Source organism: Ruditapes philippinarum, unplaced genomic scaffold (genome assembly GCF_026571515.1).
Source record: "Ruditapes philippinarum isolate M1 unplaced genomic scaffold, ASM2657151v2 ctg11441_1_1_1_1, whole genome shotgun sequence".
Taxonomy (NCBI): domain Eukaryota; kingdom Metazoa; phylum Mollusca; class Bivalvia; order Venerida; family Veneridae; genus Ruditapes; species Ruditapes philippinarum.
In genome coordinates, this window is record NW_026862904.1 from 1 (window position 1) to 53,909 (window position 53,909).

A 53,909-nucleotide genomic window follows, 5' to 3' on the forward strand; every position below is an offset into this window, starting at 1 on the left:
ATCAAATCCATAGTTCTAACATGGACAGATAACTCTCTAGGAAAGATACAGAGGATTACGGATAATAGATATTATACTATCAGGTAAAACAATTTGAGATGGTTTTTGAGAGGTTTTTTTTGGTGGTTTGGTTTTTACATCAGCTTCGCACCTACAAAGTACAAGACATATGGCGAATTTCCAGTTGTACTGGTAGAGAAAGACCTTGGATGCAGCCTCCTTGCATTATTTTAGGCATGAACAGGTGGGTGTCTGAGAGCCATCGATGTTCAGTATCCTAGCTGGATGGTTTGCTCATATGAAAGGATGATGGAATTGTTTTTAGATGATAATTTTATGTTAAATTTGTCAAAAATGTCTTGTGGTGGCATGAATAAGTTGTAAATGTCAGACTATTAATCTAAGGGTCACTTGCCACATTGGTTCAAATCCCATCAGGGACAAGCCATTGTTTACTTGAGCAAGAAACTTTACATGCTTTATGCTTAGTCCTGGCCCCAAGGTTATAAAACCTTTTTCTGAGATCAAGCTCGAATCTCAGGATTTTCATTGGTCAATTCACATTCTGTGCCTGTTTCTGACCAATCAAATACCAGAGATCTGAGTTTGAGATTAGAATATTTCTTTATAATCTCGGCCCCTGGTCTGAAGAGTGTTGGTTTGAGAATAGCTGTCTTACAAACAAAAATTTAAATAAATTCTGTATAAACTAATTAATCTTGAAATTTTAGGTTGACATCGATTCCAGGCCGCGGGAAATATAAATACGTGAACAGTACTGAACTTGTGAAACACATTGATGACCTGAAACCGGACACACTGTACGAGTTTAGTGTACGCGTGTTTAAAGGCCGTAGGAAGAGTACGTGGTCAATGGCGGTGTCGAACAAAACGCAAGAAGCTGGTAAGTAATTTTTTATACATCTTTGTTATTAACAGTTTCTGAATTGCAAGAGGGAGAGTATATCGGATTTGTAATCCAGGGTTCCATGGTTCGATCCTCAGGCGAGGTGAATTTCTCAGTGACAATTTTTCTTTGGATATTTAGTCTTGTGACCATTAAATGCTTCATTGTTACATTATGAAGCAAGCCATTGTATTAAGCAAAAGTCAGTAGATACATTAAAGATACATAGAGAAAATGATTGACGGAATTACAAAGTGGTTTGCTAAAGACAAAAGTCACTGAATACACATGGTCACATGGCAAGTTTGACTGTATTTGACTCTTAAACACTTATAAAAGCTAGGATTTCACAGTGGAATTTGAAAACTAATTGAAAATTTAAATTTATCTTTTTTTTTTACAGCCCCAGGCTCAATTCCTAGAGATCTAACGCCAATACCTGTTGAGAATGACCCCCTGTCTGTGACGCTGACATGGCAGCCCCCTCAAAAGCCCAACGGACAAATAACAGGTAGGTGTAACAGTAACTATAGCAACGTTTCTGCTTTCATTAACACTATAGTAGTGGAGGAATTGTAAATATATGATTTTGCTTTTGGTGACAGGGTTAACATTTTTTTTTAAAGTTTAGCGCATAACAAGTGTAACTCTAGAGAATAAATACATAGTAGATACAATCGTTTTGCTTTGAATTTGTTGCAAGCAATAAATGTTCTGCAGTTATTTGTTTTGATAATGCTTTATTAATGAATATAACATGGAAAAACACAAATCATTGCAGTCTATGAATAAACATAGCCTTATTAAACATAAAGCTGAACTTTAGGTAACAAATATAATTTAAGATTTACCTAATATAATTTGAGATATCATAGAAATATTTGTAAGTTATTCTATATTGATTGTGCAGTTCAAGTAGAAACACTAACCGCTAATTGAAGTTTATAGCTTTTCTTTTTTCTTTGGAAAAGAAATATTTTTTTTACGCTTCTAGATAGGATTTTTAAACTTTGACCTAGATTCATGACCTAGTTTCATGACCTAGATTTAAGACCTAGATATTTATGCATGATGAATTAGCATGGAAGGCTTTCGCTAACAATTGTAGCAGCTTTACTACTTGCTGTTTTGATCTACTTAGTCTTTGTCACAGTTCTCAGTGAATAATGCTTCAGTATAAGTGATTAATTATGTCACATTTCTCAGTGATTAGTGCTTCAATATTAGTAATTAATTATGTCACATTTTCTCAGTGATTAATGCTTCAGTGTAAGTGATTGTCACAATTCTCAGTGATTAATGTTTCAGTATTAGTGATTAATTATGTCACAATTCTCAGTGATTAATGCTTCAATATAAGTGAATTATTGTGTCACAATCCTCAGTGATTAATGCTTCAGTATAATGGATTAATTATGTCACATTTCACAGTGATTAATGATTCAATAAAAGAGATTGTGTCATATTTCTCAGTGATTAATGCTGCAATATAAGTGATTAATTATGTCACATTTCTCAGTGATTAATGCTGCAATATAAGTGATTGTGTCACATTTCTCAGTAATAAATACTTTAATATTACTGATTAATTATGTCAGATTTCTTAATGATTTATAGGCAGTTAAGTACGCCATATTTTGGTGATTAATTCTTAATAAAAGTTACTTGTTTTGTCCCAATTTTAAGTGATTCATATGATATGAAGGTGGTTATTTATGTCACATTTCACAGTGATTTATAAGCAGTTAAATATGCCATATCTCTTTCAACTTAAGTCATTGGAATTGTCTTACAGGAAATATCAGAAGATTGCGTGTTACACAAAGTCTTACCTAACCTATATGTGAAGTTTCTCATTTTTATATGCCAACCTTTTCTAACTTTAGAGGAAACATGTTGAGCGGTGGGGGGGGGGGGGGGATTTCTGTGACATCATAAAGAATGAATCTGTCTTAAATGCAGATCTCTAAAGACACTGTTATATAGCATCCATATTGATCCATGTGTAGATAACGATGCAAGTTACGAGAAATGCTTTTAATCCAGAGACATTAACCTAAAATGAAGCTCTTTGATCTGACATATTAAGTATTCATGGGCCATTTAAGGCAGACATACACTTTCTCTAAATTACTTAACGTAAAATGCTTGCAAGTAAAAGTGGCATTAGTGGTTACTCCGGCTGTATTTGCGAAATTTGTGTGCATTTAACTTGTCCTGCTTTGAAATGTCTGTGTTTGAGGGATTTTTGTATATATATTGCAATAACAATATTTGACTGACAACAGGTTTTACGAGTCTGGCCAGACTGCACAGGTGTTTGTGTGAGTGTGAGTGTGATGGTGTGCGTGTGCTAGAGTGTCCTCATTCTGTTGACACACAGGTCTTGTCTTTTTTTTAATATATAAAAGCCAGATTTCTTAATTACCAAAACATTTTTTTTTACTTATCAGAAGTTAAGTTTACTATAATTTAAAAGCTTTGGTATAAGTATCTAAGTGGGGGTAAGTTTTTGATGATTATAACATTATAAAGTATTTCTCTTGTTCTTATAGCCTACAACTTTGTCTTTCTATTATTCTTTATAAAAGCCGAACCTGTGAAAGGTATATTCAATGTGAACATGTTTAGCTAGACCTTTTACATATGCAATGTTGTGATGTGTTTACTTTATTTTTGTGTTAACATTTCTTAGTGAACTATATTTTATACATATATATTTTTTGTACCCCAATTTGACCATTTTAAATCCTTTTCACCATTTTTTTGCTGGTCAAGAAATTTACCTGAAATTCTTTGTTATACATTTTTTTCGTATCCCACTTTGAACATTTTTAATTTTCTTCACCATTTTGTTTTTCCGTGGGTCAAGAATTTTACATGAAATGAGAGGAAAATGTGTATCCCAAGTTCATCCTTTTTTTCTTCCTTTAAATGCCCATGTTTCAAGTAAACTGTTACCCTTTCCGTTGTTCTTTAATGTCTTCTTATTTGCCCTTTACTTAAGCAAACATTGTTTTCCTCAGTTCTTTTTGCATGAGCTTTTTTTCATCGTTATAACTATAAAATAATGAACTTTGCCCCTCAGTCCTTGTTAAAAAAAAATCTTTCCTTTGATATCTTTGTTGTAATGGCTCTTCGTTAGATGAGCTTTTTCATCTTCCTTTATTACCTGAGCACATTCTGCCTTTAATGAACTCTTCCAAAATGCTCTTTTCCTATGCATTTGTTTGATAAGTTTTTTTGCCCTGTCTTTGTTTCATGGGCCCTGTTTGCCTATGTTAAATTTGTCCTTTCCAAAATACTCTTTTCCTATGCCTTTATTAAATGAGCTTATTCCCTGTCTTTGTAACTTGAGATCTTTCCAAAAAGCCCTTCTTCTCTGTCATTGTTAAAATGAGCTTTTTCTCATAAGCCCTTTCAGCCTTTGTTGAATGAACTCTTTCCAGATGCTCTTTTCTTCAGTCCTCTACCTTTATTAAATTATTTTTTCCATGTCTTTATAACATTAGCTCTTTTTACCTTTGATGAATAAGCTCTTTCCAAATAGCTTGTTTTCTTGGCCTTTATTAAGTGAGCTTTATGCCTTTGTTAAATGAACTCAAGTGTGGCAACATGACAACCAAATGTGTTCTTAAGCTAAGCTCACTTCTTAAAGTGGTTAAAGTCACCAACTTCAAATCACTTGCCCCTCACTGACTGCTATGGGCTTGAATACTGTCAGAGACATCAGGAAGTTCCCTCAAGTTCTATCTTTTAAGTCTTTTTACTCCATTAATGTTGTTAATATATCTTAATAGGTCTAAATTGTTTTTGTGTTTCCAAAACAAAACTGTGCATTCATTCATTCATTTCATTGAGGCACGCTCTTTTAAGATACTTGTGTACATCATGTTGTTTTTTTTTTACTTTTTTTTTTTACGTCAATTCAACATGTGTCAATTCACTTCTTACCATATTTGCATGCAATTGTTTTACTTTTCTGTTTTTCATACCAAGTTCATCATATATATATATTGTATTTGAGTACATTTTAACTTTCAACTGTATTTTTGTGTGTAAACAATTCATGTATACCATTTGAACAGTCCTAAAATAATCCAAGAAAAGAAGATTTTATTATCTGTAAGACAGATGATATCTGTCATATTGTTATATTGTTTATTTCCTGCAAAGATAATGTACAGGAAACAATTTTGCTGAAAAAAATTCAATAATAAAAAATGCAGATTTAGATTTTTGATAGAAATATATAGAAAATAGTGATATATAACATGGAAATCAGAGTCCTTAAGAAATAATTTTATATGAATTCTAATTTATATCTTTTTCTGACTGGTTCTAATTCTACACTTAGTGTAAATATATTTTGTTACTAAGCAACAACATACAAAAATGTAAAAATTTATTCTTGTTTATTCCATATACACATCTGTTTTATTCTTCAAAATATAACAATATGAACCTTATACCTGCTGAATTTGTGAAATGGTTTTGCCCTACTTTGAATGTGGAACAGTCCATTTTAAGTTTTAAGGGATTTTGATATCAAAATATGAAAATTGAGTTATAGATGTGCAGATGGACCTTGCTCCATATTGGTGGCAGAAGCTCAAAATCTCTGAATTCAACCAAGTTAATTAATATCCATTTGCTTATGTACATTTTGGAGACTTTCTAATTTCGCATAAATAAAATATGATCAAAATATGCATTTGCTTACATAATAAATATCATATAAATGATTTAAATTTACATTTTGCTTGTATTTCTAGGCTACCTTGTGTTCTACACTACTGATCATACAAAAGATGACCTTGACTGGGTCGTAGAAGGTGTCCTGGGAGAAAAACTGTCCATGACTATCACTGACCTTACTGCTGACACAACTTATTATTTCAAAGTTCAGGCGAGAAATAGTAAAGGTTACGGTCCCATGTCGCCCACGAAAATATACAAAACTCCGAAAAGTGAGTATTTATCTTCTTTTTTAAAATATGTCAATTTTTGAAAAGAACATTTAATTTAGTTCTCTTTTTTTCTTGACCAATATTACTGTGTAGGTAATTAATCCGTACATTAACACGTAACCTACTGTATATTTCTGTAACAGATTTGCCCAGCTTTTATTTGAGAACAGTCCATTCAATGTTAAGAGATTTTTCTGTACGAAATCTGCTGTGGTCATAGTATTATTTTTACAATAGTTTCGTCTTACAATTGGTCTGAAGATTTATGTGTTGATCATGGTCATGTAAATACATCATTAAATAAAGAGAGAGACGCTTGTTTTTGGTTGAGTCCATTATGTTTTATTTAGGGGTGAAATGTAAAACCTTTATTTACAATTTATATAACATTTAATGTTTTCGGTAATTTTAAGATTTGTGTTAATTCTGGAATTGTTTCAACATATTTTTTTCGGGGATTAAATTGTGATTTAAACAATTAAAGTCAGAACTGCAATGGAAATAACTTAGTCCACACCTATGTTGATTTGATCACGTGACAATGTAAGCCAATGAAAAAACATCAACAAACAGGCAGCCATTAAGGAAGAGAGAGGGTTTATTTCAGAGCGATAATTTAAATGTACTAGCAAGTTTAAACTGTAAGTATTGATTTTTTATGCTTTATTTATATTGTAGATTAGTGTTTATTTAATGATCTGCTTGATTTCCCATTGTCAGTTCGTGTTAGCTATGATTTAGAATGTCTAGGTGACCTAATTACAAGCTGGCTTGGAGAACAAAGGACTTTTTGGCGGGAAGAAATGGTTGGTTTGTTATTGTTTGTTGTTTATTATGTAAAAAAAAACATAGTAGATTCTCTTTAATACTATGCCTGTATCAATTGTTTATATAGAGTCTATAACAACAATCTTTTTTCATTCTTTATTCATCACTCAATATAAAACCTAAAAACTGTCCTCATAAATCCTGTCGTTGAAGTTATTGGATTGTGGGTGCATAATCTCAGTAGTTGGGAAGTAGTCATTACATCAACCAGGCGTCAAATGAAGCTTTAATGTTTTTTTTTTTAAATATTTTTTTTTCTCAAAACTTATTGAATTAATCCAATAACGAACAAATCATTATCAAAATAGGTATAATAAATAGACATACTGGTTGGAGAGATAACTTCGACGCATAGATAACCCCGACACTTGATAAATATAATTTTTATAACTTTGTTTTTCAACAAAAAAGCATATGGTCACCTAGTAGTATAGGAGCAGGACAGAATGCAATGATTTTTTGTAAGTTGGTAAACTTTTTAATATTTTTCAATTAACCGAAACTTTTCGTTGGCAAAAACTGCTTCAAAACCTTCTTTTTACTAAATTACAAAGAGGTAGTTAGAAATGTATTGACCACAGGCCACTGACTTGGGAAATATTTTTGAAAACTTGTTTTTACATCAACAAAAAATAGATAACACATATAAGATGTAAAAATAAATTAATGATGCTGATTTTCCTGTCATTTTTTACTTAAAAATTTAAGTGTTGACTTTATCTACTGTTGAGGGGTAAAAGACCATGTTTTGTATACGCCATTCAGGACCTTAAAGAAGTACCAATTCTCATTTTCATACATAATTTTTGTAGTGTAATGTAAAGTCTTTGAACTGAACTTTATTTAGGTGGTTCAATATTTAAAATATATAGGAAGATAATTAAGATATTACAAAAAGTATGTGATTTAGTGTCGGAGTTATCTCTCCAACCAGTATGCTTTTCTCTCGTCGATTCGTGACTCTTATTTGGAAAAATTGCACTTGCACAACAAATATCAGACATACATACAGTTCAATTAGTGCATTTGCTAAATAAATTCATTATCTAAAAGTTCACAAACTTTAAAATACTTCTAAAAACAACCGCTCAAAGATTAGAGCAACTGAACATGTCAACCATGACTGTCTTGCTCAGCTGGACGCTTACCCATCGATTCGTGAAATCCGATTCACCTAGCTAAAGATACTTCAGCGAACAGGTTTTATAGTATTGCTAGACCTGTTCGCTGAAGCCAACTCCGTATCGAAAGTCAACCAGAACCGTGACATTTTTATGTCATGCTGTAATTCAATAAATTTGCGTGATCTGGACAAAAGCTATTTTAATACAGGTAGTTAGATATATTTGGGACCCTTCAGTCTATATTTTTTACCACAGAAAGTTAGATTGATGAAATATTGCCTCAAAGTTTATCAGCGTGTTCACATTTCATAAAATTCGCCGCCATTGCTGCCCTAATTATCACGTGACCAGCGAGAATTTAGGTTCGGATACCTTTGCATGACATTTGGTGACACGTGACCCAAATGCTATTTTTAACTGAAAACATGGCTTTGCAATTATGAATAACGGTGTATTTATTCAATAATAGACATTGTACCAAAAACATGTTGGATTTATATTGTTTTTAAGTGATGATTTATGAATTATTTGTTTGTTTTTATATAAAAATCATACACTTACTAAAAATAATGTACGGTCCGTTACTAAAAAATAGATGCTAGAATTTCCAAAACATGAAGTCCCGCGAGATCTCATTTGAAAGCAGACTCCCATATTGGTAAAAACATTCTCTACATATTTCTCTAAAAATAGTTGGGTTACACAAAGTCATTGAAGTTTCATTTTAAAAACAAAAACATGAATTGGTTCTCAAAAATTGATTTTGTTTATCAATTGGTATTTTTATTTGACCCCAAATTTGATAAATAAGGGTGGATTTAAAGAAGTTTTTATGTACCGCGCACGAACTGTCAAATTCTGGTAGCCTTTGCAAATAGGGTTGACCCATAACTTTACTGTCGCAACGTCAAAATAAAAGCGACATATAAAGTTATGGAAGCCAGAACTACGATTCACCCTGTGACGTCACATACTTCTTCAATGTATTCTATTCATTAATGAAATTTTGTGTCATAATTTGATTACAACAAACATATTGATGATAAAACCACTTTATATACATGAACCATGCCTACTATGCCTTTAATTATAAAATAAGATTGACGAAACCTCTTTCGCACCTTTTCATAATGGTAGTCCGCCGAAACAGTAGTTTGACGAAACCACCAAAATTCATATAAATCCATGGTAGCACTTTCTCTCAGGCCTAATTTTTGTTGGAACGGTGGTTTTTTGTCGATTTAGTAATTTTCTCTACTCTAAGTACTGGCATGTGTGGCGGACATGGTAAGGTGCCTAAATGTTGACATGGTCATTATAAATATTCAAGGTTTATTCGCCTGTGATTTTCATGGCCTTTGTGGGTTTTTTTTGCCGCAAAGGATCAACTTGGACTTATACTGACTCGGACCAGTCAACTCGGCCTTCTATTAGAAACCTATTTCGGTATGGATTGTTAACATTGTTATGAAAAAAATTTAGGAGTGTATTACTATAGAAGTATTCAAAGGTATAATCGCATGGCCAACAGAAATTGAAAAAGTTGGCAGTGAACACGTACGTGTTGTTTGAAATAATCTTTGTTAGGAAGAGATGTCGCGACAATAAATGTTGAATATTGGTCTTTAACTAGAATTTTTATGACAATAATGGTACTTGTTTTTTGCACTGTTCCTTGAAATTATCTTTGTTAAGAAGAGATGTTCAAGTTGAGACAATAGATGTTGAATAGTTATCTTTAAATTGAATCTTTATGGAAATAAATGTAATTGTTGTTTACACTGTTTGTTCCTTGGCGGCCAATGCAGTTTGAACAGTACGTTCTGCAAAGAGCAGATGAAGTGGGCTAAGGAAATTGGCATTCTATAAGGAAATAATTCTGAATTTACGACAAATGTACCCCTGTATGCTATAAATATATGCAAGGAATGCATTGCTTTCTTCACAGTTAATACACATTTGATCTAATTATGCACATGGGAAATCAATGTCAACAAACTTGTTTTGATGCACAGTACAAATTTATTTCTTTTACAATTCAGGGGGGTTTTTTTACGGAAAGGGGTAGATGCTGGGTGCTGGTAGGGAGGGGAAAGATATGTGAAAAATGTCGATTTGGGGAAAATTATGAGGTCAATAATTCTATAATATATCTTTTTTCCCCTGAAAAACTTTATCATCATGCAAAAAAAACTTTGTGGTGTAACATCTTATTATGTATGGTGGTGAATGGTTTTTATACTTCCATTATTGTATGAAATTTAATGCGGCATACTATAGGTGTAATAGTGTATCTGTGACACACTTCAACTCCATACAAGTCATTTTCAATGCAAAATATATTACTTTCATAAAAATAACCAAGAAAATGGCAATATTTTGTTAGCAACTGATTTGCAGAAATAGTACCGTTCAGTACAGGATATAGCTAAGAAAAAAATGGCAACCTCCATGTTGAGATTTTGCTTGCAGTTTCCGGCATTTTTTTTGGTTATTTTTGGCTGCAATTGGTGGGTTATCCTTGATAAAACTCAGAAAGTTAATATTTTAAACCATAATAATATTTTATTTGATTTAGTTCAATAGGAAAAATTAATGTTTCAGGAAATATCACTCATGTGGTTATATATACTTGGTTTTTATTGCATACAGTATCGCTTAACAATGGTATTTCTGTTTATGTCCACCTTAAAATTTGATGATTCTTTTGAGGGAATTTTCAGTGTTGTACTAGGGATTTATCGGTCATGGATTGGGAATTACTTGTCCATTTTCTATTGGGAGCGTTGCCTTTTTACCAGTATCAGTTGTATAGGGGAAAACCACTGCAACAGAATTGTGCACACTATGAAATGTCATGACAAATTCCTAATGAGAAGCCCAAATTACTTCCCTTTTATGCTAGAGTTGCATTTCCTTATTAGTTTTTGGGTATATTTTTTTGTTCCTATTTAATGAAAAGAACAAAACTATTTGTTAAACATTTGACATTTTGGTTAAGAATTTATTTAAGAACTAATGCTAGAGGGAACAGAATTTTTTGGGAAAAATAAATAATTATCTTCAGTCGGTAGCAGTATAGTCAGTGACATCGGCGCATGGAGTGCATGTGACTTTTTGTAGGGGAAAAGATAGGGCAATAAATTAGAAAAGGGGGGAACCTGAAATCAGATTTAAACATGTGAAAATGGTATTTACCTTCATATTTGTGGAAGAAGAAATTATTTCAATTTGATTTGCCATGCATACTATTGTGTGGAAATGCTTTTTCCTTGATTAAAGGAAAATGTTACAAAAGTTGGGTTGAAAATAGACACATGTTATTTTATATAAAGGTGACACATGTTTTGTTTAGCACTATTTAGGACGTTTGAGTGGTTAAGATTTAATAGATTGTTTTATCCTTTTTTAGGCATGATGTGCTTGTGAAGTTTAAAAGTTAAGTGTAGATGTGTTTATGGAGTTAAAGCATTGGTATTGGCACAACTATGGCGTTGGGAGGCACAGATATAGCGAAGTGTTCAGGTAAGTAATTTGTTTTCTTTGTGGAAATCATGGGTTTGGTTGGAGCTGCTATCAACATTTGTAGTGCTTGTGCATGTGTGTGCTTTTGTTGTTGATGAATACTTTTTCTTATTAAAAAAAAAGAAATTATGCATTTGCCTTAATATTTGGCAAGAAATTGTTACTGAATTTTTTATGTGCATTTGTTTTTCTAAAAAAATTTAAAGTTGAAGAAAGAAAATTTGGTGTGCATAAAAAACATCCAACGGTCTGTTAAAGATATAGTTGATGGTTGCTCGAAACAATAAATGTAAAATCTTAAGTTTCAATTTTTTACAAATTTTGGGCAGCAAAGTTTATTGTAAATAAGCATGTCTGGAAACACAAAAGCCTTAAAGCAAGGTATATGCTTATCTTTTTAGGTTAAAAAGTAATTGCATCAAAAACTGGTAGTAGGCATGTGTAGTGTTGTGTTCCTGTGACAGTCCCTTTATTTATCATTGTTTGCCTTCATTATTGTTCTTTTCCCCCTTTTTAGGTTTGGCTTTGTGGAGTTGAAGAGTCGATATTGGCAAATTTGGAACATTGGTAGATTGGGATATAGAAAAGTGTGCGTGTTATTGGCAAATGTAGAACATAGGAAGATAAGGTTATAGTGCATTGTGCAGGTATGTTGATTTCCCCCTTTCTAGCCCTTGACTAACATAATTGGTAGGTTTTTATTATAGAAACTTGCCATAAATGGGTACATGGAAGTGTTCAATTATGGAAAACTGAAAAATAATGAAGACTTTGTGATAAATAGTTTTCAAGATAATGAGATATTAGAGAACTAGTGACCCAAAATCAGTAGGGGTTCTCTAATAGGTATCACCAATCAGTATTTGAAATATGAAGACTTTGTGATAAATAGTTTTCGAAATTAATAATAGGGGTCATCTACTGCTTATGAACATTCATTAATAAATAAATAAACATGGAATTTCAAAATGCTGGACAATATATGGTTTGATAATCTGGTAACAATTAATTAATTGATAACTGAATTCTAATTTAATAAGACCTACATTTTGTATCTTCTATTAACCTTTAAAAGAACGAAAACAAAGCGCAAGGCATAATTTTCTGATTCAAAAACCAGACCATGAAAGAATTTTTTGAGTAGGGGTAAATTTTGTGAGTCGGTCGCGTTACTGCAAACAAACATTTTTTTAAAGGATGTCCTAACTATGTGAATTTGAAGCATTTTTCATAGGCACAGCAGTTTGAACTTGTTACAGGGACTTTTCAATGAAAACGGCAAATTTTTGCAATATGCTAATGGGGTAAAAGGTTATGATAACCTACACTAACATAATATTCTATAAATCACATATCCTGCATTCAGACTGTTCAAGCAGAAAAGAATAATTTTTCATTGACACATCTATAGTGTTACACTGTGTATTTGCACTATGTTTGTATAAACATATGATGCCACGTCAAAATATCAAAATGTTTGTTGACACTTAGAACCACATTCATGAATTTTATAAGCCTGAATTTTAGCTAATATTTTAATAAAAAAAGTCATAGACCTATGACAAGCTTTCTAGAAAGGACATACAGTTCAACTTCGTTCGCTCGAGCTTGGATGGCTCGAAAACCTCCCTCCGCTCAAACTCATCGCCAAGTCCCGGCAAATTCCTATATAATATATATTGTTCTTCCTCGGATCGGTCGAACACCCATGGCTCGAACCTGATCTCTGGTCCCTTCAGAAGAAATATAGTGTAAGTCACACCTTTTTGGTCGAACACAAACAGGCAACAAAAGTTGCATGTCGACAGGTTCTAAATAATTGACAGGCGCGACACATGTTTTTAACACCATGTGATGGTGACAAGGGCAATTAAGGTTAACTGATACAAATTAAAAGGTGTTGATACCGATTTGTTTGTTATGATAAAATTGTATATTTGCCGTCTTTAGTAATAATAAAAAGAAAATAACCCCTGAAATGCCAAAAGTCAATAAATGAATGACGTTTACCTGGATGGCTTTAATTACAACCGTGGTTCATGCAATGTGAATTGTAACAGTGTAATCTATTTATATATGATACTTGTACGTGTGTTTATTTTAGTAAATGACTACAAAAATATGCTGCTGTAAGATGTTCTTTTGTTAATATTTAATTAATGCATTGTTTAAAATAAAATTCATCCCATAATAAACATATAAATATATTTTGAACATTGTTCACAGTTTGGATAATGATTGCCCAATCGAACCCAACCAATTACAATATGCATGAATATAGATTAACACAGTGACCGTTAAATATGTTTTCAATAGGATAATAATTCTAACTAGGACAATTCAACAAATGAATGTACTGTAAACAATTTTATTGACGTATTTATCATTTGACCGATGTAGGTTTGAAAACCTAGAGGCCTTTGTTCTATGTAATAATAGTTCGACCTCGGTTGGCTCGAACTACCGATCTCTTGAACAAATTTGCACATGCCCTCGGACTTTGAGCGAACGAAGTTCGACTGTATATTAAAGGAATTACATTGGCAGCAAAACTTTGGGACTTTAGCAAAATCTGTTATATAAATTGTAAAAGCTGTATATCAGTAATACATAATTTATAAATTTACTACTGTACATTTCAGGCACACCACCATGTACTCTTGATGTAGAGTACTCCTACCCTTTGGATTATGCCCAGCAAGTGCACTATCCCAATTCCCTATTCTCAATATGTTGGTTCAATATGTATTAGGACACCAAGAAAGTTCCATGAGATTTGTGTTTGTGCAGAGGGATCAGGTTAGTTTGCCATAATATTTTTTGACATATTTTATCATGAGCATGTTGTAAAAAATATTTAAGAATATTATAAATATAAAGGTATTTTTTTGTAATTTTCTGATATCAAATGTGTTCCTTTGCCATACATTTTTAGCTCACCTGTCACAAAATGACAGGTTGATTTTTTGTGATCGCTTTTCGTCCAGCGTCCGGCCGTCCGTCTGTGAACTTTTACTTTAAATGACATCTCCTCATAAACCATTAAGCCAATTTCATCCAAACTTCTCAGGAATGTTCCTTTGGTGGTCACCTTTAAAAATTGTTCAAAGAATTTAATTCCATGCAGAACTCTGGTTGCCATGGCAACCGAAAGAAGAAACTTTAATTATCTTCTTTTACAAAAACCCAAAGAGCTAGAGCTTAGATATTTGGCATGAAACATCTTCTAGTGAGTGTCTACCAAGTTTGTTCAAAAACAAATGCCCTGGAGTCAACATTGGCCCTGCCCCAGGGGGTCATTGATTTTCCAAATATGCATATAGTAAAAACTTAAAAAAATCTTCTTTTAAAGAACCAAAAGAGCTAGAGCTAAGATATGTAGCATGAAACATCTAAAGAGTGTCTACCAAGTTTGTTCAAATAAAAGCCCTGGGGGTCAAAATTGGTCCCGTCCCAGGGGTCATTGATTTTCCCTATATGTATATAGTAAAAACTTAAAAAATCTTCTTTTAAATAACTCAAAGAGCTAGAGCTGAGATATTTAGCATGAAACATGTTCCAATGGGTGTCTACCAAGTTTGTTAAAATAAAAGCCCTGGATTCAAAATTGGCCCCGCCCCAGGGGGTCATTTATTTTCCCCATATGTATATAGTAAAAACTAAAAAAATCTTCTTTTAAAGAACTCAAAGACCTAGAGCTAATATATTTAGCACGAAACATCTTCTAGTGAGTGTCTACAAAGTTTGTTCGAATAAAAGCCCTTTGTTAAAATTGGCCCTGCCGGGGGTAGGGGACGGCAGATCATTGTTTTTCATTATAAGTGTGTATATCATGAATCATCTTCTTATAGGTGTCTTCCAAGTTTGTTCAAATAAAAGCCCTGGGGTTCAAACTGGCCCAGCTCCGAGGGCCTACATACAGGTGAGCGACCTTAGGGCCATCATGGCCCTCTTGTATAAATATTCTTTTATGCCATGGTATTTTTCAGTTGTGAAAAGAATATTCAGTTAAAAATAATCTTAATTATGCCCCCTACGAAGAAAAGGGGGTATATTGTTTTGCAAATGTTGATCTGTCCGTCAGTAGACCACATGGTTTCCGCTGATTATCTTGAAAACTATTTATCACAAACTCTTTAATTTTTCACATAGTGATTGGCCATAACTAGTAGATGGTTGGCCATAACTAGTAGATGGTCCCTATTGATTTTTGGGTCACTATGTTAAAGGTCAGGGTCACAGAGGCTTCAAATGTCAAGATGGTTTCCGCTGATTATCTTGAAAAGTATTAAGCACAAAGAAGTCATATTTCACATATTGATTGGTCATAGCTAGTAGATGGCCCCTATTGATTTTTGGGTCACTATGTTAAAGGTCAAGCTCACAGGGGTCTTAAATGTCAGAACGGTTTTAGCTGATTATCTTGAAAAGTATTCAACACAAAGTTGTCATATTTCACATATTGATTAATCATAATTAGTGGATGAACCAAAGTAATTTTTGGGTCAAAGGTCAAGGTCACAGGGTCATCATATTTCTGATTTTGATTGGTGGCCTCTATTGATTTTTGGTCTGTAGTTTTCTAATATCTGATTATCATTTGAACACTATTTATCACAAAGTCTCCATTATTTTTCTTTTTTCCATAATTGAACACTTCCATGTACCCATTTATGGCAAGTTTCTGTAACAAAACTACCAATTATGTGTGTCAAGGGCTAGAAAAGGGGGCATATGTGTCGTTCGACATTCTTGTTTTAAGTTTCATTTTAAGTGCTATTTATATCCTATACAATTTTTTTAAACTTCTAATTTATATGTATTTTAGGACTTAATGGAAGTGTCAGTCTCAACATGCTCTGGAAAGGGGAGAAACAATGCAACAGGTTGCCAGTATTGTCCTGCAGACATCAAGACATGGTCACAATATCCCACTGCTTATAGATGATCTAAAAAGCCATTGAAAGTCATTTTAATAGTAAATCCCCTGAGGCCTGCTGCTATAAGGACTAATGCTATATTGACTAGTGTGTGGATCATATTAATTAATGGTTGCCTATGTCAGCTTACCAGTAACTTACTTCCATAATGTTAAAACATTTCATGTGATTGTGTTTTGTGTAGTACAACATTTGTCATGTCACTTTAAGTATAGAATTGCATTGAACATATGCATTTCATGAATTGATCAACTGTAATCCTGTCTTTATAAGTTTTTAAAGTCTTGATTTCAAGATAAATAAACAGTTTTAGTTGTTTGTGTGACTATATCTCATTGAAAATGACTGCATAAAATGTGAAGTGATAAGCTTCAGTACTTGCTGTCAAGTTTTAAATATTTTATACTTTTAGGATATGAAAACTATTTTATCTATGACAATGATAGATGAGTGAATTTTTTATGTTGATATTAGTGTAGAATGACTTGGTAAAATTTGCATTAATCCTGAACAGAAGCATCAAAATCAAAGAAATTTGCATGGTAGCTAGGCAACTAAAATTTCCTTCAGTTAAAAAGGATTTTTAACAGGAAGAACATATTAATATTAAAAAGACTCTGTATGTTTGATATCATTGTAACTCTTTCAGAACTTAATCTCCTGCATGCCTGAAAATTTGGAAATTTAGAAATTTATAACAAAATAATATATGATAACTCGAAGTGCAGTGCAGTGCAAAAGAATTAGTACTCTGAACTTCTTATTTTTTGAGTAATTGCCGTTTGTTAATTTTCATACTTCAAATTTTGTCTGGGCCATTTCTCTTCAACTATAAAACCTATGGACTTAAACTTCATAGAATGATAGATCTCATTTAGAAAAAGTGCATTGCACAAGGACTGGTACTTTGAACTTCCTAATTTTTGAGTTATGGTCCTTTGTTAATTTTCATATTTTACTTTTGTCCAGGTCATTACTCCTAAAGTACAAAAGCTATGGACATGAAACTTCATAGGATGATAGATCTTATTGATAAGAAGTATAGTGCAAAGAAAATGCTGCTCTGCACTTCTTATTTTTTGAGTTATTGCCCTTTGTTAATTTTCTTGTTCTGGCCATTTCTCCTTAACTACATTGTTCACAAGGCGACATATCCGACTCGTGAAGTTCTGGTTCATTCAAATAGCCAGTTGTGCACTTAAAATTTGTTAAATTTAAAACAAAATTATGGAATATATTGTGGCTGCTTGGCAACACTGATTGATTTTAGCTTGACTGTTCGATTAAAATAAGTAGAGCTTTTGTAGTCACCCAAACGTCAGTGTATACGTAACAACTTGTGTCGAAGTTTTTATGATATACCTCAAATATTTTCAAAGTCCATTGCCATATGGCTTTGAAAATTTGCACAATTGTTCGCCATCATGATTCCAACCTGTAGACAGGAGGAGGTGACTGTATCAAGCATTTTAGGATAATTTTTTTACTTAGTATTTACGTTATAAAGTTTTTGTAATACCTCAAATATTTTCAAAGTCCATTCACATATGGCTTTGAAACTTTGTGCACTTATTCACCAGCATGACCCTTACCTGTAGACAGGAGCAGGTAACTGTACTAAGCATTTTGACAGAATTATGCCCCTTTTTTCGACTTAGAATTTACATTTAACTTTGCATATTACCTCAGATATTTTCAAATTCTATTGACATCTAGCTTTGAAACAAGTTGAAATTTTATACTCTTCTTTGAGAGCATAATAGGACTCTCTTCAAGGCGTACTGTAACATGGTTTTAAAGGAAAATTATTCCCTTGTTAACTAAGAAAATTTTACATTATCGAGGCCTTTTTACTGTCAAGCACTAATAATAGTCCAGCATTGCTTCCCTACCTACAGCTCTTGTTTCTAATTGTTTAGGTATTAAGTAAACCAGTTATACAGCAGATAGATATATATATATATTATATTATATGGAAATTAACACTTGATCAAACAATAACATACAGGCAAAAATACTGAGTTTCTGCTAAAATTAACATGGTTTTCTATCACTAGTCAAGTGTACAGAACCTGTATGTAATATCTTAAATGAAAGATTTTTTAAAAGTAAATAATAGACATTGTAATTTTATTGAAAATTAATTTATCTCTGCTGCTTTGTTAGCTGTATTTTGCAAAGTAATATGTGAAAACTTTAAAATAAATTTTTAAAAAATATTCAACGGTTGCTAGCTGCCTTTATGTTGTATTTGTGTAATGATATCCTTTATTTGGTACAACTACCTTTTATGTTGTTACACTTTAGTCATATTTAATTTACTGTTGTATTAAACTGTTATCTGTTGTCACAGTAAGTGTTTGTCAGAATAAGATTAAATAATAAATGAATAATAAATGGACACTGTGTTTAGTTCTTCTAGGTGTTTGGACTTTACATCTCCTGGATGTTTCACCCCTGTACGTTTCACCCTCAAAACCCTGGTCTTTCATCTCCACTTTTTATAATATTATGGTATCTCTAAACAGTATTATAACCTGTTAGCACTATAGAAATGCAATAGAACCATTTGGTATTGATTGTTGCAAGTGTTATAAAATACACATTACACACACAAAAAAACAGGAATAGGTCCGTTGCTATATCTCATGACATGTTCATTTTACATTACACCTTTCATGCAGCAAACTTTAAGTCTTCACAAAAGTAGTATGCAATCGTACCTATATTACATACGAATGTATGTAATATTTTTCTTGTTTATATCATTATTCAATATTGTATAGAGCATGGACAGTCAGGCTGACTTGGCTTAAAGTGACATTATGCTCATCCACAGGTAAATGGTCGGTGAATAGGTAAAAATCAAAATAACTTGTCATTTTGTCTTAATTGGTTCAATTTTACATTTTAATAAGAAAAAAAAATTAAAAATGGCCAATGGAAATGTCTATAAATATCCTTTAAAATGTATTGACAATGTGCAATTCTAAAAAAGAGTGGGGCAGTCTTTTTATAATTTAGATCGTTTATGTATTGTATCATAAACATTTTTTTTAATCAGTTGTTGGGTCAATCATCGTTTTAAAAGTTGATCTTTTGAAATATATTACTTCTTCAACTCAGCTTGACAGTGAAAAAAAAATTAGCACAAGGTCACTTTAATACAAGTGGCAAATGGCATTGTGCTTAATCTCTTTTTGTTTCAAGCTGCATGTTAAATGTACATTCAGATTTTCCATCGTAAAGCTAGTTATTGCAGAGTAAAGTATGCATTAAAAGGGAAGTGAGATTTTACTTTTATTAAACAAGATTTATAATTTTGTCTGTTTGTTTATTTACATTTACAGTGGGTATACCATTATCACCAAGGCGGCCAATTAAACCTCCGAGGGAAAATCCCGTAAATACCGGTAAGCATTTTAGCTGTAAGTAGATCACCTTGTCAATGCTTTAAATCAGCATGCCTCTAGATACATGATTATCTTCATCTCAATATTTCATTGGTTTAAACATATTTATTTAAGCTAGATTGCAAAACAAGTTCTTGCAACTTATATTAATCACTTTCGAGTACGCTTCCTGGAACCAACCAGTACTGGTGTCATATGAAGAAATATGGTCGTGACCCAAGTAGGGCTGGAACCCATGATCTCTGGGTTGAGAGGCAGGCACTCTCACTACTAGGCCACCGCTCCCCTTTCATTATTTTTTTTGTAAGTTCATAATAAATGTTTGTATTTTGTTTTTTTAGTGGGCACTAAGGAAGAGAAGAAACAGGAGAAGACAGAGAAAGGCCTGTCACAGAATCTCATGATAATCATAATAGCTTGTGTTGTCGGGGCGACGTGTTGTATCGTGGTTGCTGTGGTAACGGTGTTTGTATGCAGGAAAAGAGATATTGCGGAAAGGAACAGAAGAATGTGAGTACATTATATGCTGAACGTTATAGCAGAAAGATTTTGCGGTGAAAATAAAATTTAATTGCAGAATTGCAAAATGCATTGCAGTAAAGGGTTAACTCCTATTAAATTAAATAGTAGTTAACCCATTACTCCGCTAAGATGACAAAAATAAGTTACAAATTTTGAAAATTTAATACTTAGATTAAAAAATTAGTTGAAGTTGGAACCTTCACATTGCCAAAAAACAGCAATAAAGAAATTTTTTAATGGATCCTGTTCTTTGGTATGAGCAATATGGTGAGGGGCAAATTTAACATATAAACATGAGATTGATGAAGTTAAAATAACAAAAATGTTTTAAAAAAATTTCAGGGCTAGTATGTATAAAGGATCGCCTCAGAAAGGCAAGAGTATTCCGCAAAAGGGCGGGCCAGGTAGAGGTGAAGGTCCGCCCCCTGACCTTTGGATAGATCACGATCATCTAGAGTTGAAACAGATGGGGCGTGACGAAAGGGCGGAGTCATCTATATCAGTAGCATCAACACGTAGAAACTCTCTGAGTAGCGTGCATACAAACAATCAAGGTATGAAAACTATTTTCTTTTTTCGTAAATAATCATGAAAATAAATGTTCAGTGACAATAACTAAGTATCATAGGAATTTAACAAAAGTGAAAGGAGAAACTTGCGAATATTTTACCTTTTGTTGCAAAGAATGTGAAAATATTATTGTTTATGTTATTTTTATCTGCTGACTTGGCACTGCATTGTTGTAACCACCAGGGAGTTGTTACTGCAGGGTTTGCCACTGGCGGGTTTATGTTTCATTATATTAACACAATTTTCATTTATTTCATGATTTTTATGTGCAATAAGTCGTATATAAAAGGAATTGTTATCGTGTATAGTTTATTTGTTTTAGATTGTGAAAAGTAATGAAAATTGTGTTGAAAATTGAATAAATAAAGTTTAAAGGAGGAATAAGAGATATTTTAATTCCAGTGTAGTAAAGATTGCTACACCTTCCTAATAAGTTTGAAATTTTGATTTTGCAAAATTTTGGCCTTGCAAAAATATTTGATTGATCAGTATTTGAATTAAATACCTGCCAGAAAAATGTATAGATGAAATAGTTAAATACACGTCATAAATATATACGTCATAAATTATTCATTGACAATATATTACAGCTGAGGTGTATCAGTCAGGCAGCGAGGCTGAAGAAAGACTGTTACCTCCAAGTTATCATCAACTCACAAACTCTCAACAACGAAATATCATTCGACCTAAACCATTAAAACTACCAGTAGATGCGCAAGCACATCAAAGAGAACGTAAGTTGTTGAACTTCACTCTTTATCCATTTATTTTGATGCCTTTATGAGAAATTTAGGGGTGTCTGTGGAGTAATGAGTAAGAAACACTTGCCCATCACAGCTGAGGGTGAGATTTCTATATATAGGACTTTGGCTTACGGAACGACAGTGTTTCTGCTATCGAGGAGCACCTGAGGTCTTCTCTCATATTTGAAGTGTCTGTGTGTCTTTCTCCAGAGTTTTAAAACCAAACTAAAGAGAGAGAAAAGCTCTCAACATAAAAAACAGTAGTGTAAAACAGTAGTGTGTTATCCTACTCACTTATCTGTTTGTCAACATCAGTGAAACATTGGGTTAAGGTTCATTTGAAAGAGGTAGTTTCTTATCTAGGCAGTAAATGTTTTATAATGTATAATTATGTGTTATATTCATAGCATTTTAAGTCATATTTATGCAATTGAAAGTTCTATTTTTAGATTTAAAAGTTCTATTTATAGAATTGTAAGTTCTATTTTTAGAATTTTAAGTTCTATTTATAGAATTATAGAATTGAAAGTTTTATTTATAGAAGTGTAAGTTCTATATATAGAATTGAAAGTTGTATGTATAGAATTGTAAGTTCTATCGATAGAACTTATATGTTCTATTCGTTGAATTATGTATATTTTACTGATAGAATTATGTGTATATTGCAAAGAAGTCGATGCTCTTTTTAAAGAAGAATATATCTTATTAATTTCACATAATTATATTTTCTAGCTATGGTAGCAGTAGCCGGGTATCCAAACGGGAACATTAAGTCACGGTCCCGCAAATGTAGGGAAACCGCCACTACCCTTGAGACTCGTTGTACCATTGCGGTCCAGTATAACCCCAGAACCCAATAAAGATCAGTAATGGCTTGCACAGGGCCACCACGGGTCAACGCAGGGGACATATCAAACACATGTAAGTAATTTAACGGTTGAATAGTCTAGAGTGAATGTATGTGATTAAGCATGTTTTGTTTGACACTACTTTATTTTCAATTTTGAATGCATTTCTTTCTTTATTCCACCTAATTATTTTTATTTTCTCAAATAAAATTTATATGTGTGTATACATTTATATTACTCTTTGCCTTGAAAGCCTCTCTTTAGCTTAAAAAATCTTTATCAATATGTATTTCAGTTTTTATGTTATTTTATGTCAAAGCAACCCCATTAATTTTCTTTCTCTGATTGTGTTTTATTTTCTGTTTTCTTTCACAGCGCATGGTTACCCTATAGAATATGGTTGTAAGTATAGTGACTTAGTTCTCTTATTTTACATTTCTATTTAAGCTGCTGGAATTAAATTTTAATAGTTGCCGGTTCATCCTTCCCCTCGTTATTTTGTCACACTTTCGTTTCTCAAAGCACCTTTATTTATTTGACTGAGTTTTGAAGTGTCCGTCTCCCTTTCGTTTTTGTCCCACTGTTTGTAAAGGCACTTTCATATATTGTCACCTTAATGCAGTAATGGGTTAACTCCTTATATAATTTAATAGTAGTTAACCTTTTATTGCACTAAGGTTACAATATTGATCTTGGATAATTGTGATGTTATGGATCTCTACCATAAGATGTTTTTAATTTCCACATGCCTCTACCTGATTGAGATGGGGTCTGTGTGGGCTAAGTGTTTAAGGTAGTATGAATACCTCTAGCTAGGGACCTGTGAGAAATCTTTTCACATAGTTTATGGAAACTCATTGCTTCTATACAACTGCCATTTTAATGCCTGAAATAATGTACGAAATGGCACTCGGGGTCAACCTCCACCTGTAAAGCTTGAAGTTGGCCATGATAGGTCAAGACCACTGAGGCTAAATATAGATTTTCCTTTTAATTATACTATGATTTTAGTTCTGTCATAGCGACATCGTGGAGCACATGTTGGCAATTCATATGTTCATTCTAATCTTTACTGTTTTTGCTTTTTTTTGCATGCTCTGTAATTGCATATTGGATAATACTGAAGTTTGTGTAACAGATGTTTCATCCAGTAAAAGTTTATTTTATAAATCCAGTTACTTTTATTCCTTTCTGAGTAAAATATTCATTTGGAAAGCATTTCATTGACCATGATTTCTCTAAGGCTCTTGGTCAAAAGGGATGCTTTAGAATTTATTTATAAAGAAAACTCTTGATGACATTTTTATCCAAAATTATAAGTAAAGCTTTTTGATAACCCAAGCTTTTTATTACACTTAGTCTAAAGGGATGCTATTTTATTCAAAATTATTAGGAAAGCTTTTTGATGACCCAAGATTTTTATTACACTTAGTCTAAAGGGATGCTATTTTATTAGCTCGACAATTCGATAAGAATAAGTAGAGCTATTGTAGTCACCCGAGCGTCGGCGTAACCACTTATGTTAAAGTTTTTGTAATAGTTCAAATATTTTCAAAGTCCATTGACATATGGCTTTGAAACTTTGCACACTTGTTCACCATCATTACCCCAACCTGTAAACAGGAGGAGGTAACTGTATCAAGCATTTTGACAGAATTATGCCCCTTTTTCGACTTAGAATTTACGTTAAAGTTTTTGTAATAGTTCAAATATTTTCAAAGTCCATTGACATATGGCTTTGAAACTTTGCACACTTGTTCACCATCATTACCCAAACCTGTAAACAGGAGGAGGTAACTGTATCAAGCATTTTGACAGAATTATGCCCCTTTTTTACTTAGAATTTACTTTAAAGTTTTTGTAATAGTTCAAATATTTTCAAAGTCCATTGACATATGGCTTTGAAACTGTGCACACTTGTTCACCATCATTACCCCAACCTGTAAACAGGAGGAGGTAATTGTATCAAGCATTTTTTTTTTACTATCAAGCACTTAGAATAGTCGAGCGTTGCTGTCCTACCGACAGCTCTTGTTCAAAATTATTAGGAAAGCTTTTAAGTGATCCAAGATTTTATTACTCTTGGTCATGAGAAGGGTTTTAAAGAGTTTTTAGGAAAGTTTTTGAATGACTAAGATTTTTGTTGCACATGGTCCCAGTGCCAGTTTGAAAAGTAGTTTAATCCATTAATATAAGGCAAAGAAAAGGGCTGACATGTCAAAACATTTTCATAACGTTTAGTGGATGGTTCATCAGTACTGTGTTTTACTTTGACTATAATATAGATTTATGTGTTGCATGGACATGTTTACAATTATATATATATACTTGATGTGATTTTTGTTTCCGTCATTGTCCTCTCAAGACATTATAATTATATACTGTGAATTCACCTAATTTTGTGGGCATAGAATTTCGTTGTTTGTATGAAAAGACATTTTTTTTTGGCACTTGAATTTTTTTATTGTCTCTTTTTGCAAAAAAAGGATAATGTTATGTAATGCATAATAATCTTACAGCAGGTAAAATGAAAATTTCTTCATGGATTGGGCTGTGTATGAAAAGCATGAAAATTAATGCCCCACAAATAATTGTGAATTTTGCAGTGTAGTATATTATCTATCTAATTTTTAATCATATACTTTTCTTTATCACATTTGCTTTGAGAAAATTCATTACATGCACATTTCATATCTCATTCTGCCATCATTTTCTGTTTTATATTAATCTTAAAAAGCAAATCTTGCTATTTATCTTTTCTTTTTTTTCATCTTTATTTTTTTTTTTTCATTTTGTAACAAGACTTGTGATTGGTCAGTTATTTTTTGTGGTTGCATGGTTCCCTAAGTTGTTTATGTTTACACACCATTGTTACAGATCGACTGGTTCCCTGCACGGAGGAAGACGAGCATTGTCATCCAGAAGTTTATGACGAGCAGTACATGAACAGAGTTGGCTATGGCATGTATTTTTTTTATTCTACATTTTTTACGTCCATCGTTTCATATTTGTTCACACCTCTTGTTGCTATGGCGCCCTCGTTTATTTTTCTGTACAACAAATCATGTTCAGTCTATCATGTCTTGTGTTCAGTTGGAAAGTAAACAGGAATTAGCCTATGGGGTATTTCAAATTAGAAACAAAATAAATCAGTATGGTGTGTGCTAGATTCATAATAACACTAAGCCATTACATCACAACTTAACTGGGTATAGATAAAGACATTCAGGCTACATTAATGAAAACTAAGGTTTCCTGTTTACTTTCAATAAATTTGAAAATCTGATTTTTTTAAGTTAATTATTTTATAAGTTTTTGATTATTATTTCTATGTTTTCATTTGTTTTAAATGTGACCATACCATTCACTATCATCAATCCATTCTCATTATAAAAGATCAAAGAAATGGAGACACAGTCTAGCCTATATTAAAGATATACTATGCTCAAATTTGATATTCGAAAATATTGATAATTGCTACAAAGACTCTTTGTAAACATAAAATAAAAAGGTTTTGACTTCATACAAAGTAGATATATTATGTTTAAAATTCTACAAACTATATATGGTCACAATATGAATATATAGTGTCATTAAAAAAACTGGCAGTTTTTTAAAGAAAATACCAAATTTACTTGACCCGTATCAGGGAATGCAGCTTCCCATACACATTTTATTCCTTCTTTTATTCAAGTAAGACATATTCAGTTAGAATTTCATAGATTTCAACACATTTCTGTGATTAAAGATTTTCACTAAAAGATGAGCATAGTATATCTATAAAATGACCATAATTTTTCATTTTTGAATTTTACATTTTTATTTTTTGTCTGATGATTAAACTCTTGTAGATAGACTAGGCTGTAAGCATGTGAAAAAAAAAGAGTTAAATTGCCATTAATACACAGTATGCCAATTAATACACAAAATAAGGCCTACCTATATGACTGTGTAAATGCACAGCTGCAGCTGTGGATAATACTTATAAATTTCCTCATCTACTTTTCCTGTATGATGAAATGACTGCTTATAGGACAAAATTCAATATAAAATATGAACCCCCGACTTATAAGTGATCAGACTTACATGTGGGTAAATACAGTTTTTTGGTGCACAGTTTTGAATAAAGAGCAGTAAGGCAGTTTGGTATTAATGGCAATTCACTTCTTATTTCCATGCACATTTGTCTCCCTTTCTTCTATTTTTAGAAGGCAAAAAAATCATCCGCATAGTGTGAAATTTCTGCTTTGCCTCTGACTGACGAGCATCATAGCTATGGAATGAAATACTTGCTTTACTTTTATATGGAATGGAGCTTTGAAAACTTATCTGTATTTTGCTATGTCTTGAAATTTTTGCACTTTGTCGTGATTTTGTGAATGACTAGCTTCTCTCACATGACTTTGTTTTTTTGTGAAGCTTCAAAAATTTACCAAAAGTCAAAGGGTGAAAACTCTTACCATACTAAATATCTTAAATAGACTTGCCTATCTTTCAATTTGGAAAATTAATTGGAGAGAGAAAAAAACATGACTGTTTTAGGGAAATTTTTTTCAAAATAGGTAATGATTGAATGGCAAACTGTGTAGACCATGGTCAATGGTCAAACTGTACTGTTGTGAATCTTCCAAAAATGTGTGTGTGGGGGGGGGGGGGAGCTTTAAAGGCTTAAAAATGATTTTTTTACTATTAAAGGATAATACCCATTTGAGAATCTATTTACGCTGGAAGACCAATAATACTTAAGTATGTTGCTAAAGATTAAAGATGTGATGACATTCTAGATGCGAAATACTTTCTTAACTAGTCATACTCATTCATTTTGTTGCTTATTGTGTTTACAGGTGGATTTAGTACCCCGTCACATCATGGCTCCCTGACCCGGCGCCATAAACCCCGCACCCCAATGACGGGCATAGCCACGCCCGTGAAACATATGTCCTCTACGGACGTATCATCATCTAGCCCCCATCATCATCATCATTCCGGTGCATTTGCCCGCACCGGCTCGCCTCTCCGCAGCTTTAGTGTACCGGAACCCCCCGGGTCAGGCAAAACTAGCACTCCCAAGCATATAGGTAAAAATGGCGTAGTTGGGTGGCAGGTTTCACACTTTATTTACCCCCCTTTATTTAGCACTGTAACCTAACCCTTTTTTTTAACGCTTTTTGGTGGTTAGATATTTATGTATACACTTATCATGATAAAAGGTGAAGGTAGCGCTAGAATTTAACATTCCCATAAAAACATGTACCATACCATATACCATACTATGATATACCATACCATTTACAAAACTATTATATTATACTTAACAATTTCTTTATCACTTAACATCAGACCATTTGCCCCTCACTGCTGTGGGTTCAAACAACGGTAGGGACTTTAGATTCATTCATGTGAGGAAGTTAACAAGCTTGCTTATGAAATGTTAGTGGTTCTACTCGGGTGCCTGTTCGTGCCTGTAATTTAATGAACACAAGGGAACTGGATGCCTTTCTCTACCAGTAAAGCTGGAAATTCGCTATTTGACATCTAAGTGTGTTGGTGTTAAGTAAAACTCAACCACAAAAAAAGAAAAATTCTCTAAGGTACATGATTGTTTACTATGGCACATTCAAATAAGTCCAAGTTTCCACACAAAAACATGACTTGTATAAAAGCAAGCATAAACAATCATATGACCAGTATAGAGCCAGGCCAGTCTGATTGTTTATACATTTTGACAGGCCATGAAAGTTAAGGCGGTGTTGCCGGGTGGTTAATAACCCATCAGACTGGTAATCTGAGGATTACTGACGATGTGGGTTCAAACCCCGACAGGAGCAAGCATTAAATTTTGTTTCTGAGCGCAAGAAACTTTGCTTAGAACTGGTTGGTTCCAAGAACGGATTTGAGCGTTTCAATAAGCTAATGCACAACACAATAGAAATTTTAAAAAATTAGTATAACAGATTCAATAAACTAAAGTAGTTGCTGTAGTTAAAGTTTATCGTTTCAATACTTTATTTCTCTGAAGGCCATGGAAAAAAATTGCACGACAAGAACTTATTTTATGGATCATTTACAAAGTTATTTTTGGCCTTGTAAATAATTGGGTATAATTATTTTGGGTCTTATTATATGGAAATTTTTTATATTGTAATATAAATATTTGTTATGTCTGTTTTGTATGAACTGTTTGTATATAACATTTGTATGTATTGTTTAGATGCCAGTGTTGTCTGTGGCTCGTTTGTGAAGAAATGAAACTTATACAATATTAGCATATTTTTTTTTCAATTTCAGAGCTTTCACTGTTAACTAAAATAGTATTTGTTGATAATGTTGTTATTATAGATCTACTTATTTGAGATTACATTAAAAGAAAAAAAAAAATACTTTACCCTTTTCAAGTTATTCTACTGGCAAGCATCATTGAATTTTTTAAAGGGAGATAATATAAAAACAAAACAACCCTGAGTAATGTAGAGTTGTGGTCCTTTAACAAATGCACTTCCTCTCACTAGGTTTTATGAATGTGTGTATATATGAAATGAATTTGAGTGGGATTAGATAAGGGAAAAACCAACATTTCTCCAGTTTCCGGTTAACACCAATTTGGATAATTGTACTCTTTACAATAACCTACTAACACTTTAAAATATACCACAGAAACTTACTTACCCCTAACATGTAATGATCAGTAACTTAATTACCCTGATACCCTGTTATAATAATATACATTCATAGTCTTTCATGTATATCCATATATCTGTCCTTTGAATATATAAATTTTCTTTATATTAGAAACAGATAATGTAAATAACTATCCTTTCCATTACATATAATTTAATATTTTTCATACAGGGATTTAAAGTAAATAACTATCCTTTTCATATATGATTTTTAAAAAATAACTATCCTTTTATTATACGTTAATGTAAATAAAATACCTTCTATTTTTCTATTTCTACCCCATAAATTGAAAATTTAAAAAATTTTTTTACTTTTGAATATGTTTGAATAAAAAATTTATCCCGGGTTTAAAGGAGACAAAAAAGTTTAATGAAAATTTAATTTTTTAAAAAAAAAAAGAAAAAAAAATTTACTCTACGGCATTACTTTTCATCAATTTAGACACACTTGGAACAACTGTTTTAACATTTTAAAGAAAATAGTTACTTGAAAAAATGAAGAACTGCTGTTTGATAAATAGATACTGACCAGGAATTAAAAGTTCACAAATTTTAAAAAAAACAACATAACCCCTCAGTATCTCACAGGGAAGAAAAGAAAATAAAAGATTGAAAATTGATGTATGTATAAATTTTTGTGTTATTTATTTTACAGTGAAGCCACAGCAGACCGCAGCACCATTCAAGAAAGCAGCGCCAATTTCTAGCGGTCCAATAAAGCCGAGGGCGATGATCCAGGCACCGATGGTCTCGCCAAAGTCCGCCCCCGATGTATTACAGACAAAAAGTGAGGAGAAAGATGTTGAGGTAAGCTGATATTTTATACCAGAGATGGCGTTTCTATTGATTGTTGTTAAAGCTTGAAGAATCACTATTAAAGATTTATACTAATTTTCATTGAAATTTTGAAAATGCATTTGAATTTGTAATATTGTGAAGTAACCAAAAGGAAGCAATCTACACATTATGAATGGCACTTACAAACCACGTAAAGTACCCAAAAGTGGTCAAAATATGTATAAATAGCCTCTACTGCGTTAGTAACGCAGTAGAAATATAGTTGTTAATACTGAAAAATCAGTCATTAACCACACACGTAATATGTAAAATATTACTTGAATCTTGAAACTTTTTACTTTTCCTTACATCTTAGTTCATTTTTCTCAAGTTTGATTTTATTGAGATATTTTGACTCATCTGGAGGCATGTAGCTTTAAAGGAACTCCACAAGCCTAAAAAACAAAATTAAGTTTCTTACAGAGATCCACCAGGGCACTTACAACAGAAAGATATGCAAAAGATACTTAAGAAATATACTCGGAATAAATTGAAAATCATATTTCAACGCTTTTCAATTTTGGATTATTTTCCACAATGAGAATAATCATTCTGAAAAAATGGAGTGATGGAATGATGTAAAATTTTGCACACACATTATTTGTCTTGACCTACATCAAATGCAACATTAATCTTGGAAAAATTATTTCCAGTCCCGTCATGTCAAAACTTGTCAGTTGTGTTCCTTTAACAGTGCACTGTGCTCAGGTGGGATTTTGAAAAAAGAAACAAATGATATTTTACAACTTTCTATAGAATTTTTTGGCACTTATGCCCCTGCCATAAAATGCAATTTCACCAAAAAATGGGTAATTGACGTAACAGCCATGGTCTCCCAAAAGTGATATCGGAAATAACTGATTTGCTACGATATTGGGCGATGTAAGTGTCACGGTTCAGAACTGTTCACTATCTAGGGCAGATGATGTGTATTAGCGGCTGGATAGCTCAGTCAGTAGACTGGGTATTCCGAGTTTGAGGTTCGAGTCCTGGTCCTGGCACATTTTTCTCACCCAGTGACATTTGAATTTTTTTAGTTGGGAAAGCATTACAGTAAGACTACCTTAATGTGTTACATGATCTTATATGTTTATCGAATTTTATCATTATTATTTCAGAAATCAGTGAGTACGGAGGAACTTACGGCAGAAATGGCGAACTTGGAGGGATTAATGAAAGACTTGAACGCTATTACGCAGCAAGACTTTGAATGCTAGCATTATGACAGTGGTCATACATTTTATATATATTATAGTGTCATAATTATACGATGAATCGAACAAAAGATTTCGAAGAAATCTCTATAAACAACACTTGAGTGCTAGAAATTTTGAAGAAAAAATATTATTTTGAGACGAACAAAGAGGAACAAAAGTTTTTATACGTCGTTGATTAGTTGATTTGCGGAACTATGAGACAAAAAGTAACTTTGTATCGCAATGTTGTTGTTGTTTATGATAAATGAAAATCTTTCTTGTGTGAAAGATAATTGAGGCATTAAAAAAAATCATTTGAAGGTATTCGTAAGGACAAGATTGGAATAGTTTAATATATTGGCCAAAGATAAATTTAAGATATTTGGCGATTTGATTTTAAAGTGTCAGTAATTCTATATATAGAGCAAATGGCGAAACATTATTTTGAATATCATGAAGATGGTGTTTTTATACTTCTGAGAGAAAACTGCCACAACTGTGAGATGTTCAGGAGGATCTCTCTTGGAGAACGTTGACAATGTTTTGGGTTTGATAGAAAAGTGTCAAAAGGTCATGGGATATCTATATTTAAATGTACAAAGTGTCTTAAATGAATGGGAGAAAGGATCTCAGTTAAATGTTTGTGCTGATGATGGAAAAAAAGAGAAAATTCTGACTTTCCGAGATGAGCAGAATGAAAGATACAACTAACCACGGATGAGCCGAATGAAAGATACAACTAACCACGGAGGAGGACTATGTTCAGGCACAACTAACCTTGGATGAACCAATGGAAGATACAACCAACCAAAGATGAATTAAACCAAAAGGAAAAGAAGGTGTTGAAGAATATACAGAAAGATACAACTTAACAAGGAGGAAAGAAATCTGTGGACTGAGTAATGTTAGTTGTATCATTTTGGACCAATGTATCACTTTTGATTCAGGTTTTAACTGGAAAACTGATTTTTTTTTTTTAATTATGAATTGCCAAAGGAATTTTTTTTATATATGGGTATAGGATAATATGTGATCATTAGTTTGTTTTTATAGGACATTTTTTTTAAGTGCAAAATTACATTACGTCATATTGTAAAGTATTCAGGCCACACCTTTAAACTGAATGTCAGATAATTATATGATTATTTCTCGTTTGGTATGAATGATGTTTATTTTTTACGGTTTGAATCTGTGGAAGAGCTTTATTGACTGAATTAAAGATTATTTCAAATTGATAGTATAAATGAAATTCTGTACTGGGAATAAATCTATGGAAGGGCTTTATCGCCTATATTTTAAAATAATTTCAAAATGGTAGTATTAATGAAATTCTGTACTAAAAATGAATATATGGAAGGGCCTAATGGCCTTTATTTAAAGATGACTTCAAATTCAAAGCATAAATGATAATCCGTAATGAAAAATGAATCTATGGAAAGCAATTATTGTCATAATATACTTGATGGTTTAATGAATTCAATGTTTTTATGAAAAATGTATTGGTGCCAGTCTCATGTTTTTAAAAGCAGTGTTCTGACTTACTAGAAGCTAAAAATCGTCTTGTTTTAACCCTTGGCAGTAAATGATAACTCTTTATTTTGATTGTCTACCTTTCATAATTTTGAAAAAGAGAACATAAAACTTTTAAAAATAAATGCTATTTGAACAATTAGCAATGATAAGAATAATTATGAAAGAAAATGGTATGAGTACTTGTTGAAAATAATAAGAAATTAATTTTGCTACAATGTCAATCAGTAGTATAATTTTGCTTAAATTTTTAAATTTTTTAATTGAACCTTCTGATTGATTTAGCCTGCACCCTCAGTGTGAGCTCTATTCTAATAAATAGACTGTATTGTTTTGTCTTAAAAAAATGGGCTTCCAGATGAGATGACATTAAAGTGAAGTTTTTTTGCATGAAGGAAAGGTTTCCTTGATAAGAATGGGGTTAAAACTATTTATCTAACATGTGATCCAAAGATTTGCTTCCCTTTGACAAAAATGAACACCTTCCACAATTTATACAGTATGTTTATTGCAACAGTGACTTCCCTTTGATGAGTTGCACCATTTGCACTTGAAGAACATTTTAAGAGTTGCTTCCCATAGATAAATAATTATTTACATAACAAGAGTTGCTGCCCTTAGATAAACAATTAGGACTTTATGATATTAAGATAAACAATTAGGACTTTATGATATTAACTTTCCTTAGATATATAATTTTTGTAAACAGTTTGAAAAGAGTTGTCTCCCTTTAACAAGCATATAATGGACATTACCACAGTTGTTTCCCTTTTGAAACTTTATGCTTAGGGTAATTTTTTGCAGCATTCCAGTACAGATTCATATTTGAGGGGTGGGGGAGGCTTATTGTTGTGTGAAAGTACTGACCCATATTTCATGTGCATGTTAAGGTACACCATTGAGAAAAATAATCGAAAAAATATTTTTATATACCATTTGAATGAATGAATTGAAAATTATAATTTATGCATCTTTAAAGTGTGTAATATTCTATTTCAGATGTAATTTATTTATTGTATACTTTTTTTATTATAAAATGGCATTGCTGCAAATATGTAATTTGTTATATAATTTGTAATTACATTTTTGTTTAAGGGTTCATTCTTTTTTAAGTACATTTTTTGCACATTTCATGAACAATTTTAAGCCCATTTATTAGAGAAATATTCAGATTAATCTATACATGGTTGTGTTGCGCACATCCTGGTTTCTAGTTCGTATCTCATTGACTGATAATGATATTAATTTGAATTTTCACAAATGTTTCCATTGTCATGGATATTGGTCTTTGTCCAAGGCACATAACTCTGGCATGGATTTTCACTGAGTAATTCCCCTTTGGTAGCATAATGTTTTTTTCTTTACCTATGTTTATTTCTATCTAGCAAAATGAAAAAGTCAAGCATATTGTGTAACCATCTTTAGGACAAAACTTATTTTTTTACAAATTTTTTACAATGATTTGATGCAATTTTTTTCTTTTACAAATAGGTCTTATTTAGGATTATGTGTAATACAAATTGAAAGAATGTTAAGGTGTTTGTCTGAACAAATTTTCATTTTATATCTTGTCAAATATTGATAATAGATGTAAATGGTATTTACAGAAATGTTCAAGGCTAAAGGCTGGACATTAGTGATAAAAAAGGCCTTGTTTTCACATTACTTTCCCTTAAAGTTGTATTCAATGTGACCTGTCAAATAAGAATAGCCATCTTAAAAGCACCTAAATGACCTACATAATTGAAATGATGTGACCTGTATTGTCTATATAAAAACATGAAATTGTTCTTTATTTTAGAAATGTCCTTTAGTACAAAATTGACCTTTATTACACATTTGATCTGTAATGAAAAAGGTTGACCTTTACATTTGAAAAAATAGGCTTTGAATTTTCAGTAAAGACCTTATTTGAGAAATTTTTTTATGCAGAATAGAAAACAAAAAAAAAATGGTTAAATTATAAAGAGATGACCTTCCCCTTTATTAGAAGATTTATATGGAAAATGATCCTTTTATAAAAGTGAATGGCCTTGACCTTTACAGGAAATGAATGATCATTTAAAAAAATGGGAAAAGAAAGTGTCAAAAATGGTCATTTAATTGTTAAAATTGACCTTGACCTAGAAAAGAAAGTGATGACCTTGAGAGTTGACCGTTTTAGGGGGAAGAAATATTGTCAGAAGTAAAATGTGGTCATTAAATTGTATAAGAATTTACCTTGACCTTTATTAGAAATTGATGACCTTTGTATGAAAGGTCATGTTGAATGCAACTATAGCAACCAGATATGAACTGCTTGGTGTTGTAGTAGGTTTTAAGTTTTGTAGTATAAAATACATTTGAGCTGCGCCATGACAAAACCAACGTAATGCGTTTGAGACCAGCATGTATCCAGACCAGCCTGCTCAGTCTGATCAGGATCCATGCTGTTCGCTTACAGACTCTATAACAAGTAGAGAAACTGATAGCGAACAGCATGGATCCGGATCAGACTGCGCGGATGCGCAGGCTGGTCTAGATCCATGCTGGTCACAAATGCATTACGTTGGTTTTGTCATGACGCAGCTCATTAAAATCTGTTCTTCAAAGTGCCATTTTTGATCAAACTATGTTTTCCAGTTCAATGCTTCTCTATTTTGTACAAATGTGCAAGAAAATGTTGTAGTTTTATAGATAATTATTCATTAATTATTTCAGTCGTTTTGTCACCATATCTTAATATTGTCATATGTTCAAAAATGAAGTTTTTTAGTGATTTTTTTACATGTATATTTGTAAATTTTTTAATTATTATTACTGTTAAGTGTTTTATTGAAAAAAAGTTTGTAAATGATTTACATATCTCATAATTTCATGATTTCCATGGCAAAGTTTTATTTTTTTGTTTCAGGTAAAACACTTGATTTTTTAGCGGCTTTTTGTTTTACATTTTTTATACACTTGACCCACCTGAGGTTTTAAGGGTGTAGTGTTAAATTAAAGATATTTAGTGAAACTAAATCAGGTAAAAAAGAAACATTTTATTTTCCCCATGAAAATACTGGTACATTTTTAAATTGATATTTCTTGAATTTTACATTTTGGCTGCCAAAATTTTTTTTTATATTTCTGCTGAAAATGTTTTGACATATATGGAATTCTACATATAACATACATATATTTTGATATTTTCTTGAAATTCTACATTTTGGCCACAAAACTATTTTGAATTTTCATGAATTTTACCTTTTGATCGCGAAAATATTTTGGCATTTTCTTGAAATCTTTATCTTGGCTAGTGTAACATTTCTTTAATTTAGTCCTTTTGATATCAGATTTAAAAAATAATTTTTTTTTGCCCTTTCTTAAATCAAACATTTTTGGCGCAAAAAAAACCCAAAAAAACTAAAAAACTTTTTATATTTCTTTTATAACCCATTAGGTATGAATAGATCTCAGTTAGTTGTACACAGCGGCAAAACAGCAAGACATCGATTTCTTTTTATAGATTTTTTAATTTATTCATTTTTTTTAAATTATATATACAGCCCTATGACAGTGCAAAATTTGGCATAGATATAATTGTTTCCCTTTTTTTCTTTATATACATGATGATGTTTCAGTGATATATAAACATATACTTTTGCTATTTATAGCTCCATATCTACATACACAATGACTCCTTTTTTTGGCAGGCAAATCTAAGTGTTGTGAATTTTGTACTTTTATTACCCGAGTTTTTTTTTTTCTTACATGCACAAACAAGTTTTTAGATATCTTTTTTTGTGAGTCCAGCACCGTGTTGTGAAGTTACTTTATGTGTCCATTTTGTTTATATTTTACTTCCATTATGGCATCCCTTCATTCTATTTATAGAACCAATAGCATGTATAATTAGCATTGTTTTTAAAGCGCAAAAAAAAACTTTTCAGTTTCAATGAACACACAATTTTTTTTTATATACCAAATGTTCAGCATTAAATTCTTGTTTTAATGTATAATGCTAAATGAATTTTTGGCCATTGGGGTATAAAAAAGTGGACAGAAAATGGGAAATTAAACAGTTTAAGGTAAACTTTACAAGATTTATTAATATTTTAGATTTTCCCAGCAAATCCAGAGGTATTAACTTGACTTTTACAGTTACAATTTTGTGGTGTAGCAGTTAATTTTGTTCAGTTCTTGTATATCACATTTTAAATACAAAATCAAAATAATGCAGAAAATAGTAGTAAAAAATTTAGCTAACATACAAAATCAAAGCACAGAAGGCGCTGAATTTGTTTGGGTCTCAGAATGTAAGAAAGGTGCAGGTTGTGAGATTATATGTTTAGTGCCACCAATGCTTTCCAGCGTTTTAATTGTAGTAAATTGGCTATAAGACTAATTGCAACACTGATATTCAATCCAATGTTTATTTGACTTTAACAATTTAAAAAAATGAGTTACCTTTACTGGGATTTGAACTCCAGACCTCTCGCTTCCTAAGCGAGCCCGAAAACCCTTCAGCCACGGTTAAATTTGTATGTGAACGGCCTGAAGAAAACCATATTATTCTAAATTAGGGCTTGTAACGACTTTTAACTGTTGTTTAACACAGATGTAAATAATCCTGAAGCTTACTATAAGCATGTATATTTATAAAGAATCAAAGGGCTTCAAGTTCTTTGGTATTTTCTGATCTTTGCAATCTAAATTGTACTGTATATCTGTATGCATTTTCCTGTATAAGTTTATTTTTATGTATTATAATTCATTTTGTAAGGCACATACGGAATTCTGCATAACTAGAGTTGCATCAAAAAATCATTTATGTACTTTTTTTACGACAGCCACACTTTATCCTTGTAAATCATGGCTACTTCCTTAACAAAAACAATTTAAAAAAGAATTTAACAAAAAAAAAAAAAAATTCCTCGACTGGATTCGAACTCGAGACCTCTCACTCACTAAGCGAGCGCGTTACCACTGTACCACGGAGAAGTTATACACAGAATGTCTGAATAATATCAAGTCATTCTAAATTTAGAACTTCCTTGCATTCAGGTTTGTAATCCTTATTAATTTCGAGGTATTTTGTTCAGGGTAAACCTGTTGTTTAAAATTGAAGTAATATTTTAGCGAAAATCCATTCGCCCAAACAGTCCGACATGTAGAATCTATATATTCCACTACTCGGTTTGTGTAGTATTCGGTAATCTACATGGCTAAAATAGTATTTTCATTGATAAAATCATATTCATCCGCGTAATTTGTGATTGTGCATTTATTGACAATTCAATAAGCCAACGCTATTGTTTAACTTTTAAATGCGTTGTAATTTGTTGGATACTTGTAACAAAATAAAATATTTCTTTCTTTTAAATCGCTAGTTTTAAGCTGTTTTGAGAACTACTTGTTGTTAGGTTTGTCATAAACTTCTGTGTCAGAGATTGAATGTCCGCTTTGTATTTAGTTATTTTCGATCAGAAAATACCAGAAAACAATATTGGAAAGCTTCGACCATTCGGGAATTACTTTGCTTGAAAATTGATGCGCCTGTCTTTGACCATCTTTACGCAGTGATCTCCCCTGAATTTTTCGGCTTTAGTGTACATACAAAAGGGAAGTAACCGCTTCAAAAAAGTGGACTACTTTCGGCATTTGCAATTAAGAACATTAGACTCTGAAATTTCGCTACCATTATTTGTTTGGTCTGACGACCCAAACAAATAAAAAACCAAAAAAATGTCGAATAAACAAAAACCATAAAACTCTTTATTTCTGTACAAGGTCTTGAACAATCCTAGTCTGTTTTGCAAATGTATTAAAAAAATTATGATGAAATAACATATTTGATCATTTTTATAGAAAATATTTTGGAAAAGAATATTTTTTTTTGGATAATAGAAAAATATATCAACTACAGAATAAATGTGATGGGTAATTCAGCAAATGTAAGTTTGCCCCAGCTTTTTATGGGTTTACCCCATAAACAAGCAATTAACATTGTAATTTGAATTATAGATTTTTTCTATGAGTTTAGAAAAGAGTGGACACACTGTTGTGCCTAATTTACATATATACCATTAATAACTGCAACACCAAAAAAATTGTAACTGTAAAAAGTAAAGTTAGTACCTTTGGATAAGCTGGTAAATTCCAAGATATTCATAAATCTTGAGTAGGCTAACTCTATTGGCAAAATTTACCTGAAATGATTAACAAAGTTTACCTTGAATTAGCAAGTTTAATATAACGATTTCAAGTACCTGTCTCATATTACTAATGAATTAATTGTATTTAGCTCGTAATTTTTATTTGATTTTCAAAACCAAACTTTCATATTCTCAGATATCATGTTCTGTGTTACAAAACTTAACTGTGAATTTCTGTCTGTTCAAATATGCATACTTGTATACTATTTTTTGTGTAATCGAGGAGTAATTTTTTAACACATGTGTAGTGCATATGATTCAATTTTGAACCAGTGTTGTAATGCAAATATTTGATAATCGAGTAGTTTGAAATATCTGTAACATTAATATTCAAATTTGATGACGTAATTATGTTTAGTTACTGAAATTTACTAAAAATGCGGATTTTTCTTTTGTGGGGGCTACAGGTTCAAATTTGTGTTTTTATACATGTATATTTTTTTGTTTGTTCGATGAACAACCTTATAATATTTTCATATATACTAAACTTGGTTTAATGGCTGAATTTTGGCCAGTAGATAGGGTGAACATCAACTTCCGACTGGTAAAGCTTCTGTCATCAAGTCAAGTTTGAACGATGTTATGTGGGATGGTCAAATATGAAATTGCGTGCTTTTTTTACCCATTATTCCATCTCATAATCTGATGACGTAATGATTGTCATGTCATAATTTCACAATGTCATAATTTCACAATGTCATAATTTTCATGATGTCATAACTTTCATGATGTCATAATTTCACAATGTCATAATTTTCACAATGTCATAACATTCATGATGTCATAACTTTCATGACATTAGAATACGGATTATAACGGCGTATTTCATACAAATATTACATTTTTTAATGGCTATATCAAACAAGGGAAAGAATTTTACTTTAAAGTTTGATATTTACAATTTTGATATGTTTAAATGTGTGCAAATTTACATAGGTTTTTTATATATAAAAATTAATCAAAGGTTGCAATGTAATATGTGTTTTATCATACGTCACGTGACCATTTATCATACCTCACGTGACCATTTTTCAAACATCACGAAATTGACCATTTGTCATACATTATGTGACAGTTTATGATTATCATACATTACGTGATCATTTATCATACATCACGTGACCATTTATCATACACCACGTGGCTGGGTTTATTTTTAGTATCGTACGTCACGTGACCATTTATCATACATCACGTGACCATCATGTCATATGTTCTTTTTTATCATATTGTCATAATGGAAATCAGTCTCATTATTAAAAATGGAATATGCTGACTTTAAATAAAATAAATATGAAATATAAATATGTTGTGTTTAATCATTATTTACGATGCACACACTTCAGTTATTCCTACATATTCAGTCCCCTAGGGGTAAATGGTGGCTGCAATTCTTATGTCTCAACCATTAAAGGCAACCCCTCAGCCAAAACGGGCACACCTTGTTTGTGTGAATGTAGCTGAGGTACAGTGGTTTAGGTTAAAGGAAGATATCGAGCTACTTTAATGTAAGTTTGCTATTATTGTAAGGATGATGGGCTGTTATCCAGTATAAACAAACAACTATTTTTAATGACAATGAACATACAATGTCAGCCAACATTTGAGGAAAATTCGTGATCATGACTCGGTGAGTCCGTGAAAGTGTGTGATTTTTTGCCCACAAAAAACAACGGTCCCCAAACAAAAACATAAATATAGTCTTACTGTAATGCTTTTTTCGCCAAAAAATTCTACATCGGCCAAATTCGTAGCAAATCGGTTATTTCCGGAATGTTATTTTTTCACAATCTAAGGCATTAGTTTATTTACAATGACTCTTCCTTTATCGCTATGTAGTAAATTCCGGTTATAAATTATTGAATAGATTTTTGGAAATGACCGATTTATTACGATATTGGCCGATGTTAGAATTATTTTTGGCGGGAAAGCATTAAGTAAGACTATCTTAAGATCTATGTGCTTAGCATGTGCTATTTAATAAAAAAAATATTTACAGCAGTTTCCTACTAGGAATCGAGCTGAAACCTTAAAAATTGGCATACACCACACGGTGTTGTGGTGTTGTCACCCTGAAATAAATTGAGAAAACAAGCGACAATTTATATACAAGTTCATCGTTTTTAGACAATTTAAAATTACTGTTTGTTTATAGATGAAATTGTTATTGTTAATTATGCCCCCACCCCTCCCCCTTCAAAGAAGTGTGGTATATTGCTTTGCATTTTTCCGTGGGTAGACCAAATGGTTCCGATCAATAAACGAAAGAACGCCTAGGCCTAGGAACTTCAAACTTAGTATCGGGATTGTTCATGACCAGTAGATTACCCATATTGATTTTGGGGTCAAAGGTCAGGGTCACATTGACCTTGTGGGTAAAATCGGTTCCTGATCAATAACTTAACAACCAATAGGCTGTTGGTCCTCAAACTTTGTAGGTGCTTTGGTCTTGACAAATAGACGACCCGTATTGATTTTGGATTCGAGGATCAGCTAGTGAATAATATACGAGAATTTTTTATCACCTGTCAGTGAAGGTGTCTCTAATTTTACAATGGCATACAAGTGGTTATGATGCCTGAACCTCGGCCTAGAGGTCGTGGGTCCGAGCCATACTTGAAACAGAGCCGTGTTTATTCTCTTTATACAACTACTGTGGTAATTAGACCCTTTCATTTTAGACCGTATTAAAGTTGTCGCCCTTGGATGACGTCATGGCTGGTTCCTGTATTCCTACTTGAATAATGTAATCACCCCGTGCATGATATTGCCTGCTTTTTGAATTTGTCTGTCTTTTACCACTTCCTGCCATGAACAAGCTTAATCAAACCGAGGCTGATTGGTTCAATATTGGCCCCGCCCCAAGGATCACTCGATTTGCAAATAAAAAAGAAGTATTCTGACTTCCATACAAAAAATAAATCACCGTACTGCTTTACTTATTGTTAAGACAAGGCGAGAATTTATCGCCGGTGCTCTTCTCAATCTACCTAAATGACCTAAGTCACAATTGACGCTACAACCCAGTTTTTAAAAATATCAATATTACTATATGCAGACGACACGGTCGTAATAGGCGAAAATCAGGAATCATTCCAGTCCTGTCTCAATGATTTTCACAAATATTGCGAGACTTGGAAATTAAATATAAACTTTCAGAAAACTAAGGTAGTTGTCTTTGGCACAAATAAACACAAGTCATATATTTTCAATATAAATGGTCAAATGGTCAATCAATCGAAACAGTAACGGAATATAGGTGTTATTTTCTCTAGCTGTGGTTCATTTCTTGCGTGTAGGAAACACCTAGTTTCACAAGCAAACAAAGCCATGAGAGTTCTATATAAGAGAATAAACAACATTGACCTTCCCCTAGACCTACAAATAAAGTTATTCGACCATACAGTGCTTCCCATTCTCACATAATTATGGAAGTGAAATATGGGGGTTCGAAAATTTAAATATCATAGAACAAGTCCATTCCAATTTTTTACGCAATATTACTAATACCAGAAAAAGTACTCCTAGATATATGTTATATGCTGAACTTGGGCGCTATCCTATCGAAATAAACATCAAATCTCGTATGATAAATTTTTGGAATAAACTTATTCAGTCTAAGGAATCAAAGATTTCATATATGTGTTACAAGTATATGATACAGTCTAACCAAAACTTTAAATGGATCAACTATGTTAAAAGTATACTTGACTCTACAGGTAATTCTATTTTATGGTTAACTCAAAATAATATCCAAGCTAAATGTATTAACAAATTGGTTAAACAAACATTAATCGACCAATATAAACAAGAATTGTTCTCACAACTAGAAAACTCGCATAAAGGTAGACTCTACAGTATGGTAGTTTTAAAAACAGTTTTAATCTAGAATATTATTTAAATATTCTCCCCCACCCCTTAGGTTATCTCTTTTGCATTTCCGAACTGCTAACCATCGTTTCCCAGTAGAAACGGATCGTTGGAATCAATCTTTTAAACCTCATGTGCAAAGAAAGTGCCAAAAATGTAACTCGGGGGGACATTGGCGATGAGATGCAATATCTGTTAAAATGCCCTTTTTTCAGAACTAAAAGAAGACAGCTAATACCAGAGAGATTCTTTATTAGACCAAATATACTGAAATTTAAGGAACTACTAACAAACCTTAGCTTATATGTTAAGCTACAGTCTCACTAACATCCCGGCAGAGCCCCGGCAGAGCCCTGGTAGACGTCCGGGGTGATCCGGGAACGACCGGGGTACGACCGGGAACAACCGGGGTACATCCGTAACTCTGCCGGCAACGTCCTGGATGATCCGGGATGATCCGGGAACATCCGGCATTCAACCCCGGATGGAATAAAATATTTAATATCACCGGGGTGGTCCGGGATGATCCGGGAAGGTATAGCTTTGCCGGCATCATCCTTAGCTCTGCCGGGAACGACCGGGGTGATACCGGGAAAGCACTGTAGCTCTGCCGGCACAAACCGGGGATGATCCGGGCTATGATATAGCCGGTAGAGCTACGGTAAAGCTACGGTAGAGCCCCGGTATATGCCGGCAGAGCCCCGGTAACTACAGGCAGAGCCCCGGGGGATAAAGGTAGAGCTACGGTTGATCCCGGTAGAGCCCCGGCAAAGCCCGGATCATTTAAAAAAAATAAGGACAATTTGTGATGATTAAACTTGTTTGTATTAAAAGCCTTCCCATTTCCCTTCTATCCAGTATTTAGAATATAGTTATAAGAATATCAAGAACTCAAAACTTTATTTTTTTCACCGCTTTCAAATAAATACTTCAAATATTGTCCGCTTTCCCCATCGAATACAGGAACACTAAAACCCAAAACATAATTAATTAGAATATTTTTGACCATGTTGTTACCCATACTAATTATTTATGCTACTCTTCGTTCACATGTTATTGCTTGATACATGTTAAATGTGTATTATGTAATCTGTGACAATTGAAAATAAAGTGATTTGTATTGTATTGTAAAAAGTAACAGGTACATGTAATTGGACAGTAACTTTTCGGAAACTACAAATGTAAAACAAGGAATCATTTTTTCTTTTTCTTCATTTTTTATATATTTTTTGTTATAAAAATAAAAGCATATCTAAGACTTAATGGACCTTTTAAATTAACTTTCATGTGTAAATAAGTTGACTTTCACACTTTCTTGCATGAAAATCTGGAAAGAAAGTGATCCCTCGGAAGCATTAATCACAACACAATTACATGAAAATTGCAGACTCGGTTTGATTGAGTCGGTACAAGAGAGACAATTAGTAAGTGCAACATCGCTCACGCCACCTAGCACCGGCTTGAGCGATACTCAATTCTCCACACCTTAACCTGCTTGCATCAATGATTCCGAAGGACCAGAAAAATATGTCAACACTGAAGTGAAGTATGGGGCATCTTTTTACAGCTGCCATACGGCACTTGACTGAACCGCAAACAAGTATACATTAACTCTGAAACGTTAAATATGCAGTTTACATTCTTGAAACGTATATTTAACAATAAATTGAAAAACAAAAACAGCATCGAGTAATGGATGGAAATTTAAAACATCGTTTTCTGTAATAGTATCGTGCATGCTATTCCGATATGCAGCGGAACTTGATGAAATAGACACATAATGACAAGAGTTATGCCGGCTCGCCACGGCGAGCCGGTATTACGGTAGGATTTTACTGAGAAACAACCTAAAACTCCGAAGCTATCCAAAAATTTAATCGAAGCTTGGCTTCCAGCTTTCTACAAAATTTATCTATCAGGGCTAGGATCCAAAATTATTTAGCCAATCAAATTTAATCTTACATAGCGTCAAAAAACCTTCAATTTTCACGCCATTTTTAAAAATCAGCAAGTATTGTTTTGAGCGCAAAGATATAATGATGATTAAAATGTTTGTCTTTATGAATTCTTTTCAATAAATCATATTTACACTGACTTCTGATTTAGCGATTTCACCTGTTTTCTCTGTAGTAAGTTTTCGTTTGGTTAATTAACATAAGTGTACATCTGGTTCTGTGCATTTTTTATTTTTCCTTTTTTCCGGTCATTTTATCCTTTCCGGTATTTAGTGTATGTATTTACTGGCCGGGATCCGGAACGCCCGGGATCCGGGATCGTATAAGATATGGAGGAAAAACCTAATGAACTATATTTGTGTTGATTGTTGTCGTAATGAAAGGCCATAAAACGTTAATTTTTTTTATTGTATATAATGAACGTTAAATTAATTTAACTTAGAATATAGATATATTTAGAGCTATTTATTAACAAACTTAAAATGCGGAAATCACAATACTTATAATTATATGCCTAATTAATTGGAAAAATCAAAGACTATTTTCTTGAATTGGTCAAATCCCGGGATCCCTGTATGTTTTAAAACGATCCCAGCTTTTCTGAAAACTATATACTTGAACTGGCCAATCCGTGAGATCTATTTACATTTTAATACGATCCCGGCTTTTCTGAAAACTATATTCTTGAACTGGTCAATTCCCGGGATCCCTATATGTTTTTTAAAATAGGATCCCGGCTTATCTGAAAAACATCTTCTTAGCCTGGTCAATTTCTGGGATCCCTATATTTTTTAATAGGATCCCGGCTTTTCTGGCTGAATTGATTGACAACTTGTGTTTACTTTAGGACTTGTGCCTCTCATTCCAATACTAAATAACATACATGTATTACAACTTAATTTTGTATAAAGAGACATCTTTATGAAATCTACCTATCTAACATTTTGTGGTCAAGGTCAACAGGCCATATAGTAAATGTGCATAGACATAGGTTCTTCATTCAATCTGTTTACATGCACCTTCATATATACTCATACTCATCTTGGTTAAACTGAGAGAACTTTATATGTCACTTTCAGTTAATGAGTTTAAGATTTTGAATTTACTGGCCCGAATTCCAGTTTTGAATTTATTCTACTAAATAATTAACAAAATTTTCTTAAATTTACACTGGCCTGAACTTATATACACTGGCCATCGGGCACCGGGCCAGTGTTGACTTCACTTTTATTTTGATGTTCGCTGAAGTCTCTTCAGCTAACAGAACTGTCATTTTTACATTTAAACACACCCCTTGAAAAAAATTACGAAGCGAGTCGCTACTAGCTTTTTTAAAAGCTAACCTTGTTTTTAGATTATCTTCGTTTTATTTTAATACAATTACTGGGAGACAACTCTTACAAGCTTACAAATGAAGACTGTATGGTTTGCTTCCCTTATATTTACATAATTTCATATCATTCAGGTAACGATGTACATGTTAAATGATATATAACTATTAGACTGAATTTACTTGCTCGTCCAACCCCCTTATCTTTTGGAGTATGAGCTTTCTTTTGCATAATAATTATATGAAAATATTTTAGATAATCATTTAGGAAATAAAGACCAAATCACGTCATTTCTTTACTTGTCAATAAAATGAATGAGTGATGCAATATAAGTATATGTTAAAAAAATAAAAACAACAAAAAACACATTGTTGAGTAGTTGTCGAAATGATATGAAATATCTGTTATTTAATTCTAAAAAAAATAAAAAAATAAAAAAAACATGTTTAAGTCATTTTTCTACCTATATGTATGTTAATGTTGTTTTTACTTCAGAAGGCCACATTGGAAATAAGATCTATATGATTGCTGTTGTATTTACTTAATGTGTTATCTTCTTTAAATAAATATTTTATTATTATTATTATTATTATGTTTATAGTATTTGAAAACACTTGCAAAAACGCATTAATCATGGAACGTTGGGGGGGGGGGGGGGGTAATTGTACATGTACATGTATATTTGTTATTGTCTGAAAATATTCCAAATAATTAAAAATATGCTGACTACCAAAGACCTACTGTTGAAATTCTATCATTTAATTTTTAAAAAATTGACTGTATTCCGATTATGATGAAACTAATGGTGATGATAATCACCAAATGATAATTGTTATTATAATGATAATTAATGATAATGAGTGAAATGTAAGCGGTGATGATAATGATAGTCGTTATGATGATGATAATGATGATTTTAATAATAAAAATTAATAAAAGTAATAAAGAGAGGAAAACAGAAGACAGAAGAACAAAGGCATATAATATGATCCCAAAAGGTGATAGAGTTTTATCAGTTCAATAATTGAGCCGCGTCATGACAAAACCAACATAATTGGTTTGCGACCAGCATTCGCGCAGTCTGATCAGGGCTATAAGTTTCTCTACATGTAATAGGGTTTGTAAGCGAACAGCATGGATCCTGATCAGACTGCGCGGATGCGCAGGCTGGTGTGGATCCATGCTGGTCGCAAAACCCATTATGTTGGTTTTGTCATGGCACGGCTCATTTGTTGTCGCAAAGGTCATTATCCACATAGTTACCTTATCTTAAATAACAACAACATGTATAGATCCTTGAACCTAAAACTGACACATTACATTAATTTGATTTATATAAAGATGTTTAAATATTTAAAATTCACCAAATAGGTCTCTATTGACGAAAACCTTTACAACGAAGATAAAAGAAGACAATTAAAATGATCGATGTTTTAACTCTACGAATATATCCTGTAAAAAATTTAATCCCCACAAACGAATTTGACAAAGACCTTCTTCCGTAGGAGCATATAACATAATTCACTTGGTGTTTATTCCTGCATACTTACTATCAAAGACTATGAGCACCACGTATTGCACACTAATCGTTACTCACTAAACATTACTTTTACGTTTAATATGGTCTAAAGATTACTCAAAAGCGAAATTTTCAACCTCAGAGGTCAACGCACTAAATTTACTCAAAGAGCAAAACCTTTAAGCGAAATAAATACCACTCACTGAGTATTAATAAAAATGCCCACTAAACATTTTATGCACAGTTTTAATATCAGCGTATTGAACATTGCTTAGTCGGTAAACACCGCGCACTGAACATTACTCACTAAGCATTAACAACAGCGCACGGAATATAACGAACTAAGTTTTAATGACTTCACAAGGAAAATTCCTTACCTAGAATTTTAATGACAATCACGGAACATTAATGAGTATAAATGTATAATCATACCGTACGGAACATAACTCAGTGAGTATTTATTGCAGCGCATTGAATATTACTTACTGAGTATTTAAAACAGCGCACGGAACATTACTTAGTGAGTATCAATAACAGCGCAGGAATATTACTCACTAAGTATCAATAACAGCGCACGGAACATTACTTAGTGAGTATCAATAACAGCGCAGGAATATTACTCACTAAGTATCAATAACAGTGCACAGAACATTACTCACTGAGTATCAATAACAGCGCATGGAATATTACTCACTAAGTATCAATAACAGCGCACAGAACATTACTCACTGAGTATCAATAACAGCGCACGGAATATTACTCACTAAGTATCAATAACAGCGCGCACGGAATATTTCTATTAGTAACAGAGCACGGTACATTACTAACTGAGTATTAATAACAGCACACGGAACATTACTTACTGAGTATTAATAACAGCGCACGGAACCTTGCTCACTGAGTATTGATACCAGCGCATAGAACATTACTAACTGAATATTAAAAACAAAGCAAGGGCCATTACTCAATGGTATTAATAACAGCACACTGAATATTTGCTCACTGAGTATTAATAACGGCACACAGAACATTACTCACTGAGTATTAATAAAAAGCGCACGAAATATTACTTACTGAGTATTAATAACAGCGCACGGAACATCACTTACTGAGTATTAATAACAGTGAACGGTACATTACCTACTGAGTATTAATAACAAAGCACGGAACATTACTAACTGAGTATTAATAACAGAGCACGGAACATTACTTACTGAGTATTAATAACAGCGCACGGAATATAACTCACTCAGTATTAGTATCAGCGCACGAAACATTACTCACTGAGTATTAGTAACAACGCACGGAATATTACTCACTTAGGTTTAATAACAGCGCAAGGAACATTACTAACTGAGTATTATTAACAGAGAACGGAATATTGCTCACTGAGTATAAATAACAGCGCATGGACCATTTCTCACTGAGTATTAATAACGGCGCACGGAATTTTACTCATTGAATTTTAATAACAGCGCACGGAACATTACTTACTGAGTATCAATAACAGCGCTCGGAACATAACTCACTGAGTATTAATGACAGCGCACGGAACATAGACCATAAATTAGCATATTTAATTAAATGAATTCCTCCTGTTTTTAATTCGTTGTCTTGTTTCAAAAATTCAAAACTATGAAATTTAAAGGGACTTCACGTATGTTTTTTTTCTGACTGGACAGGAAATAAATGTTCAATTTGCCGTTGGTCTAGATCAACAACTTGTGTGCAAAATTTCAGGTCATTCATTCACTCAATTTTTCTGGAATAATTATTTCAATTGTAGAAAGAGAACCCAAAATTGGAAAGCGTTGTAATTTTTTTTTCTCAAGTCAGGCTAAGTATAGCAAAAATACGATTTGCAAGGAATTCATGATCATATGTCTGAATCATATTTCTGAATTATCTTTCTGTGTTAATTGTCTCAGCTGATCTTTGATATAAATTGAAATTATTTCTTTTGGCCCTTTGAACTTCAGTTGTGTTCCTTTAAGTGCCAACAGCATGAAGATTGATCAGACTGCAGTTCGGGTTATACATACACATTTATCAATGATCCCTTCTTGACTTTTTCGGATTCTAGGGTTTAAAACTGTAATTGTATCTAAAAAGAAATCAGCCCAAAAAGTTTCTGACGACAATTTAACAATCGCACTCTCTCGGTCATTTTCGTAAGGACTATAAGGTAATCGTCTAGATGTTCCGAGTGGATCTGGTCAAATAGACGCTTCACTGATCGTAGACTGGCCCCTATGTACATGTTAATAGCAAGTAACTATATAATATATAGAACAGGGAACCAAATTACCTTGATCGAACTTTTGAAGACACGGAAAGTGAAAAGATAAGCGGAATTCCACGATAAATGAAATATTTGACATTAAATAATGGATTTAAATAGTTGTATTTATGGTCATTCTGCAGACAATGACATGAATCACGTTACAACACACGTGTTATTTTCTGTGACTTAATTTCATTTTGACAATTTTTCAAATATATATAAGGCTATTGCAATGTATAATGGTTACATTACGTCAATAAACACGGGATGGACGATCTGAATTTGCAATATGACATGACAATACCTTCATTTACTTCTTTATCCACCCCCACCATCAAAAAAAAAATAAAATAAAATAAAATAAAAAATAAATTATGATACTTATATATTTAGCACAATATTTGAAAAATCAAATGAAAAATACTGCAGTTTACATTGTTCGGGAGAGGTAGGGTTGTACAGTGGTTATTGGGGGCAGCCGAACACCTTTTGTTTTTTCCCTGCTCCGACACAGCTAAAATGTACTACGCTTTCGTTTTATGCACCAAATAATGAATAATGTTTGTTTGGGGTCCTTAAATGAACAAAAACTGTACTGATATTATAAATGAATATATGGAGACAGAAAATACAGCAAAGAGCATATACATTAGTGTCAAATTACACACAGAAAATGTTGTTTTTTTTTTCAATTCTAATTATCTTTTAATATTTGTTTAATCATTGACCTCAGAAAAATATGATAATTTTAAGAAGAAGTCAACATCTTAGTTCATCGGACTGGTCTCAACAGTTACTTCCCCTGATCCCTACAGGTGGGTGAAGAAGGGAGACAACTGCAAGACATGTGCACCGAACAACAACAGCAACAACAACAACAAAAATAATGACAAAGCCGGAAATTTATGAATATAATCACGTTTAAAGACACGCAAAAGATATTTTGAAATACAACCACATTCGGACATCTGTTCTTATTTGGCATGACTTAAGGTCACGTATGGTTACAAATGGAGTCTTGTTACGAAATGATACCAGCAGATATATAGCGGAATTTTCTGTAGCTCCTTGCATTTGAACACTGGAGATCAACGAGCTTGAAGATGGAATTTTATACAAATATATTTGGTGCGCTTAAGTTTCCTTTACAGAATTATCAAATCTAGTTTTAAGCAATTTTTTTTTTAGAAAATGTAGAATAAAAATATATTGAAGAAACTCAAATTACGTTTGAATTTTTAATATTTTGTAAATATACTGTTTTGTGTATTAAATGCCGTTCTCTTTAAGTCGAACATCCTTTTTTCTACATAGAGGGTATACTATGTTTTTTCCCGAGAATTTCGGAAAAAATATTGATGTGTTTTTTTATTTCTTTTCTTTTTTGACGATTAAAATCTATATATACATGTATACAGTGTTTTTACAGTTCCCCTCAAAATCTTTAATTGAATATATCTTGTTACATTTTTTTCTCCAGGTTTATTTATAGCGTCGCTGAACGTTGCTCTTGGACAAGACTGTTCCGCTCTCACAGGTAAGACAAATAATTGTTTACTTTAAGAGATTTTCAAGATTAAGCGGACGTAAATGGACCGGAAATATTTTTGTTTCAAGATTTTTGTATGTATGTCTAGACCAATAACTCATGTACAAATTTTCAGATCATTCGCTCACTCCGTTTCTCAAAAACAATCCATTTTATTGTGCAAATTGTGCAACGCTTTTCACTTAAATCGGACAAAAATCGCATACAAATCGATTAACAATTTAATACTGTGAATATTAATATATCATCTATTGCTTGGATTCAAATCTAAGTGTACCAGTTGATTTTGTTTCAATAATGCTTTAAAAGCATGTCTGGAAATATTAACGGGACAACAACATATTTTAAAAAGCTTTTGAGAAATAAAAAATAATATCATTTTGGTGGCATTATGGACCTTTAAATTGTTGAACATTTTGACATATTTCTAAGTCAATTAAATCGCCTTATTCGTAAGAATGAAATTAAGTAATTTGGAAATAAAAGAAACAAAAAAGGTACACATTTTGATGCAATAGAGTATTTAATTATATATTTTTAAAGGGACATTATGCGTCTGCGTCTTTAGAAAGGTCACACATTGGTTTTTAAACTTTTAACTAATGTTTTTTTTTTAACAATTTAGAGGCTAGTTACCTATACATGTATAATGTAACGTTGAGAAAATGTAAACTGATTACCAAAATAGCAACGATTGAAAAACATGTTTAGGTAAAAGGCTAATTAACCTAAAATATTTTTCGGAAACTGTAACTTGAGAACTAAGAATTATATTATATTTTTTTTTTTTTTTTGGGGGGGGGGGGGGGGGGGGCGGGGGGGGGGGGGGTGGGGGGTTTAAAACAAGTAACCGCGATTAATCCCGAAAACACAATATTTTTTTACAAACATTTCGGTACCAGACCAGACACCGGCTATACCTAATGCTGTTGGGGACGGCTGTTTTGCGACCCGTTTTTTGCTCAATACAGTGTAGATCGTTTTTGCAAACTCCGCCCAAACGGTAATGAAGCGCGGAAGAAAATGAATAGAAATAAACTATAATCTCACAGTTTAGAAAAATTGAAGCAGATCATTAGTTCTGTTAGTTAAGATAACCTTATACTTGAAAAAGTTGGATCAATCACACATTTTTTGCATTTTTGGATTGTTTTAAAACAATAAGTTTGCGAAAACTATTTTTAAACAAAATCTCTTTGCTATTTAGACAAACCATTACTAGTATTGTATTACCTCCGCTATGAAGAGTTCTGAAATTGAACATTTAGGGGCGTGAGTTCAATACCTAGAAGCGTCTAAATTTATTTCTTTTTCTTTTTTAAACATTATTTATGCATCCCTAACATCTGTTTTGGAAAGAAAAAAGTGTTTAATTTTAGTAATATATATATATATATATATATAAAACATAGATATTTATTGGGTAAATAATGTTATAGCAAATAAGGTATAAAATTGAGGAGTAAAATCCGTTTTTGCACAAGCTTAATTATATACCGCAATATGATTCAATTTAAGAGTCCAACCCGTTTTTGAACACACCTCTATACCGAAAATAGATTCTATATAAGAGTGCAACCCATTTGTGTACATTCATAAATACCTTAATTATATCAAGTTGAAAGGGGTAACCCATTTTGTACACAACTTGATAAATATAAGAGGGCAACCTTTATGTTTTTTTGCATAGGCATACATACTGTTAGGTGTGTGGCAGCAGTTGTTCCGTACTTCACTTCAGTGTTGTCATATTTTTCTGGTTCTTCGGGGGGACTATCAGTACTGAGAATTGAATACCGCTTCATGCCGGTGCTAGGGGGGCTTGAGGGATGCTGCACTTATTCATTATCCCTCATGTACAGATTCAATCAAACTGAGTTGCAAATTTCATGTAATTTTGTTGTGATTAAGGTTCGAGGGATCACTTTGTTTCCAGATTTTTATAAAAATAAATTTAAAGAGTGTGACCCGTTTTTGTACACGTATTTATAAATACCCTATATATATTAAATTCAAGAGTAACACCTTACAAAGCCAAAAATATACTACGCATGAGAGTGTAACCCGTTTTTGTTCACACCTACCTCTAGTCAAAATAGATTGTATTTAAGAGTGCAACCCGTTTTTGCACACACCTATATAGCCAAAATAGATTGTATTTAAGAGTGCAACCCGTTTTTGCACACACCTATATAGCCAAAATAGATTGTATTTAAGAGTGTAACCCGTTTTTGCACACACCTTTATACCGTAAGTACATACATACATACATACATACATACACTACATACATACATACATACATACATACATACATACATACATACATACATACATACATACATACATACATACATACATACATACATACATACATTACATACATACATACATACATACATAAACATACATACATAAAATACATACATACATACATACATACATACATACATACATACATACATACATACATACATACATACATACATATACATACATACATACATACATACATACATACATACATACATACATACATACATTACATACATACATACATACATACATACATACATACATACATACATACAA

At 32.4% G+C, this 53,909-nt stretch overlaps 2 protein-coding genes and 1 long non-coding RNA gene across 5 annotated transcripts; all 3 read left to right on the plus strand.

The window, feature by feature from the left end:
- The first annotated feature begins 13 nt into the window (after positions 1–13).
- Positions 14–22,402, plus strand: LOC132720578 (neogenin-like). Its single transcript, XM_060704739.1, has 9 exons — positions 14–83; positions 732–904; positions 1,311–1,418; positions 5,683–5,877; positions 19,645–19,707; positions 20,049–20,217; positions 20,572–20,783; positions 21,390–21,533; positions 22,275–22,402. The coding sequence occupies exons 2-9, from the start codon at positions 874–876 to the stop codon at positions 22,400–22,402; spliced, it is 1,050 nt and encodes a 349-aa protein (XP_060560722.1). The 5' UTR covers positions 14–83; positions 732–873.
- On the plus strand, positions 6,156–18,695 carry LOC132720579 (uncharacterized). 3 transcript variants are annotated; one of them, XR_009624363.1, is made up of 5 exons: positions 6,156–6,518; positions 11,242–11,354; positions 11,872–12,001; positions 13,997–14,153; positions 16,183–18,695. It is a non-coding gene; the product is annotated as an uncharacterized LOC132720579 (long non-coding RNA). The 3 variants fall into 3 exon arrangements; XR_009624365.1 differs by lacking the exon at positions 6,156–6,518 and adding an exon at positions 6,526–6,683; XR_009624364.1 differs by lacking the exon at positions 6,156–6,518 and adding an exon at positions 8,855–10,339.
- A 9-nt stretch (positions 22,403–22,411) lies between the features above and the next one.
- LOC132720577 (neogenin-like) lies at positions 22,412–40,114 on the plus strand. Its single transcript, XM_060704738.1, has 6 exons — positions 22,412–22,463; positions 22,766–22,792; positions 25,268–25,351; positions 27,235–27,468; positions 29,723–29,874; positions 31,023–40,114. The coding sequence occupies exons 1-6, from the start codon at positions 22,412–22,414 to the stop codon at positions 31,119–31,121; spliced, it is 648 nt and encodes a 215-aa protein (XP_060560721.1). The 3' UTR covers positions 31,122–40,114.
- The last annotated feature ends 13,795 nt before the right edge of the window (positions 40,115–53,909 follow it).

What these genes read in the sequence shown, in the direction of transcription:
- LOC132720578 (XM_060704739.1), top strand. Translation starts at nt 874, where the DNA reads ATGGCGGTGTCGAACAAAACGCAAGAAGCTG. An exon ending in AATATACAAAACTCCGAAAA is followed by an intron (nt 5,878 to 19,644) that starts GTGAGTATTTAT and finishes TTACATTTACAG; the next exon opens with TGGGTATACCATTATCACCA. An exon ending in GGAAAATCCCGTAAATACCG is followed by an intron (nt 19,708 to 20,048) that starts GTAAGCATTTTA and finishes TTGTTTTTTTAG; the next exon opens with TGGGCACTAAGGAAGAGAAG.
- LOC132720577 (XM_060704738.1), top strand. Translation starts at nt 22,412, where the DNA reads ATGGCTTGCACAGGGCCACCACGGGTCAACGCAGGGGACATATCAAAC. An exon ending in AGGGGACATATCAAACACAT is followed by an intron (nt 22,464 to 22,765) that starts GTAAGTAATTTA and finishes TTTCTTTCACAG; the next exon opens with CGCATGGTTACCCTATAGAA. An exon ending in TTACCCTATAGAATATGGTT is followed by an intron (nt 22,793 to 25,267) that starts GTAAGTATAGTG and finishes CCATTGTTACAG; the next exon opens with ATCGACTGGTTCCCTGCACG.